Source organism: Coloeus monedula (assembly GCF_965178545.1).
Source record: "Coloeus monedula genome assembly, chromosome: 3".
Lineage (NCBI taxonomy): Eukaryota > Metazoa > Chordata > Aves > Passeriformes > Corvidae > Coloeus > Coloeus monedula.
Genome location: NC_138783.1, coordinates 22,266,787 through 22,329,744, shown reverse-complemented (window position 1 = coordinate 22,329,744; position 62,958 = coordinate 22,266,787). Strand labels below are relative to the sequence as shown.

Genomic DNA, 62,958 nt, shown 5'->3' with positions numbered 1-62,958 from the left:
GCTGCTGGCGGCGGAGCCTGGCCCAGTATCCCTGGGCAGCGGGTGTTTCGTCCAAGGGTTGATCTGCTTTGGTCCCTACAGAACAGGGAGGTTGGAACTGAGTGATCTTTGAGGTCCCTTCCAACCCAAAACGTTCTATGGTTCTGTGAGCTGCTGCCGTGGAGCACCAAAACGGAGATACTCCCAGAAGTACCTCAGTGGGTGAAAAGATGTGAAAAGACAGCTTTGGTCTTGAGCCGGGGCATTGGCAGGAGTTAATCCATAACACACATCTGTCAGGCGGAACTGTCTGATGCTGGTCACAGATCGATGTGGAACTGACCCCTGTCGTACCAGACGTATACAAACAGGCAAGGCAGGATCCGTGATTTCAGTTCATTGCTCTTTGAACACAAGTTAACATCAGTGTAGTCAGTAATCATGGGAAGAAGCAGCAGCTATGTGTGATGACAACGAGAAGATTCACAACCCAAGGGGATATTGCCTGAACTAAGTCCAGGCTTAAGAAGCAGACTTGCTTCCTTGTGATGCATAGAGGAGCCAAAAAGAAGGGAGTTAACAACCTCCCACCTCCTCAAAACACTTCATGTACACAAAAGTCTGTCATCTTAGACTGGAGGAAACAGAAACAAACCACAGTTTGCTTGTACAAACCTTGGTTTAAAGCAACGCATGAAATAGCAACAGTGCTGAGTTCAAAGGTGTCCAGAATACTGTGGACGAAATCCATGGTCCACATGTCCTTCCTTTGGTGCTCTTATGAATTCTGGACTTCACCACGCCAAATATTTTGATGTGACAGCTCCCATTGCTGAGAGGAGGAACTTGTCAGGGCTATGCTCAGCCTTCAAGAAAGAATGTGCCATAGTGGGTAGGAATAAACAGGTCACTTTCCATTGGACTTGTTTCATTTGTTTTCCAAGACTGTGGATTCACAAATGTAAGCCGTGCTGTGAACCCAGAGATAGCTGCAGGACAGACACTTCACCAATATTGTTAACTTATCAACATACATAATTTTTCCCACTCTACAAAGATTGTGCTGTTCCAGGAGAGTTTTAGGAGAGTTTATGTAAGCACAAGAGTAAGGTCATCTGGATTTTGCTATTGTCTTCTGCAGTGCTTTAAGCCTGGTTCTTCTCAAGATGTGTCCTGTGACCTGGTTCAGGAATTGAGTCTTATTATAGATCAGTTTGCTCCTGTCTTCAGAGCTCAAGTTAATAAATACCTCACAAGTGCAGTTCAGAGTCTTGATCAACCACTTAAATAGCCTATTTCTCAACTTGAAACTTAACAGCACTGGAGAATTGGGATTAAGGGTATGTAGCTATAGTACAGCAATTTAATACTCAGATGTGCTTAACTCCGTGAACAGGTCAGGGTTTTTCCCAGGCTTCTACAAGCAGCGGGCAACAGAATTTTTGCTTTTCCTCTTTCCCACCTCAAAATCACTTTGCTTCAGTAAGTATGCATGGTGCACATGGCAAAGTATTTATAGTGCCACCTAGCTAAATTTGTGGCTGCCGCTTCCATTCATTCCTTCTTAAAATCCTGGGAAATTCTTGCAGTAGAAATTGCAGTAATGAAGCAGCCTCACTTTGCAGTTGGGCAGTGAATGGGCAGGGAAAGCCACAGAAAAGACTGCATGTGCAGCAGCTGGTACCTGCCAAAGAGGCCACTTGGTGTGAACAATACATGGAAGAGGCAATGTTTGTGAGCTGTTTGGGGTTTTTTTTTGAACAGCTTTGGAAGGAGCACACCAAGTGGAACAAAGCAAGGGAGCTTTCTCTCAGACCATTATCTGCACAGAAGCGCTCACAGCAGTGGCATTACAGTTACAGGGGAGATAAATGGCAGGACACTTCCTCCTGCCATACACCACCATTAAAGGCTATTTCACCATTCAGTCATATTTTCAAGGCCTTTAGTTACTGTTTTTACTTGCCTATGGGTCCTTTGCACCTATGCCCCAGCTATGAAACAGAGCCAGTCACGTCTCACATTTGTCCAACACACTGAGATCTGTGTATGAACGTGCAAAGACGGATGATTTTTTTTGAAAACAAGTTGTGTGGCTTGTGAAAAATAAACCAAACAAGTGTTATTTTTTAAATTTTGTTTCATTTATTTGGCAGTAATATCCAAACCCCCCTGCTTCAAAAAAATTACAAAATCAAGTAAAATAAGTGCACTAAGGAAACCTACAGAATACTGATAAATTTCACACACGTACAGGAGGGAATATAGAGGGAGGAGTGGGATTTCTTTGTTTGTTGCTTAAATTTGGTTTTTTGGAAAAAAACAGAACAAAACAAAACACCTTCCCTGCCCCTTGTAGTCTGTACAGCAATCGTCCCAGAGGGCAATGGCTGAAATTCAGCACTTCCTTCCCCAGCAGCCAGGTTACCCTGCAGGAGTTAAGTGACTGACCAGCCTGCAGCAGCCTGAGCATTGCTCAGTCTGGGCTGCCCTTCCCCTCTGTGCAGGGAGCGGAGATGTTTCGGTCCCCTTTGAGAACTGCTGCCCTTAGAACGGCCCTGCTCTCCACTGCGTTCCTTTGGGAGGGCACAAGAAGGAAGAGGCTCCACAGGCCGCAGCCCCTTCCAGAGGCACTGTTGCTGCACTCCCAGCCTGCTGCCCCAGGTTACCCTGGGATCTGCTGTATGGCTTCTCAGAGAGCTCAGCCTGCCGGAGACCGCAGCCCATCCCTCCGCCTTCAGTGCAAGAGCAAGCTCTGTAAACCTCAGCTGCCAGCACAGGTCTCTGGCTGCCCCAGCAGCCACCCCCATCCACATGGCTGCACAGCCCCAGCAGACAGGAGGGCACAGAGAACACATCACACACAGTGCAGCCTACAGAACCCCTGAAGCCGTGCCTTCACCTCCCCTTCCTGCACGTGCTCTGGTTTTCACAGTTGGAGATACTCCTGACTGAACAAGATGTTATCCCCATCCAGGGAAAGCCTTTAAGGCAAGCTGTTGTGTTTTCTCTAAGGCACTTTAACAATCCAAGCTGGAAGGAAGTGATCTGGGAGGCACTAACTACCTTTTAGAGCAGGGTTGGAATAAAGCAAAACATTTATTAACAATGTTCCTGTGACTCCAGATCCAGCACATGAAGCCCTTTCATTTATACTCTTGGGAAGGAGCAAGGCTATGTCTAATGGGTGCTCCTATTTTACCAACCACTTCTTCCAGTGTCACCAGAACACAATGACTCTGTCCCAGTGTAGCATTGTCCACATTACCCTCAGCTCATATGGACTCATTCCTCTCACCTTCACAGGTCAAAGCTGCTCAAATCCAGGCCCTCGTGAGAAAAAAACCCAGACTCCTTGTGTATTTATGATGCCAAAACCTCCATGGCAGGGTACATTATGGTTTTCACTGGAAAAGTGGCACTCTGCCAAAGTCAATGGAAGTCCTGTAGCTTCACATCAGGAAAACAGCTCAAAGACCAGACAGCCTTTAACACATCTGGCTCACAGGAAAGAGCAGAGGAGGGACCAAGCTTTCTTCTTTTCTTATACTTCTAGGTACCAGCTCATTCTTCCTCTCCAAGGAAAGCACTGTGCAAAAAGGGGAAGGCTGGGACAAAAGTCCTGCTGATCTTCACTCAAACCAGACATGCTTTTGCAGATGCAAGTGGAATTTTGATTGAGTAAGCAATAGGGACTGCAAGACACCCAGCAACAATTGCTGAAGTTGCTCACAAACAGAAAGAGGGAAGTCACAAGCAGTTGTCTCAGGGCACATGCAACTGCTTGGGAGGCACAGCACAGGCACAAAGGGAACATGGGTGTTCAGGTGTGTATGAAGTACATTTGACAACTGCATAAGAAAATCAGCTGGGCTTCAGGCTACAGAGGTGACTATGAACGAAACAGCATTTCATTCACATCTAGGACCAATGCTCTGAGAAACGTGTGGGATGAAACTGACCCATGAAGGAATGTGAGAGTGGTCAAAGGTGGTCTGATCAATGACACTGAGAAATGAGCCAGTAATGAGGCTTCCAGCCCTGACTCCAAACTCATACCTGGAATCGAAGAATAATGCTGCTGCCTCACCCCAGAGGAAGATAAAAAGCCCAAGATGATACCAACAGCACAACTAAACAGTTTTCTACGTAGTTAAGCTTTTTAAGATACTGTACTAATGGGATTGCCTGGTCCCTCTGTCTCTAGACTGCTTTGGGCAATTAAGAGAGGCATGAGCACAGAATGTGAGCACATGGCCAATGCTAGCTAAGGGAGCGAGAGCTAGAGAGCTGCAGTGGCAATCTGTGTCTGGTGAAACTAATTACATCCAGCCCTGTCTCTTCTTCCCACAAGGGACACTGCTATCCCCAGCTGGGAAATACCCTGTAGTGCAAGGCTCACAATTTGCCTGTGGTGTTTGTGGTGGCTGAGCGCAGTGCGATACAAACTGTGCATGGACATTACAGCACTGTCAACAACAAAAACCCACACGCTGGGTTTTCTTGAAAGATCTAGAGCTACAAAACATACAAAAGCTGGATCACTACCATAGGAAATAAAATAATAAAAAACCCAAAACAAAAACTAAAAGGGGGAGTCAGCATGTGAATGTGGTAAGAAAAAAATATGATAGCACCTCTAAGGAGGGGGCAGGGAGAGTAAGAGTGAGATGAGGTCAAAAGGAACCATGTTGTGTTGGAGCCCACAATGTACTGGAGGAGCTGATGGGGACAGTCTAGTGGAAAGCAAGGAGGAATGTGCTGGACTCATGCCAGTAGCATGGCACCATGACTCCCAGGTGTCACACCAGGCTGACCAGCTTTGAGGAGCTCAAACCAAAGGGTAAGGTCCTTGGATAATGATGCCCTGCAGCACACGTGTTCAGCCACAAAACTGCCAGGCCTGTATTTCTGCAGCCAAAGCTGGTGCTGACAATTGTACTGATTGAATTTCTATCCAGCAGTGACCTCCATCCTTTCCCCAGATCCAGGGGAACAAGAAATCCCTGTTAGTTCCTGGAGGGAACAGCCGTCTGCTCTGGGAAAGGGTCCCAGAGGCTGCTGTCAGTCCCTCCCAGCCTTCCAAGGTCCCAGCAATGAAGCTCCCTGAACAGGTGGGCTCTGCTCCCCTTTCCTGGCCCCATTCTCTGTGTATTACAAAACAAATAACCCATTGCTATACATGTAAATATCTGTGACTGGGCAACTGTAGCAGACACTTGTGCATACTGAGATCAGCACTGGAGGACAGGGTGGCAGGTTGGGCCCATCCTCCTGGGCTCCTCCGCTGTGGAGGCCCCTTACATCTCCTTGGTGCTCATTCTCTTGGTCTTCTCAGCCGTCTCCTAGAGAAAGAGAGCACAAAAGTGAAGCTCTGCACTGACACAGGAATTGGTGGTGCTCTGCAGCCTTTGGTTCATTCACAGGCAGTGCCAACACTGGCTTGTATCTTAAAGCCCCACATCTGTATGTGTCCCCACAGGTAAGAGATCCCCCTTTTATTGTGCTCCCCCTTCTACCAGAAGTCTCCAAGTAACAGAAGCAGAGGGAACTCCTCTGGCAAGGGGAGACTTAGTGCAAGCAGACCTTTCCAGCCTCACACTAACCTGATGCTTTTGCAGTTCCTGAATGTATCTGGCCATTTCCTCTTCAGTCAAATCTTGATCAGGTCGGTGTCTCTGAGCAGGCACCTTCTCATTCCTCCCTGCAAACAGAAATGGAGTTTAGTGTTTCGCAAACAGGGGGTACACATTTCAGATGCTGAACCATGAAGAACAAAGAGAGGCAGGTCAGCCAAAGCATCCCTCGAGCTTAAGAAGCCTTTGCAGAAGGAAGGTATGGGCTGGCTTCCTAGAAAGAGAACGAGCCTTGTGGCTGCCTGGGACTTCACAAATTGGGTGTCCAGTCTGTCCCTGTCTCTCCTTCCCACATGACTGATAATAAAAAAACATGGAAGAGGCTGCATATTATTCAAAAGAAACACCTATAATTAGTTCAAACATCTTTGCCTCTTGTAAGGAGTAAATGGAAGCTCAGTGCTACCCAAGTACATTAACTGATATCTAATGAAGAGGTAATTTCACTCAACGAAGATACAACTTGCTGATGGTGTTTGATCTGATTCTTCAGTTTCATTATTCCTCTAACCCCTCTGCTGCTCTGACATGGGCAGAAAGTCAAGGAATTGTTATCCCATTGCATGGATGCAGGGAACAAAGTAGGCAGCAAGAACAGGTATTGCATAGCAACTTTGAAGGCTGTTTCTGGGGAGGCAACAAAAAGAGTCTCTCATTCTGCTGCTTAATCTATGACACCTACACACAGCTCCTCTGGCAGCTCTATTAATACTACAGTTGTCTTTTCTCAGGTGAGTTCCTGCTGCTACAGCTAAGTCTGGGCTGAGGTGATCCTGAAGGCTCTGCTGCAGAAAGTCAGATAAACATGAAGAACTCTGTATGCACTGCTGCCGTTCCCCTCTCTCCTACTCTGCCCAAGCCACTGACTATAGATCTGAACCAGTGTACTGCTGGCAGGTCCCACACAGCACTGAAACAAAGCTCATGCAAGGGCCTGGTTTCTAGGGAAGAAGGCCTGAAAAATGCAGCAAGGGCTGAGTTGCTAAGGGAGAAGGCCAGAAAAATGCAGCACCATGCTGGTAGGATGGATGTGACTCCTTAGGAAGGACCCATACATTTGCCAACACAGGGAAAAGGTGGCGTTCCACTGGCCCTGGACTATCTGTGAGAAGGTGAAACAGAGAGCTGCTGTTCACAACTGCATCATGACCTCTCACAATTGTACCATGGCTGTGCAAGTTTAAGGGCCTTCCAAAGGAGGAACAAACAACCCTGCATTACTATGAGCACCACCTTCTTTCATCACCATCATTCTACAGTTTTTGGGGCAAGAAGCTAAAGTGCTTCCTTTGCATTGGATGAAGTTTCCTATATTCCCTCTGGATCAAGACAGGATCCTAGATCCTCTTTTACAAATTCCATAAACACAGATACAGTGAGGATACAGACACATGTACAGGAAAGCTGACTTGCTCACGCCTACACATACAGTTGCAGCCAGTGATCTCTTTGGTCTGCACCAGCCGGATGCAGAGTAGCTCTGGTCTGGAAGATTTAGTGCTGAATTTTTGTGACACCAAATCCAAAGTACAAACCCCAGCAGCATTGCCCCCAGCTCAGTTACACACTTTCTGACCTCTGGAACAGTACCAGCTTGGGTTTGACTAACAAGGAACATGTGAGGGTTACGCAGAAGCCACTCATGGAGAAGCTGAGGAGAAGCTGGAGAGAGAAGAAACCTGGATAGCTGGTGCCTTTGGAAAGGCAGAGAGCAAGAACTCCTTTTGTCCAAACCCAAACACAGTAACTATGTGGAGAGCATACGGACCCTCGCACGTCATTGCGGTGCACACCCAGTTCCCACAGGCGCAGACGCAGCGGTTGCACTCCACCTGGGTCTCTGCTCCATCCTCATAGGTCTCATCTTCCAAGGCACACTCTGAAGAGGCACAAAACAAGGGCAGTGATTGTGAGATAGTGAGCAGGCTAAAGACAACATACTTTGGAGATGCTTTAAGAGAGAGAACAGGTATGAGGTTTAAGGCGAAGCCTTCCTTCCCCCAACCACCAGAAGTTTCCTAATGACTAAAATATTCATGCTGAATTTGGTGAGTGAAATCAGCCAAAACATAATTTTGGGAAAGTCAAACACTTTGTTCTTCTTCCTCAGAAGAACACATTTCAGCTTCTCAATTCCAAATGAAATCTCAGCGTTGGATTTGTTTGAATTTCCTTATCTGTTATACAAAGAAAAGAACCCCTGAAATGAAAGCTTGGGTTATTCTGATCCAGGTAGGGATAAGTTGGGGAAATGATTTGTGTATTTTCTGTTGCCTTGAGAAAGGAAGGGGGAAAAAAAAAAATTCTCATTTCAGCTCACATTTCTTCTTACAGCTACATTACATGTTTAAGTCAACGCCCCCCAGGCACTCAAAGGTGTTAAGTGATAACGAGCTGATGAAGTTTTCCAGGGAAGGTGCAGCATCCCTAGTTTCTCACTGAAACAGGCAACAGCAAGTTCAACTTAATATTCCCAAGAAAGCATGGCCTCTGCCTGCTGCTCAGTGCCACTGCAGTGGGATTAAGTCTGGCCCCTCTGGACTCACCCCTCAGGGAGACAATGAGATGACTGGCTATGCGCACCTGGTCAGTAGAACACTAAGCTGCTTTCACAACAACTGGATCACTAAGCAGGATTTGGAAGGATAGTGAACTTTGAGATAGTCATCAGGGAGGCTCTCTGTGTGAAAGCTAGAGAATAGCAGGACTTTGGTCTGGTCTGATTTTCCTAAGTTATCTGGCCATGAACTCCTCACGTGATTGACCTCTGCACTGTTAAATACATGCCTTGACCTTACAAGCATACCATACCCATTCAAGCTACGTCCTTGCTTCTAAAATCCAAACCTTTCTCATTACAAGGGCTGCAGGAGCTCTGGGACAGAAAAAGCAGTACTTTCAACAATGTAGGGATAATGGTGCTGCTGGATAAGAGGCAGGCATATATTAAAATTATCTCTGGCAGTGGAGTTACAGCACCCAATGTCTGGCCTGAAGCTGATCTCTTTTCTTTCCTCCCTTCCCAGGACCCCTCTTGTTCCCCAAGATAAGTGAGGAGTTCCTACTTTTCTCTGGTGGGTTGAAGGATGGGCTGAGGCACTTGAGAAATTCATTGAAGCTGAGCTTCCAGTCAGCATTTTCATCTGACAGCTCGATGAGGGCATCTACGCAGAGTCCCCTGAAAGGAAACACAGAGGCTTGTTCTGCACAGGGCTGTGCTAGGCTGGTCCCTGTTCTACTGTCTTCAGAGTACAGGTGAGTAAAAACAGTAATAACTAGGGAGACTCCATTAAGATGTCTGGCAGAAGTGGCTTCTCTAAGGAAACCTCATGGGATACAAAGAAAATAAAAACAGTCACAAAATACTCTGGCAAGGGGCTGAGCATTGGGGGGATATTCAGAACAGCAGGAATAGGACATCCGCATTTGTTGACACCTACATGCTGTGACACAGGTAGAGGTGCAAGCACAGCATAACCACAAGCAGCCTTTTCTCACAGAGTGGCACACTAAGAGAAAGGGAACCTCTCAAACTATACGCTGCATATGAGCGGTGTTTTCCCACCATCTTCCTTGTGCTGGATCTAGCTGTAGGCAAAAGGTGAGGGAAGTCCTCTGGAAAGCTAATTTATTAGGAAATTGAAAGAAGATGACAAATCTTCTGTCACCCAACTCCCTTCTGGCTGCACAAGTGCTAGATTTAAGGCAAAAGAGGGGTGGAATACATGCCTAACATGAAAGGTAGAGATAGGACTGCTCCTCCTGTGGTGTTCACACCTATTTAAGTGAGGAGCCACTTCATACAAAGTTATCTTTGTCAGTGCAAACCCTAACTGATATTTGGTCTGCACCAGCTGGATGCAGAGTAGCTCTGGTCTGGAAGATTTAGTGCTGAATTTTCATGACACCAAATCCAAACTACAAACCCCAGCAGCATGAGTGAATTTCCATGTTCCGTTCTATCACATCTGCCCTCCTTCTGGCACCCTGTCCACTGCCCACCTGAGCAACTTGTTGGTCTCCTGGTCCATGTAGGTGGTGATGTTGATGGCAGTCTCATTCTGCTCCACAAACTTCAGGAATTCAGTGGAGTCCAAGCGAGAATCACCATCATCAAAGCTCTGCAGGGGAAGATGGGAAGATGTGAGAGGCTCTCATTTATCAGTTCAAGGTACACCTCTTCCTTCTTCCTCTTCCATATGTACTTAGCATTTTGAAGCTTTAGTGACACAAGTTCCATTATCCCTGTTTTTAACAAAGCAAGAGGCTCAGAGAAAAGCAGCAACATATCCATATTAGCCTCAGAATGAGAGAGAGATGATCCTAGCCTTGTCCTCACAGATAAGCTACACTGCCTTTCATTCACCTCCTGCTGCTTGATTTATGGCTCTAACCCTATTTCTCCTCTTTGTTCCAGCCAGCTCTTAGTTTTCTTACATACATCCTGCCTTAAAGCAGACCAGTTGCATTCAAGGAGGTGTCAGCTTTCCAATATGTGTAAATCCAAAGCTGTGCCTGGACTCTGACAGTGACAAAAGGGAAAATTCACAGGAAGCAATTTTCTGCTGATACCAGGGAAAAAATTTAATGCAATAGCACAACGTCTCACCATCAACTTCTTAAGCTCCTGACAAGGTTCCTGGCACTGAAGAGCAGCATTTTTAGCCCCAAAATCCTGGCTGTACTCCCACAGAAGTAATTGCATTTTGCCTTCCTGTTTGGAGATGTGACACCACAGTGCTGGGCACACAGCAGGAACTGCTGTGCCCCCTCAGAGACAGCTGCATTCCTGTGAGTGGAAAATTAATCCTGCACACAGACTGCTGCCACCTAATTTTTGCTGCATGATTGGGGTAGGTCACTGTGGCTCCTTGTGTAGTGCTCTCAGGAATGCTGGAAGAGACACTCTTGTTACCTCTGTGGATTTCAGGAGAAACATCTAGGGCTAGGGAAATTACTCTGTGTGTTTATCCTCCATAACTGCTCCACAGGTCAACTTCCACTAGACTTTGAAGCCTCTTGTCCTGCTTTTTTTTTGTGAAAATGACTGCAGTTCTCTTAATGACCCAGACTGTTAAGTGAGTTTTCTTGCCTTTCAAAGCTATGGTCTGCATTAAGGCATTCCCACAGAGACCCTCCAAAATGGAGCAGCTTCCCACTACTGGCCTTGCTCCTCTTGAAATAATGTCCTTCAAGGTCACGGCCTGCCTGACGAACAAAGCACATCCCAGTGAGCCCTACAAGTCAGGTTTCCAGGAGGGAAATAGCTTAATGCTACATCTGCAAACCTCCCCATCAAGGAAAAAAGGGAAAAGCTTCATGTCAACTACATCTCCAGTGTTTCCACATGCAGGGCAGGAATCAGGCCATTTGCTGGGCAGGCATGCAGAGCCCCACAGCTTGGCATGACAAAATTCCTCCAGTGACTGCAGACACTCATTGCTGACACAAATTTCTGTGTGTTTGAAACCATTTAGTTTGTTTTACCTTGATTTGTCTCAAGTTTTTCCAAACCCTGAATTCTGCTTTAAAAATGTTTCAAAGCTTTAAGAATAAGGTAGTTGATAAGGTGGATTACACCTGACTAAGAATCACAGAAACGTTAAGGTTGGAAACGACCGCCAAGATCATTGAGTCCAACCTCTGATCGAACACCACCTTATCAAGTAAACCACAGCACCAACTGCCACATCCAGTTGTTTCTCGAACCCTTCCAGTGGTGTGACTCCACCACATCCCTTGGCAGCCACTCTTTCCCCAGCCTGTAGCACTGCCTGGGGTTGTTGTGACGCAAAGGCAGGACCCAGCACTTGGCCTTACTGAACCTCATACTGTTGACCTCGGCCACAGAAATTCACCGGTTGGTACAAGTAGAGGCATTGTTTTGCCATAGGAACTTCCACCCAGTGGATGGGATCAGTGCTCCAGAAAAAGTGTGACAGTAAAGAGAACATGAGGCTGCCTGCCTCTGAGCTGCAGCCATGGGATGTAACCAGCACACTGACAGGCGTGGGGACAGCAGGTGTGAACAGGTTATGCAGTGACAGTGCAACAACCCTGTGGCTGGCTCATGCGTTTCAGCAAAGCCCATGACCTGGGGAGACCCTGCAAAAGTGGCTGGGGACAGCACATTTGCAGGGAGAGGGACCGACACAGGACACTGCTGCTTTTGGGTGCTGGCAGGCACTGACAGGAGTGCCCAGGGCAGTGGGTTTCCACACACAGAGCAGCATTAATGGCTGCAAATGTGAGGATGCTCTGTGGAGCGAGGGGACCAGCTCCTCTGTCTCACCAGGGGGTGCCATTGCCATGGCAAATTTGCTGGCAGCGCTAACTCCTGTCAGGCACCATTAATCTCTTGCTGTCAACAGCTCATGATTTAAATGCTCTCCCCTCTTCCCCACCTGCTCCTCCACCTCCATCCTGAATGCTTTGAAGTCTCTATCAGGAGCCAGGCATGAGGGGGAGGGACACAGCAGTGCATGTGGCAGGAGCATGGGAGAAGCTTGGGATCTGCTGGTTACAGAAGGGGGTGGGGATTGGCTGAGGACAGACTGATGGGGAGGAGGGAAGAACAGGATTATTGCAAGGCCCAAGACCCAAGTAGCTCCTTTCATTCTGCAGAGTACTAGGGAACTGCCAGCTCTCGGCCACAACTGGGACATATTCCTTTAAGCCCCCCAAGTGTCCCCTATATCCATCTCAATATGGCCTTGGGACTATCTGGAACAAAGGATCAGCTGCCACAGCTTCCTGCATTTCCAGCACTTTCACCTTTTTTCCTCTGGCTTTTTACCCCTGAGATTAGTAGTTCTCTACTCTGCCACAGGCACATGTGGCTTGCCTTCCTTTTCCCCAGGGCACGTCAGACACCAGGAGCCGGAGATGCTCCACATCTGGTTGTCACAAGCTGCATCAGTGGCTCAGTCAGTCACTGCTGCAGGCAGCCCATAACACATCAGGCTGTAGGACTTATCAGATCCCTCTGGTCCCCAGTTCCACAGGCGCATCACACACTGGAGCCTCTCAGCTGCGGGCACAGCAGCTGTTTTACAGTGACAAGGCAAGAAGTGTTGTTTGGGCTCTGAGGCAGGTGCTGCTCTACTTGCCTTGAAATATTTGTCCAGGACTTCACTGTAGTTACTGCCCTTGGAGAACCACCCATCTGGGATAATCTCAGCTTCCAGCCACTGAATGACCCGGCGACGAAGCTCATCCCTGTCCGACTGGTAGCAGACAACTGTAATGGGAGACAGTGCAGCAGAAGGAAATACAAGGGTGAGAGAAATGAAGCTGGCAGGGAGGCCACAGAGAGAGGCCCGGGAATAAAAGCCAGCCAGCCCACCCTGATGGCAGTTTGCAGCCCCTCGGTCTGGTCCTTGGAGTTACATCACTGCCAGATCCAAGCAGATGTGTCATGTGCTGAATAGTGGACAGGCTGTTGGTGACACCATGTGGCAAGGCCGGAAAACAACACTCCTGCCAAAGCTCTTCCTTCCCATCCCTGAAGCTTGTGGAAGAACAACCCCGAGCTGACTCATCTTGGTGTGAAGAGTCCCAGACGGAGGGAGGAAGGTAACTGACAGTCCCCAGGCTTCCCGACACTGTGCAGAATTGGCATTCAGCTGTCAACCCTAAAATACCAAAACCTCTATCCTCTGCAAGGGTGAAGACTAGACTGAGCAAGCCTTTCTACCACTCTTCTCCAAGATTTGAATTTTAGGGCCTACTATCTCAGGAAATTTTGTTTCTTCAAAGCCCTGATTTGTCCACTCTGACTGGAAACAAGAGGGGTCAGGTTGGGCTCGTTCACTCACAGTGCTTGCCAGTGTCACAGGTTTCTCCAGGCGGTTATCACTTCGTGTGCTAGTACAAACCATGCCTTTGGAAACAAAACTGAAAGCCTGGCTGTGAATTATCACATCTGCCCAGTGGTCAGTGAAGCCAGAAAAGGAATCAGCATGCATTCACGTCACTTACACACACTAAGGATCTTCTGAATACAGTGACTACTATCACAACCAGATGGAGAGATGAAAAAACCCAGCTCTGTAGGGATTCTGCATGTTTAATTTTGAACTTCTTTAAAACTGCTCTACGGTGGTGGCCATGCTCTGACATGGTCCTTCCTCTTTAGTTTGTATGAGACTTTGCTCTCATCTGTCCTAGGAAATTAAAGTTGATGATTATACAGCTCCAGGACTTAAGAGGTCATGACTGAGAAAAGGAATTCCCCTGATGAAGCATGAGCCATGGTCCTAAAATCCAGAGTCTTAACTACGCATGGCAATACATAAGGGGAGAAACCAAGCACAGGGAATCAAAGAGGCTTATCATTTAGGTGATCATAGAATCATTTAGGTTGGAAGAGACCCTTAAGATCATCTTGTTGGCTGATGGTAGAGGCATTTCAGCTGTACCTCCTGACTCTGCCTCTGCACCCATTGGTTCATCGCTCCTAAAGCAAAGTTTCCTTTTAAAAGGGTGCTCTTGGAGTTGGGGACAACAGCTCCACAGTTGTTCTGTCTTATATCCCCAGGGAAGGAGGTCAAAGAGTGCTCCATCCCTCAGTCTGGGTGATGAGCACAGTTTGTGTCCCTGGGGGCAAACTGGGTTTCACTGCACCTTGACTATGCTGAGTCCTTGAGACATCCCAGCATAGTGAAAAGTCCAGGAAACGTATGAGTTCTGAAAGGTTGCCCAAGAGTAAAGAGCTGGGCAATCACATTTCAGCTGATTTATCAACTCAGACTCTGGTACAGGCCATGCAGGGTATGACTTTTACACAGAGCTCTGCAAGTCCCCCAGAACACCCTCCTGCCCATCTCCCAGAGCATACAAATGCATACAGAGGCCTCAGCCAAACAGGAGACAGCTTCTTACCTGGACTTGCAGCTGGATTCTCAGACTTCTTCTCTGTTAATGGAAAGACAGAAGAGGACATTTCTGATGCAGTGTGTAGCAATACGAATCTCTTCCCACCATGGGTAAAAGCAGAGGAACCTGGGACTCTTTGGAAATATGGGGGCCACATATGTGATTGAGGGGCTGGAATCCCCTGGACGCAGAGGAGATACCGAGGACAGTTTAGATTGAAGAATTGAAGGCTCAGGGACAATGTCATCAATGTTTATAAATCTGATGGAAGGAAATGAGGAAGACTGCACCAGACTTTTATCCATGGTATCCAGTGACAGGGCAAGAGACAGTGGGCACATATTTAAACACATGAAACTCTGCCTAAACACAAGAAAACATTGCAGCTGGCATGGGGGATATTAAACAGCCTCATTGATGAGGCAAAATCCTTGCTCCTGAAGTTATTGAGGTCAGTTATGAACATGGATGATAGTATTGGTTTTAGGAGTTTATCCTGAGAGCATGACCTTTCCTCAGCAGTTAAACTGAGACATTTACCTGACTGAATCCAAAAGCTCAGAGAGGAGCAGCAGGAGCAAAAAGTTGCCCTGCTCCCCTGAGCGCTGCACTCCCAGCATTTTAGGGAGACAATAGCTCCAAGATTCCACCACAGCCAAGGTGTCAGGATTTTGAGTGCACTAATGAGGACCTTAACGATCCTGCTGGCCTCAATTAAAGCCTCCATCCATACTCTCTGACTGTGAGCCATGAGGCTCCATTTCATATCTGATGTCTCAACCCCTAATCCTTGCCTGTGATCATTATGCTGCAGCCATGCCTGTCTCCAGCTCTGTTGCAACCACTCTCTTCCACAGATTGTTGATCCAGGCCCTGACTTGGTGACTGTGTTGATCTCAGCCTTGCTCCAGACTGCATTACTATGAGTTTTTCTGGCTGTTGTCTGATTCTAGTTACCCGAATCACCAGCCCTGACTTTATGACTTGATTTCAGGCCTACTTCATCACCAGCAGCTTGCCTGGTCATCTGGACTCTTGCTTGAATCTGGCTACTGTTGAGAGGCTTGCCTTGTTTACCCCACTCAGCAACAGTGGGACAAGATCTGGGCTGATGAGGCCTCTGCCCTGACTTGTTATCATGTTTCCCCTTCCAACTCTTTGTCTCTCAGAGTGCAGCCAGCCCTCCTGGCCAGGGTTACCTTTGCAGTGGCCATCATAATCCACCTGGATCTTGGAGCCAGTGAGGCAGGCGTCACGGTGCAGCTCACAGTGGTTCAGATATGTCTTGCCATTGCTCCCGCACACAGGCCTCTTGTGAGGTTTGCATTTCTGTGGGAGAGCCAGAGAACACAGCGTTTTACCTGCCTCCTTGGGACAGCTAGAGGGAGGCAGGTGAGTCCCCACCATCAGCCCAGCTCAGAAGTCCTTGGCATAGTCCCCTTGGCCCTGTGTTTGGAACAGGCTAACTCATGCAACATTACCCCAGAAAAACCCACACAGGGAAGTATGTGGGTGTGAGTTCAAAGGCCTCCCTTGATCCCAGTTTCTATCACCACCAGCATGACAGGAGTCTTTCTGAAAGCAGACCCTGCAGAGAAATCAGTGCTCAGCATAAATACAGAGCATAATCCTGCAACTGCTGCTCCATGTGCCATGGACGTGTCATAGGTGTTTCTGTGCCTCTGGTCTATGCACCTGTCCTTGCTTGGCTCCATTGCATCTCCCTGTAGACTCTGCTCCACTCTTCTGCAACCAAATGGCAGAATAAGCCATCAGCCATGAACAAACAGCACAGCCTACAGCAAAGAGAGTTCACCAGTGCCACTGTTCAGGCTATGAGCTTCTTTCTTCTGTCCCTTTTGGGCTGGCCAAGCCTACCCAGAGTGACAGACTCTCTTCCTACTAACGAGGCGCTTCACTCTCCAGTGCCCAGGCTGGTCATGTCAGAGCTGCAGGCTCTGAGGGAAGGGGGAACGAAGAACCACATGGCCATTCCCAGGAGCCAGGCAGAAATGTTTTGAAGGAATGGGGCAGAGCAGAGTAGGGAGACACTGTGTCCCTACAGCTGGGAAAGACTCTTCTAATCATCCCTGACTCCCTGCTGGATAAAGCTATTCATCCTCACAGCACTCTACCACAATTATTTCCATTATACAAAAGCTGATTTTTAGTAGGGTGCTTGTAACCTCCTCAAACAAGATGCCAGTGAGGGCAGGCTGTCTTGGAGCTCACACACCACTCTCTAGAGTGCCCTTCAAAGCCAGCTGCATATCCCATACTCCACTGGGCTTTCCCAACAAAAGACCTCCAGTCAAGTCTCCTGTGCTTGTAAAGACCCTAGGCAGTCCTGCAAGCAGCACAGCTGTGAGTCCCAGACTATATCTACCCTACAGGGCTCTTCTCCCACACACCACTGGAAACAATCCTGTTGTTTGAAGAGCCACTGTGAATTTGCAGCTGCTTCAAAACAGCCATAGCTTTATTCCATCATGGGATCCTTCCAGTGAAAGAAACCCATCTGGGGGGTGACGGTGGTGACACCTGTCCCAGACACAGAACCTGTGCTGCTCCCGTACCTCAATGCAGAGGCAGGTTGGCTCTCCCTTCTCTGTCACTGCACACTCACGCCCAGCTCCACAGAAAACATTGGCACAGATCTTAGATTTGCTCCTTGGCTCCTCCTGCAAGATACAAAGTCAGAGACACAAAATACATTATTTCCCAGAAGAACAGCAACACAGTTTAAAAAATAACACATTTAACTGGTATCAAGACCAAAAGGTACCACGGTGGTGAGGTGGGGATGACAGAACAAGAGAGAGATGACTGCAGTAGATGGACAGCTCAGACAATAAGAAAGAGCAGACATAAGAATGAGGGCTACAGTCCCAACAATACAGGGTTTCCTTGAGGTCATTCCTGGAAAATCACCTGAGAGAACTGGAGCAAACATGAGCAAGAGGAAGTCTAGCATGAATAATTTGCTCATGTCAAGGACGGCTGTCTTTAAAATTTCTTCTCATGGAGGGTAGGGAGCAGAAATGTCTTTGCTTGAGACATTGAGGAGGAAGGTAAACATATCCCTAGAGGAAGGTGCAATAGCAAACAGGCAAAAGAAATTGCCATCAGGCACCAGATAATGTCCCTGTCACAAAAAAGTCACAAAACTACATGACCCATTATCTTGCTTTCACTGGACAAGATTAAACACTTAAAAGGAAGCAGCGCTGTCATGGATAAGATAATTATACAGTAACCCTCCCATAATGAAAATTCCTTCCTGGTTCCTGACAGCCTGCAGTTGACTTATGCCCTGCAGCACAATTTACAAGCTTTACAGTTTTCTCCTAGCCAAAGCCATCACAAGTATTGTTGTTCACATAACTGTCAAATATTTTTTTTTTTTTGAGTCCCACTGCATTCCTAAACTGGTGACACCTAGCATGGAGTATTTCCATAGTTTAATCATGTTTTTGATACAACCACCACTTACTTTTATCAATTTAATGCCTTTTTAAAATACACTTTTAAAAGAGAAGGTAGTTCCAGGGGTTCAGACTTTGAAGACCCTGGCTTAATTCCCTGCTTTGCCATTAATTTCATTTGGGACTCTCATTTCATCTAATATTTTCCACCTGTATGTTGAGTATCTGGTATATGCCAGCCAACTGGATTCTGCAACAGTTTTGTATCAGAAATAAGATTGAAGAATGAAAAATAATCAGTGAGATAAGTCAATCACATCTGCTATGTTTCTTCCTTCTAATACAAAAATATTTTTTCACCTTCTCATCTATTATTCTTAAAATCTGCTCATTTGTGGCATCTTTGTACCTCCATCACATACTTTTGAAAATAGGTGATGAAATAGAAACATAATTTGTCAGAAGAACAAGTGTTATTGACAAACGCTGAACACATTTTTTCCTCCTGTTTATTCTTTATCCTAATTTTTTATTTGTTTTGCTTTTAAACCACAATTTCAGAGAGCTGCTGTCTTTACAGTCCACAGAGACAGCCAGATCATTTTCTGAATAACCTTGCCCTAGTCTTCAGAATGGTTTGTTTGCTGGCCTACTGCACAATTCATCAAACCCGAGAAGGTCTTTTCAAAGCACTGCAGGAATCCCTCCAGGTTCACATAGTGACAAACATCTTTCATACTCTCTATAGGTGTTCCTATTTTGCTGCTTATTCTGTCAAATACAGTATTTGGACATGCCAGTCTTAACTGAGAAATGTATCCCATGTCCCAGGCCTGTTCTCCCCATGAAGGTAGTGTTATCCTCCCTCTGCCTTTTAACCTCCTTTCACGTATTGTTTCTGAGCTACAAGCGACACACTATCCCTTCTACTGCATCCACCACTCTCTACTCACCTTCCAGTGGAGAGCTGGGGTAAATGACCTGGGCACTTCTGGGGTGGGATGGCACAACAGGAGTACTTCACTGCACAAAGCAATCTCATACAACTCAGGGCAGAGAAGGAAGAATAGCTCATTTTGCAAAATGCACAAAGAAAAACCCAAATTGTCTAAGGCCGGAGTCTGACTAAGGGCACTCACACACCTAAAATGCACCGTAGCTACCAAAGTGCTGATCCATTTAAGGGGTTTTGAATAATATGTCAATCCCTTCAAGCAGTCAAAGACCAGAAAAAAACAGCTGGGCACGGCTTTGAACCACCACCCAGCAAGGTCTGTAATCCAGGGGCCTGGCAATAGATGGCAGTACTCTGCCTCTCCCATGGACAGGCAGGACTGCCAGCAGCCACCTCCCAGTCCATGCTCACCGATGCCAAACCTGGCTTTTGATTCCTGTCTGGGACTTAAGGCACTGTTACAATGCAACCGGCCTCAACAAGCATCCGCAGTGCCCAGGATCAGGTTGCACGACTCCTCTTCCCACAGGAGCTCACTTGGAAACCCGGTCTCCAGTGTGGCCAACCATAGCTCCCTCCCTGGGAGTGCTAAAGCACTCCCACAGCCCTTCCATTGGAACCTGGGCTGGGGATGCTGGCAGGGTGACACTGCCAGAACAGCTTCTGAAGACACCCTGCCACCTCCCAGGCTACAAGCCCACACTACTCTGATTTTTCTTATTAATCTAAGCAATACAATTTGCTGGTTGTTTCTTCTTGTTGCCTTAAGTTTTCCCAGGCTGGCAGTGGGTTGGAGCTGGTTGCCACTTTACAGCATGGCTTTCTCCACCTCAGGGTTCAGCCAAAGGAAGAAAAGAAGCCAGCTGCTCTGGCTGCCCTCTTACTGTGGCACAGGGTTTCTCAAAGCCAGCTATGGAACACCACAGGGTGGGAGCTCTTTCTAGCAGCTCCTGGCTGCCTTCCCAGCAAGTGTGGGAGTCTCCTGTGCACAACTGAATGTAACAGGGACAGAGGTGGATGACTGGATGAGTACAGTGGAGGGTTTGTGAATGAAGCTTTATAATCTCCCGATTCTCTGGTGATCTCCCAAAAGCTACCAGCCAAACTGGTTTCTTGTGACAGATATTCTGATCTTACCTTGGATCTTGACATGTTTGCTTTTTATAAAGCTTCACCTTCTGGAGTCATGTGAGTGAGGATGGCAGCTGCCACTTTAGTATTAAACAGTCATCCTTGCACCTGCCTCATAAAAGCTTGAAAATATGAACTGCAAAATTTAAAACTTTTATATTTTAAATTTAAAAAAAGGACTCCACAGCGTTTCAACATCATTGCCCTTAAATTAATTAATATCCAGATTTGGGGGCTGGAATCACAGCTTTTACACTGTTTTGTCCCTGAGAGCTACCACTGCTTTTTCTGTCACCCTGTGCTTGGGAAGTGTCACCCGTTCCAGTCCACAGCGCGCTCGGGCAGGCGGAAGAGAAAGGGCAGAGAGTCATTATTAATTGCTGCATGGTGGCATTTCCACTGCAAGCCTTGGCAAGGCAGCTCCTCTCTTCTGCCTCGAGTGAGGTGCCCAAGCTCACTCTCTGTTTGGGCAATGCTTTTACGTACTCTCTGCTGTCCAGAGAGCAAGTGGGGAGGTGTAAAAGCAGTGAGGATGAAGCCAGGGCAGGAGCACCTGGGACTTTGGAACGTCTACCACAGCACAAGGGCTCTCTGACTCTTCACCCTGCAGTGGCATGACCTTCCCAGACATCTTCTCTGGCAAAGACCATAGAGAAAGCTGTTCCCAACAACTCCTGGGCCAAAAGTTCAGGGCAGCTGGGCAGCGTCATGTATGCACAGCCCAGCTTGTCTACTGAATGGGGATGGGAATGCACAATGCTTTTGGAGGGCTGGGAAGTGTAATCCCGTGGATGAAGGTTCTGGCATCTTAACAGGCAAACACTAAACAGAAGACCTGAGCTGACAGTGCAGAGAATCACATGCAATGCCTCTGCCTCAGCTGTTGCCTCCTGAGGAGCAAGGAGGAAAAAGACATTTCCAGAGCAGCCGAAGGCGAGAAAGCCAGAGGCAATGCCGGTGGTGAAGGATCACCATGGCAACCAGCAATGCAGGGCCTCAAGGTGGAGAGCTAAAATTAGGAAACTAGGCAGTGGAAAGGGCTGTTTCTCATCTCTGACAGCATCCGGTGCTGAGGAGTTGGACCCCCAACACAGAGTAAGCACAGATGTCCAGAGCATTCCTGAATCCCTGTCTGCGCCCCGATGTCCAGGACTGAGCGTGACTTGATGCACCAACACAGTGCCATGTGCAGGTCGGCTCAGGATCCCAAGGTCCTGCGAGGTGCTGTGCCTGCCCTGCACTGGTGGGACTGCATGGAAACAGTGTGGTGTCTGCAGTGAGATGTGAGTGATTGTACACACGACAGAGAAGAGGTATTGTGACTCCTCGCCTTTGCAAGGGAACTGCTCACTGCAGCTCTCCCTTGGCTGCTCCCTCCCCTGGCCTGTCGAGCCATGACTGTCTAGTGTCACTGAGTGGGAATTGGGACTTTCCCAACCAGCCTGTGAAAGTTGAAACCATGAACAATTCAGTGACAAAACACCTCTGTAAGCTCTTCCACCTGCAGAGAAGAGCTGCGCATGCAGCTCCATGTCCACGGTGCCTCAAAGGAGCAGCAGGGATTACTACCATTACACATGTTCTGGGAAACAAGCAGAAAGATTGCCCTGCTACTAGGTGGGGAGTTAATGTGCTTCACAGCAACCTGTCATACTGGCTTTTGTTTTCTGCATACCTTTCCATAGAAAATTTCCTCTTCGAGATCTCAAAAGTCTTTTTCTCAGCAGTCCACACTGCATTGGAGAAATATTACCTACTGTCCTGCTCCTGTTGATACAAGTAACAACCTTTTCTGCTATCAGCAGTGAGGGCAGGTCTTTTCTTCTTTTGGCATCACTTTCTGGAAATCCATAAAATGACTCGACCCTCACATAATGCTCTGTGCTGTTTGCTGTAAAATCGAGGCTCTGTGTTTTTGCCTTGCGTGATGTGCAAGGAAATCACAGTGCTCTAAAGCTGCAGCACTGAAAGCTCCTATGGGAGGCAATCCCATGTATTATACAAACTTGAGTTTGTATAATAATACAAATAAGGCAAAACTAAAGGGCACCAAAATGATGTCTGAGATTGCAAGACATGCACAGATTCTCATGCCTCAGGGAAGGCAGTAGCAAAAGCTGGGGGTAAGTTTTCAGATACAATCAGTACAATTTGCAATAGACTCTCTCCATGCAGTCAGACAGAAATAAGCTGTGCAGCTATGTATTTCAGCCATCTTCCTATCCACATCTTCCCATCCTCATCCCTTTTGCCTGTTCCCTGCCATGACTACCAAGGGCATAGGGGATCTCTGAACATGCCAAAGTGCCATCTATAAACTGCATAACCTGCACAATTTCTAGAACAACTCAACAACCAGCCATGAAATCTAGCACCTCGTATAATGTTGTCTTGGCAACGTTTGCTTCTGAATGCAGAAAGATTTGGAAGCACAAGGCAGTAAGTCAACAATGCAGAAAGCTGAGGTAAGCTATGTCTCCTGACTCCCAAACCTCCCTCCTCTCCTGTTGTGGAGCTGGGAGGGAGAAGCACTATGTTGTGCTGCAACATTCAAAAACAGAGGGCTGGGCAGCAGAGCAGCCCAGGAGGGTGTCAGGAAAATTTAGCAACTCCTGTACAGTGATGGCACTGAGAAGGCATTTGACTCATGCATTTCATCCCATTACCCAAGTGTGCCTCCAGGCAGAACAGCTCTTTTGGCTGGTGTCCTCCTGCAGAGCTCCAGAGAGGCCAGATCCCACATTCACTGCAGGGCACAAACGGGCAGCCAGCTTGTCACCTCCGGTCATTTGTGCAGCTGGCTCTGGCAGCACGTTTGTCCCGTTGTTCTGGTTTGCGATTAACAAGCAAAGCACTCGTTCCTCCCTGCAAACCTGACCCAATTCCTGTGGCAGCTCCCTGGATCCACTAACACTCTGGTGTGATGGGGCGGAAATTTGGCAGCAGCATAAACTGAGCAGATTAGCGTGAAACAAGCAGGCACCCCTGACACTGGGTTAGCCATAAATAAGATAGGTAAGGCAAACATTGCAGTTTCTCTTCCTTTGGGCTACTGCCTCAGGTTGGAAGAAAATCCACACAAATTATCTTCAATTCTTACTTGGAAGACTTGAGTTTCATTTAGCAAAGATGAGAAGGAGATAAGCCAGTGATTCCCAGTTCAGCTCTCCAATAAAACCTACTTCCCAGGACATCATCACTATTGGGATGGTACAGTAGGCTGTGGAATGATACATACTCTACTTGGAAGGAAACCTGCTGCCAGAGGTTGCTGTACACCCTGCTGCAGGGTCATCTTTTGCACACTTCCTTTGGTCTGGTGTTATCTGGACTCAAAGTAGTACCCTCTGGAGCTACTCCCTCCCCTGCCCCACGAGTTTCCCATCCCTGTCTCCAGGAGGCACATGGTACATGTCCTGCCATTCACACCAGCAAAAGTGTTGTTGGGCAGCTGGGAAGGCTCAAAACCAGACTATCCCCAAGCTAATTAGTTAAAAAAGAAGAGATGTTTGTCAGGCAAAGTCTGGACCAGGGCTGGACTCCCCAAGGGACTGTGACCAGCTGCATTTGACAATGTTCCCAATGCAAACAATATCCTATTTGAAGGGTGTCAGCATGGGGTCTGTCCTGGATGCAGAGGGGTCTAGTGACGTTTTAACTGCAGGAGTCCTCCACCCCCAAATCCTAAAGCCATCCTGCAAGTGGCAGAACTAATGAAGCCCAGTTTCCAACAGCTCTCTCTGCACGGCCTGTCTGTCAGCTAGTTACAGGGCAGCTCATGGACTCCTTCCTCAGGGGAGGTCTTCACAGGCCCCTCTCATTAAGGCAGTCACCTAGAGTCACAAAACCAGCTGGATCCCATTATCTCTGAGGCCTCCACTGCTTTATCAGCTGTGCCGGAAACAGGCTGATAGATTCAAGACTCGCTGGAGGCCAGAGACAGGCAGACATAGCTTTGCTTCCTCAGGGAACCAGGCAGTAATTCCTTTGCAGAGTCCCACTAAACACTTCTCTGGCTCAGCCTCTCCTCTTGACAGACTCAATGTCATTGCTGCTTGCAGTCCTGAGGACAGGTCCTCACTCCAGCCTCCTGCCATGAATCCAGGCCCCCTGCAGCCTCCCCGCCACCGACCCTTGTGCTTCCCTGACAGCATTATCTTTGTGTTGGAGGATGGACCCCATCTTATTTCTGCCCCCTCAGAGCTTCCATCACTAGGGTATTTCAGCCAGCTTCAATCAAGGGCTGTGAACAGCCATCTGGACACAGTGCCAGGAGGTACTGCACTCCCTGTGGGATGCCTGCCATGGAGGAGCATGCGCCCCAATCCACCAATCCACACACCTAGACATCAGCCAACCCCTCTTTCCAATACTTTGCCTGTATCTCTTTCTATTCTCAGCTGACATCTAGGACTGGCTCTCTTAAAACATCACACCAAGTGCAACCCCTTAAAGGCTTTTGAATGCTTGCTAGATGAATATTTAATGGCAGCTGACTTTCGCTAATGGGAAACAAGCCAGACCATACATCTCTGCCCATGCTGGGAATCGGGGTGTGTTCCCAGAAAATCTGGATGCAGAGACAAGAAGGCAATAGAAGAAAGGAAGTGCAACTCCCAGAGCTCAGAGGAGGTTCCCTCTCTCCAAATCCATACGTCACCCATTTGTGCGAGACCCTCCCTGACTTGCTGGCTGCTCAGTCCATGATCTATGGATCAGATGTGTCCGTCCTATCAGAGCATTGAACAGGGGAGTGACTGAGGCTCTGACTGACCTCTGTGGTAAACGAGGCCCATCAGGTCACTGACCTCTGCATGAGGCCATGGAAAAACAGCATTGCTCATGGAAGCCTGCTCGTAGGAATTCGTCCATGGCTCTGTCAGGGAGATGGAGATGAAGATGTCTGAAGCTCGTACGGCTACAAAAAAAGACTGCCTGGGCAGCATTGCCTTGCAGACATTGGCAGGATGGATACACAGCTCTACCTCCCCACTGACCCCTGTGGAGACATGGCCTGGACCACTGGCAGGGTCTGCAGCCCTCACACACCAGCCATGGCTTTCTCATGTCCCACAGTGAGCAGGCAGAAGTTGGTGCCTGCATAGAAAGGGAAGCAGGAACTGGGAAGAAGGAGGCTTTTCTCCCCACAAGCTAATCAAGAGCAGAAAGGCATCGGCCAAACAGCTGATGTCTCTTACAGCGTGATGCTGCTAGAACAGTTACAGAGCCAGGCACACCTCTCGGGGACTCCGCTGTGCGAGGACTCTGTTTTCCCTTTTAAGCTGGAAGGAATGTCTGTGCTCTGGCCCCCACAACCTCATATTTTCCACCACAAGCCAATGACCGGTGAGGCCCCATTAGGGGAACAATGACATGAGAGTCTGGGGAAGAGGAAATCTCTACTGCAAAAAAGTCTGGAAAATGGCTGCTAGAAGGAAGGGAGCTTGCATCTGGCAGCACTCTCGCTCCTGCAGCCTCACTCTGCTGCTCAGGCAAAAACACTCCTTATCATCGCAGCTTTCAAAATGTCATGGCCCAGAGCTGCACTGTCTCTCAGCACTCATCCCCTCCACCTACCCCTACAGCACTTCTGGAAGAAGGAGCTTGATTCCCTCCTGCTGCATCATGCGGTGAAATTGCCAGCTTTTCCACAACCACCAGGATCTTTCTTGGTAGTGCTGGCTCCCAGCAGGGCACAGAGGCAGGAGTTCAGAGACTGACTGATCTATGCATACCAAACCAGCTGAAAAGGCTTCAGCTGTGTGCAGGGCAGAATTAGTCCAACAGGAGGAGAGGACGTGATGTTCTGCTACACCATGGTTCTTAGAGGGAGCAGTCAAGTTAATCCCTTTGTATTTGGATAGAAAAATAACCCTCATGCACAGGGAAATATCTCGGTGCACGTGAAAGGTCCTAACTGAAGTTAGTCCCACAAGGCCTTTGGGATGAGATTGGTATCATCTTCTCATGTGACAGACTGGAAAAGAAAGGTCCAAGGGAGAAGATTTTCTCTAGAATGACCAGAAGACAGTGGCTCAGCTCCCTCTGCTCTCTGGTCTGGAGCCAGGACCACTTCACAGTGACACACGTCATACTCCTCATTGGGACATGATTATTTTTTCCAGATCCTGAATGCCCTGGGCTAGCCTCTATTTTGCCATGGCTGAGCTTCTGGGAATGACAATTCTCCATCCTATTTTGTTTAGAACAAAAGTAAAAACAAGACCAGCATTGACTCCTGAATTCCAACGGGAGGGTGATGTTCTGTATGTTGGTAGCACATGAGACAAGTCACAGCACTTAAGAGTGGTCAGAGGGAGCCCTTGACAACAGGAGGGTGTGAAGGAGGAGGATGAGGAGTTCACCCCTCAGGGCCTCCACAGAGAAGAGCTGTGCACCACAGACTACTGCTAGCAATTAAACATAGATGCCATCACCTCTCTCTCTAAGCACACCCAGGCTCAGCTGTAAAAGGGAGGTTTCTCTGTCGGGTGGCATTTCCCCAAAGGTATGCTCGTTCCCCTGCAGGAAGCCCAGCACTAGAGCCCTGAGATCATCTGCCCCATTCACACAGCTGCCTGCCCCCACACCCATTACCCAATTTGAGGCAGTTTGTGCCATATACAACCTCAAATGTTCCCTTTTCAGCCCCTAAATCTGTGTTGACCCACAGCTCCCTCTGTATCATGACAGTCCCTCTTTTTTCATTCTTCATTCCCCTAATTTCCCACACTCTGAAGTCCTGCAGATTTTACTGGTCCAGCTAGTAAGTTTTGTTGCCTCTTTTTTCTCACCAGCTGGGATGATTTATTTCTGAATGGAATCCAAATCTGGCACATTTCTGAGCCATCACCTGGCTCCAACAGAGAGAAGGAAAGAGTGAGCTAAGCAGTAGGAGGCAAGTTAGAATTTACAACCCTATGGCATATCCACACCTCTTCCAGTAACTGGATACACAGGAGGAATGTAGATTGCAGGAAATGCTGAGGTTTACCAGCAGCCTCCAGCTTCTTGTGCAAGAGTCCTCAGTGGTTTTGTTCCCATCGCTAGGATGGGAATCCAATTTCAATGGATTTGATGATCCCTCTTCCCAGCTCTGCCCCTTAGTCGTTCTTTACTCGCCTTCTACCACAGCACATTGCAAAAAAAAGCGATGGAAATCGCTATGTGATTGGGGAAACACTGAGTCAGACTCCGTGTGGGAGAATGAGAACAGAACTGGACATAAGCCAGTTCTGAACTTCCCACTTTCTAGCCTTGCTGAAGGATTTGCTCTGCTCCTTGTTAATGCAGAGCAGCTTTGGGTCTGCTCCACCCAGTGGCTCTGCTGGAGAGAGTTCTGCAAGAGTGAATCCTCAGGGGACAGTGCCCTGTCACAGTCATCCCTCTCCTTTGAAGCTTCTCCATGCAGTCACGAAATCCCCTTTACATAGTGAGAACAGTGAAGAAGGCTCAGAAAACCCCTCATTATTTTGTCTAGACAACTTTTCTTGGTCTGTGGTATTGCGGGAGCATCCATCCCCTTCCTATAGCTGGGAATGGTTATCAGACTAACAGGAACACCTGAAAATAGAAGTGAAGCAAGCCAAACCTGCAAGAGGCAAGAAGTTTGAGTACGGTGTGGAAGTAACCTGGAGTCTGCTCATCAGTGATACGTCTGCCAAAAAGGCACAGCTCCATCCAAGGTTAAACTGTGTCCCTGTAGCCAGAGGAAGCTGAAGGCAAGTCTACCAAAGCTCTGTCATACTGCAGCCTACCAAATGCAAACTAGGACTTCAGGAGATGACCTGACAACTGGCAGGTGTGTGTGCCTACTGATTTGTATTGGAAAGAGGAGAGAAAAAAATTTGCTGCAAAAACTAAGTGAAAATCCTTGCTGCAACAAGGCCATTGGGAAGGCCACAGAGGTACACAGGGAGAGACATGCCTGTGTTCTCCACTCTCAGAAACATCACATCAGCAACAAGCAAATCCTATTAAACTGCAAGGGCAGTCACTCCACAGCCCCACACTGAGATCAGGGAGTAGCAGTGCTGGGCCATCTGGGACCCAGCACAAGGGAAACTGTGACCCAAGTTATGATCAGCACGTTCTTTTCAACTCCTGCTATCCCTGTCATCCTTCAGAAAGCTTCCAGTCAAGTCACCAGCACCTGAAACCATCCCTGTGCTGTGCTAACACCAATTCATGCCTATCCTCAAAAGACTTCCCTCTGTGGTAGGAAAAGCTCTGTAAGTCTCTCTGACTTGCACTTAATGGCTGACCTCTTCACTGAGACAGCCAGGAGGAAGCTCTGATAAGGCAAGAAGGCCATGAGAAAGCTGGCATATGAAATGAAATAGGCTATAAAATACAGTCACTATGGCAACTGCCACAGCTGGAAGGAAAGAAGGAAACTTCTGAAGTCCAAGGGTTCCTAGCCTTCCTATGGATGCCCCAAGGATGGATGTTTCTCCAGGCTATCAGCACCACAGCCAACGATGGCCCCTTAGTCCCTGCACTGCTCCCTGCAGCTTGCACTGGACACGATGTCATCCGAGATGCTTGGTCAAATACAGAGGCTTTTTCTTAGGCAAGCTGCTTGTGCTCACACTGGCGTGTCCTTGTAGGCTCCCTGCATCACTTCTGATTTAACACAGCCTAAACAGAAGGGGAACAAGAGGTAACTATGTTGTGTGGACTATGGGTGAGGAAGTTGGATGGTATTTCCTGAACATCCTGCTGACCTGTTAGCTTATGATCTGTTCCTTGGAAGATACACCTGCCACAACCACCATCCCCCTCACAGCAATGGAGCAGTATATAAAATGAAGGGGAAAATGAAGCAAACAACCTCTGCTGAGCTCATTAGAAGTGGCACGCCCCATACCTACACGGGTAGTCTCAGGGAAGCAGATTCAATCACCAGCACTTCTCCCAGAGCAAAGCTTCCCTTCTGTCCCCATGGCCCCTGTGCCAGGCTGACAGCACAGACTTGCCACCATTTGCAGCCCAAAGGCAATTCTGAGATTAAGAAATGAGAAAAGTGACCATTGATTTCCTATAACTCCTAAATAAGGCTGGGTAACGTTTTTCAGACAGAGATCTAATTCACTAGAAAATGCAACTTGAGGTAGACCAAAACTATTTGGAAATTTGTGCCTAGTTTAGGGAACAGCTTTGATTCCAAAATGATTTCTAAGATGAAGTGAACTATTTTCCCTTTCTTATTTTTAAATATATTTCATGAGGTTATGTGTGTAAGCTTAAAGGTCAAAGAAAGCAAAATAAAAACATGTTTTGGTAAGCTTAGCAACTTTGCCCAGTTATATTTTTCTGCTGAGAATAAAACATGAATTTCAGCTGACCTAAAACAAAATTTTTGGGTTGACTCTCTGATTCAGCTAGGAAATTAAAAAAAACAAAACCAATAAGTTATGCCAATGGCTTTGTTCCTATAACATTGTTATTTGGTGTCTAAAGCAACCTATTCTTCTCATTCTTTCATCTCCTTCCATCTGGCTCGTTGTGACTGTGTCTGGAAATAACGAAGAACTGATGCAGACATCTCTCTCCCCCTCTCTCTGCAAGCATGGAATTTTTTCCTGTCTAGTTGGGAAGACCTTTGATGCTGACTCCCATGGCTTGACTTTCAAAAACAAACAAACAGAAAAATAAAGCCACATCTCCATTTGGCTATGAGAACCCAGATAGATGCTGCTTCAGGGAAAGCATGCCCTCCTCTGAGTGACTCCAGCAAAGCAGTGATTTAATGAGGCAGCTCCCAGTCCAAATTGTTCCAGGGCTGCAAATACCCTTCAGGCTCTGCTCTGGTCCCCTCTCAAACACTCAGTCCTGCTCCATTGCTTCCCATCCTTCAGGCCCCCATGCCTGCCTTCTGGCTGAGACACACGGTGAGTGCTGCAGCTGTCAGCAGAGGAGGATATCGTTGCCCCTGCTGGCACCATCCAGACCCAGCTGGCAAGCTAATGGGCATCAGAAGGTTTGCATGCAGAAGCTCAAATGGGAGGCTGATATATGCACTAGAGAGATACTCAGGCTTGCCTGGAGAAGCAGAGTGTACCCAGGACTCATGCAGAGACAACACAGCACTGCCTCCAGCACTGCCACCAGGAGAGCAGGTGCCTGGGTCTTCCCAGGTCTCCTTCCCTGATGGGCAATTTCAAGAGACACTGCCACACCTTTACATGCACCCAGAGGTGGTTCAACTTGCAGAGGCATAAAGGACTGCATCACTGCAGTCACTTAAGCACAGGGCTTTAGAACTGCAGTAGCCTATCCGGCCCCAAACCAGTAAGGGCAGGCAATCATGCAATGATGACAACCTGAGCGCTTGCTCATGTCACCTTTCTCCCTGCCCTGGAGACAGCAACAAGGCATTAGGGACTTGCTGTGAGCTTCAGCAATGCCCTGGGCTAGAAGAAGAGGGCTCCAAGCCCTGCTAGTGACCCTGAGGCTCTCCACACCTCCTGCAGCCTGCATTCCTAGAAGAGAGATCACTGCTTGAATCACCTCCAACAGCATGAACTATTCTCTAATACTTCCTGAGCCCTTCCCAGGACGTTTTGCTTTCTGCCCTGTGGCCTGGCTGGGCCGCATTTCAGAGATGAAAGGCTGTGAGCACACACAGATGCCGGCATCCTTACGCATTCCTGGCTTGAAAGCTTTCCTCGAAGCAGCTGCAGCTGCATTGCCAGGGAGGAGCAGCTACGTCTCAGCCCAGAGACATGGCTGCAAACCCCAGCTTGCCAGGTATGCTGCAAGATCCAGCACAGACCCCTCTAGCTTTGGGACCAGCTGTAACCCCCTCGGGCCCCCAGCTAGCCCAGTGGAAAGCAAGGCAGCTCTCCTGCTTTCCCTGGGAGTTACAACTGCCTTAAGGAGATATGGTGCAAAATGTAGAGACCACGATGCTATCAGCACGCAAACTTGCTCAACAAAAACATGTGTTTCTCATCTGTTTTGTCCCCATGGCTCCCAGAGCACGTCACAGATCAAGCATGTGAAGCACCACTGCCCACAGCTGGGAAACGCGTGCTATAGGGAGGGAACCCAAAGAGCACTTGAGGTCTTGGGCAGAAAATCCAGGATTTGAACAACACCAAAGCAGTCAGCAGGGCAGGCACTTGGAGGCTGCAATACCAACATCTGTGTGCATCCCATCTCCCCTGCCTACCTCTAGCACAAGCCAAACCAAGTTCCCAACCCCAAACGCTGAAGAGAAGTTGGCTCATAGTCTCAGCGTGCAGCTCAGCCCCATCAGAATGTTACAGGGAGACTCTGCCAGTGGCCAGGCAGAATTTCAGCCCAGCATGCTGTCCCCCCAGTGGTTCCCTCTTAAATTTGGCATTGGTGCAAGAGCTCAGCCTTGACCCTCCACAACCAGCAAGAAAAGGGGTCTCCCTGGATGGCCTCCCCTGTGCCCCTCCAAACGCAGCCCTTTCTTCCAACACGATGAAGCTGGCACAGCTCAGGAGATCCGAAGGCAGCTCTCAAGGATCACACCGGCCTGTGGCATCGGCTGCTGGCAGAGATAAGCTCAGAGCCTGGGTGGAAACTGCAGCCCTCTCTCTCTCACACACCAAGACAGGGAATTATAAACACAACCCTGTTAAAAAAACCCAACACCACAAACCCACCAGAATCTGTCGAAGAGTAACCAGTAAACCAGCTGGATCCAAAGGGAAAAACCCTGGCCTCATTGAAATGAGAAATGAAACTCCCTCTGTCCTGGGGAGATCTTGATGCCCTCATGCTTTGTGCATGCAAACCAGAGGCACACCAGCAGACTTGGGGCAGGCACCTCTTAGAAAATCCATGATTCCTAGGAGTGGCCCTTAGCTGGCTACTCTGCACATTTCTTTGTGCAAGGGAGTCCCTGTCACAGGGGCTGGCCTTCCCTGTTGTGAATGCTCTGAAAAGCAATGTCCTTGCAGTTTCTGTGTATCACGTAGTTTGAGGCAAGTGCTCCCCTATTTCCCTCCCCTGTCATGTCTCAGAGGTGGGCTGAATTAATTACATGTGCTTTTTCTGTGAGTGTATAAACTGCACCACTGCCATATGCACACAAGACAGAATACAGCCAGAGTAACGAAGTGGCTCTTTTTGTGTCTCCTCTTTACACGGGTCCTTTCTCCTAATACTTCCCAAGACAATTATTCTTTCTTCACACCACACAGGCAGTCAAACGGCCCCATTCCCACACCGCCTTACTGAAGTCACAAGGCAAGAAAAGGTGGCTTTGTGACACCCAACTGATCACTGAAACAACTCATGGCTGCTGTAGGAGCTGTGGCTGGCACAGCTCTGTCCCTGCATCCCAGTGCTGCTGAGCCTCAGGCCCCCTGGCATTGTCCTTTCCACCCTCAGCCTTGCCCTGAACAAGGGAACCCCAGGCAGGAACAGCAAAAGTACCATTCCAGAGGAGAAATTAGTTGTTTTCACACCACCACTGTAGTGTGGGGTTTTCAGCAAGGATGCTCCTGGTAATAACTCAGTCACCTGGAGTGTCTCTCTGCTACACAATCCTTTCTGTCCACAGGCTGTTTAATTTCTCTCTTGAGTGCCAGACCTTCTGTTCATTAGCACTGAAACTTTCTCCAGTTGCCAGCAGCTCTCATTGCTCTGTGTTGTCAAACTGAAGACTGCTTCCTGTCCTGTGTTGTCCCCTCTCATGATTGATTTTTACTCCTGTAACTTTGTCCTTGTGGAAACTTTATTTCCTCAAGGTGTTTGGGCAGTCACGGTCTTTGATTCCTTTCTAATGCTTTGGAGTAAGATGAACTCCAGCTCCCCACTCCCTGCCTGTCCAGATGATTTTCCTTGCCCACTTTTCCAGCACACTGGTCCTACTGCCCTCCAGCATTAGTACATACCCCCAACTCTTGCCTTTAATGGGATAACACACTTGGGAAGGACACAGGACTGGGAGGCACCTAGTGAGTTACCAAGTCCATCTCCATGTTACCGGTGCTCCCTCTTTGTGCAACTCCATTTACATGATACTGATTAGAGGCTGTTATTTTCGGCTGTCTCACACCCACAGAAAGCCTGGTCTCAAAACTGTCTTACAGTTATAAGCCTTCCCCTAATGTCAAGGCTGACTGCATTCATGGCTGATTCATACATATTTATTCAAACTGGCATAGGAATACATTCTGTGCTTTAACTACTCTAAGCATATGACTCCTATACTTTAACTGAAACAACGTATTTCCCTCCCTGGCATTTCATTCCCTTGTCTTGCTCAGCATAAGAGAGGAAAAGAGAAAGCAAAAACAGATTCCTGACTTAATAAATAATGCTCTTTTATAAAAGTGATCTCTGTTTTGATTGTTATCAACAATACTTTTAAAGAAGCATGAGATCCAAAAATCTTCTACTGCAGTGGAAATCTGGGACAGGCCAAATCAGAGGTGAAAATACGCAGTTTAACGCCATTTTATGGCCAGAAAAGGGCAAAGAAAAGTTTCAAAACCAAATTTAATATTTTCACTACACTGCAAGTGTAGCCAAGGTTCTAATCAGGACAGTAAGTCATGATCATCAAATTCCTGTTCCTTCTAGGGAAACAGAATCCTCTGTATAAGATGTGACATGCAAGATGAGGGATGGAGACATACAATAGCCTGGGAACAAACAGAATGACATGAGGCAGCTCTAGTTTTGTTTCAGAGAGGAAACAGCCACCTCCAGAACTAAATCCCCTACTGTTTTGGAGCTGATATCCATTATTGGCCATGCTGTTATCTCAATGGGCAGCTGAAAGACAAAAGACAACATTTTCCCCACATTGTAAACCTTCTCCAATAAACCAGGGCTATGTTTCAAATTATTTGTAATTGCCTCTAAACCTGCAATTAAAAATGCCACGCTACAGGCAACAATTGCCATGGACGCTTGGGATCTCTGCAGGTATCTAAGTGCCCATGCACCACAAATAGAGCATGCAGAGGGCCCAGGAACAATTCCTGGCACAGAAGGAGGAGGAGGAGGGTAGGGATGCTGCCACAGACCAGCTCATATCTGGCTCTTCCACTTTTTTCCCCCAGCTTTAATTCCCATGGAAACAAACAATTCTTATGTGCAGGCTTTTGCAAAATCTCTTCAGCAGGACCACACGTTCATCCTCCTTGTTCCCCAAACAGCCCCTGTGATCTTGCTTCCCAGAAGGCTAGCTAAGCACAGATGGATTCAGACACCCTTGCCAGCCCTTTGCCTCCTACAGTCCAGGCAGGCATCCCACGCTTCTCCCCAGCACGGGGACCTGACCCTGATGAGCTGGAGACCTCCAGCAAATCCTCTGCTGGCATCTCCAACAGAAGGCAGCAGGACCACACAGACTTAGCTGTCCTCTCTTCGATGAAGAATGCTCCCTTCTGGGCAAATTTGAGGCTTGCTTTGGGAATGCAGGAGGGATGCAGAGGATAGAGAAAAAGGGAGGGAGGAAGGCTGCATTGTTGTCTCTCCACTCTTGGCTGCTCTTTGGGTAAATAATGAACTTTTGTCTCCAGGGTTGCTAATCAGCTCTAAATGCCCTCAAAGAAAGCAAACAACAGCACAATAGGAAAGCCCAGAAATAAATCCATTTCATTATAAATTCATTTTGTTTTCATTCCATTTTTCTTGCTAGCAAGAAATTTAGGTTAAGCTAAGCACTTTCTTTTCCCAGCAATCTCGGCTGGCTGTCGGCTAATGCAACAGAAAATTAAGCTTTTGACAGTATAATGGCTTTGTTATGAAAAAAATGCAATTATATTATTTCCCAAGACAAATTCTACAGCATTAAGTGTCTGAGAAATACAGTATTGTCCTTGAAGCTGTTGGTGAAGGAATTTTACATGAAGAAACAGCAGGATGAGCAGCCTTCATGGGAGATGCATTTTACTGCATAGTTCTCCATTGCTCAGAAATGCAGACAAGATTTCATAGCAGGGACACAACCCATGTGCCAGATAACTGCCTTACACAAGCTTTTGCCTCTACGCTACTTGCAGTTGTGTCACCAGAACTGGAGATTGTAACCATCTGAAGACTCCTCCACGGAGCACAATAAACTATGGCAATTCATCAGCATCAGCTTATCTCCATGCTGGTGTTTCTAACAAACTCATTAGCAATAGCTAAGGCTGATAATCCAGGAGTGAGGAGAAAGAGTTTAGAACACTAAATGGAGTGAATTCGTAACAGATATCACAGATATTTCAGTAATCCTCCATGTCTAGGCTAATCCCAGCAAAGCTGCTTGAAGTTCAGCTGTGGACAGGAATACCCTGAGGCAGCAGGAGAAGCCACCAAGGGCTTGACAGTGCAATCCACTCCTGAACACCACACAGAAAGGGAAAAATTGAGGAACCATATGGTTTTGGGATGGGAGCAGAACACCAAGGCTCAGAAGCTGTGCTTACCCTGGGAAATTCAAGGGAGCCAGGCACTAGCAGGAAAATCCCAGGCACCCAAGCTCAAAGAGAGGATAAGGCCAATGGTATGCAAGTTCTCAGACATGATTTAGGGGTTAGCACAGACTCCTGGTAACCAAGAAGTAATTCACACACAGCATCTCTAAGTAAGAGCTAAGGCACTCTAACAACACCATAGATGTTGGCCATTTGGTCTCCCTTGGCCCCACAGTTGGCAAACAATCCCATGCATGTTTAATTTAATAATGCAGACATTGCCAAAGCCATGGCAGAATCTCAGCCACAGCCTCTAAGGAGTCAAGCACCATGATGGGAAATGCAGTAAAGGCCAAGGTAAAGGCATAATTTTCCACACATCTGGTATTTGCAAGACATCCTTGTGACTGGAAAATACAAAGACATGCCAAGCTGTGTATATGAAATGGCAGCTCTGATCCCGCTCCAACTTTGCTTGGGTTTGTACTTTGCAGCCTGACCTCCTCTAAAGGTCCTCTGAGGAATGGAGAGCAGCTGAGCCAGCAGATTCACAGAACTGAAGGTGTCACCCACTCTTAAGGGTGTAATAGGTAGCATCCCAATGCTTAAAAGAAGCCTGACACGTTCTCTTATGAAAACATCTTTTCTGCTGCTGAGAACTTTGCCAGCTCAGGTTGAAATGTTTCCATGTCAGAAGTTTGCCTCACGGTGACTTTTCCTTTTAAAGTGTCAACAGAAAAAGGTCAGTGGTTTCTAAGAACATGATTAAGTTGTTTAGTCCATGTTCGAGGAATTGTTAAAGTTCAGCTCAGAATACAGAGCAGACCTCAGCACCTCTGCAGGAGCCTGAATTTGGTGGGAGAGTCACCCTGGTGCCTCTTGCTTATGGAGAGATGGCCACATCTCTCAGGGACTGGAGCAATCTAGTGTGTGTGTGTGGAAATCACCAGTTTACACACTAGTGGCTTTTTACTTCTGAAACTTCAGTCTGCTGAGAACAATCTTTCCCCTTACACCTCACGGATCCAAATTCTGTTGCTCAAACACGAGCTAAACAGGAATGCCAAACAAGCTCTCTTCTGGGATTGCAGGATTTCATAGGCATCTGCTGCTTGGGGTGTAGCATGGAGCAATGAAATTAAAAGCTACATCTCCTTTTCAGGTCATCCGTCATTACAGCAAACAAGGCTGATGCCAGAAGAAAACAGGACAAATAGTACAAGGGTGAAGAACTGAATCAGCAGATGGTTTGCATAGAAGGGGTGGGCTCAGGACATGACTGACAGCACAGAGGAGAGGCAGGGCAGGTAGGACATGGCCATCATCCCCTGGAGCTAGAGTCCCGTGCGGGACCTGGATCGTGTGGCAGCAGGTCCCAGTGCGTGTTTTATATTCCCTCATCAAGCAACCACATGGTGGGATGCAGCTCAGAGCCTGAATGAGTACAGCAGCAGTCTGAATTCACAGGTACTATAAACCCTACGCCTGTGAAGGTGGCTGAGCTACTGCCGCTCCATCCATGAAAATTCCCTCTTAGTTACTGGGTAAGCAAGCACTGTGGAGCCAAGCACACAGGCAGCTTACACCCTCATGTCTGACCTTCAACTTTTCCTATTTATATTTGCTCAAAAGAGAAGCCCAGCCCTGTGCTCTTAACAGTACAGAGCCAGTGGTTGCCACCACCTCTCTAGACAGAGGATGAAAACCACCTGAATGTGGTGGTGTGACTTTATTTGCTTGTCTTTGGTTAAAGCAAGAAAGATGTTGTAACAGCTTACCTTACAGAGATTTGACAGCTGCTCAAGTAACTAAGCAGCAAATTAAGCAGCAAAAGCTCTGGTTACTAGTGATAGGACATGAGGGAATGGCATGAAGATGTGTCAGGGGAGGTTAAGGTTAGATATTTGGAAAAGGTTCTTCACCCAGATAATGGTCGGGCACGGGAACAGGCTCCCCTGTGGTCACAGCACGAAGCCTGACAGAGCTCAAGAAACATTTGGACAATACTCTCAGGCTCACTTGTGATTCTTGGGGTGTTCTGTGCAGGGCCAAGAGTTGGACTCGATGATCCTTGTGGATCCCTTCCAACTCAGGGTATTCTATGATTTTAAATGCTCTAATGGGCTGAGATAGATGATGCTGCAGACAGCAAAATAAAATTACAAATGCTCTGTACCACAGAAGAAAAAAACACTGAAAATGACAAACCAACTGCAGCCAGAGCTCAGCACTACAGGTCCCAGGTGTCTTCCTCCCCAATAGCAGAACAGCACTCATCTACAGTAATTCATTCCTAGAAGAGTCAGGGTCCTTCTGGGCAGCGAAGTCTTGCCAACACAAGGCACCACCTTCAAGTGCCATTTGCCCTGATCACACAAACAGCAGCCACACAAGCAGCACATACCTGACCCCACAAAAAGTTAATTTTTCACAGCAGCTGGAGCTGAAGCTCAGCAGATTTACACCTTGGAGCTCAGGAACATGAGAGGGGGGGTATTCAAGGCAAAACAAAGGTAGAAAAAGATACATGACAAGGCAATGACCCCCACAGATGTGAAGGGTACCTGCACAGCAGCAATTCCTCCCTGAGCAATGAAGGTGATTGTGCCAGACTTTGGGGAATGTCCCAGAAACCTAGAAGTATACAACAGCAGTGGAAGCCAAGATCTCTGCACAGACAGTAGATCTCCAATTACCAAAGCCAGGTCAGTTGGCTTAGAAACAGATTATTTCCATGGGGTTTTTTGCTTGCTCATTTAATGGTTACATTTTTTATGTGTCTCTTTTTTCCCATACAACAGCAAGAAGCCAGACATTGTGAATTTTTGGTAGCCTCCCTAATCAGAGGGGGTGTCTGTGATGCAACTTGCAAACACAACCCTACTCATGCTTTTGATCACTGGGGCTCCCAACTGCTACTGCTTGAATCAGAGGTGACACCACTGATGATCTGAGCTTGGCTTCCCATCCTCCTGGGAACCATACTACAGAAGATTGATGTTCCCCTTTTTACCTTTTGTATCCAGCCCTGCATGCCTCCCTCTAACCTCCTCCATCAAAGAGAAAATCTGATCTGCTTCAGTTCTTCTGCCAGGGGAGAACATTCCTCCAAACAGCCTGACATTCACAGATGTTGGAAATGCTTAGTGATACAGAAAGGAAACAAAAGTCTTCAGCCTCACTGGAAACCCAGCCCACAGCACCAGCCTAACACTGCCTGAAAATATCCCATCTGATCTGAAGAGCTCAGCTCCACAAAGTGAGGGCAGTGGCCATGCTCTCCCTTTGCAACAATGCAGAAATGGCCGAGTTCATGTTTCTCCACAAACCTCCTTGTCTGTGGAACTATATAGACACTAGAGAGACACATGTGGCAGGCTGAAACATGGTGTTTTTCATGCTTTATGTCAAAATCAAATTAAAGGCGGGGAGCACACTTAGTTTGGACATATTTAAGCTAAACAAGCATAAAATATTTGGCAAACTTCCCTCGCTTAATGCTGTATAAACAATTTTGGTATTCTACAGAAAATGTCCCATTTAATGAATGCAGTGAGCAACTAAAGAGAAGGTCACACTATTCTTGCAGTCTTCATTAAGTATGGGACAGCCCCTGCTTCTGCCACAACTTTAGCAAAGTCCATGTGCGATATTAAGTGGCTCATTCGCAGCCAGGGCTGCACTGGGAGGTGAGAGGAAATATCCTGATAGGATGGTAGGTTCTCTGCAGAACCCAAGTGAAGACAAGCCAGTTTTTGCCATTACTTTCTGAGGGGGAAAAATAAACTCAGATAGACGCAAAACAGAGGCAGACTAAAGGTTTCAGAAGGCAGCCTCTGGCAAATCCAACTGCAGCAGTTTAAGACATTAGCTTGCACAGATGTCTGCCAGCCTTGGCTGTCCACCTTGTCAGCCAGCCAGAATTTATTGCTCCTCTAATAAAGTCAGCAGAAAGAAATACATGCTTGTGCCTCAGCCTCTATAGCTTGCAGCCCAGTGTATTAGACTGGATTGCTGATGATTGGTGAGATCCCAGACTCCTGGCTGTATATTGAAGGAGGGAAAGAACAGATAAGAACAGAACTAAATGTCTTCCTTGCCATGAAAGGCTTAGAAGAGACTTGAAAGAAAAGAGGCAAATAAAGGGGCTAAAGAAAGATGTTTATTCCACAGAAATTGATGCAGCATCCTTTGCTGTTGGAAAGGCTGGTTTGGCTATCTACTGCTTCCCACGGGGGAAGGGAGCTGTAGGTGCAAAAGATAAAGCCATAATGCCAGGCCTGCCACAGTTATCAGCACTGCTCACGCCCCCACTAGCCCAGAGCCTGCTGTAAAAGTAGGAGCATCCTCCACTGCCTGACTGGGTATAAGGAAGCCCTCCTGACTCTAATGCCTGCACTGTTGACACCACCCTCCCCTTCCCAGGGCTCCCCTCCAGGAATGACATCATCTGAATGTATAAGCAGTCCATTTTTACAATTCCCAATGCAGCCAGACCCTGTTCTCCTGTGCAGAGCAGATTTCAGACATAAAATGCAATGTGTTGAAAGAAATTAAGATAGGAAATTTAGAAGGGACAATAGGTTTTCTTTTTTGACAAAGATTTAAGAAAATCCAGGAAATTCACACACCCAAAGCATTTATTAAAATACATCCCTAGAGCTGGCTTTGACTTAAGCACACCAGGAAATCACTGGTAGCCTTTTGAATACTGAGAAAAAACTTTAAAAGTACATATCATTGTGTATTGTAGATGTAAATCTTGTGTACTGGATGTCCCACTTGCTTTGTGAAACAAAGCTACCCTAGACAGTAACTGCACTAATGTGCAGGCTTGTAGGAAATCTGTTAAGGTAACATGATCTGTTTGACCCCAAACGATTTTAGAAGTAGCATGTGATACTGTAGCAAGGTATTGAGCCACAATTAACCAATGTAAGGTGCTGCAAGCCATCTGGAAGTTTTGCAATTACTGGAAGTCTAATACTGTGCAATAAAAGGTTCACGAACACATGAACTTTTTGAGTTCCTGGTTTGTTTTGCAAAGAAAGCAAATCATACTTTTCAGCTCCCCAATAACTTGTGTTAGCTCAGCTTGACATAACCTAAAAACAAGTGAACAAACAAAGTCAAAAATACCCACTCAAAAAAACCCACAACGCAAAGAAGCCACAGAAGTTCCTTACTAAAGGTCTAACAGCCCTCCTAGAATAGAACTTGCAAAGCTTGCCCCAGTCCTTCCCTGCCAAACACCCAGACCCTCCAAGGGTGTAGGCACTTGAGGTCAGACACAGGTAAGATACCAGCCCTAGAAAGTTATCTCACCAAGCTGAAGGGATTGGATTGTGTGTGTGCGTGCTCCTTTAGCCTATGGCAAAAGCAGGATACAGTAAATAATCTTAGCCTGTAATGAAAGATTTACTGCAATCACAACACCCAATAACTTCATCACAGCCTAGGCAAATCCAGCTGCTGGCTTTATGTTCCTCCTTGTGCTTTAAGTGTTCCAGCACTTCTAATTCCTGAGCCACTTCAATGCAGAAACTCAAAAGGGAACAGCCCTGACCAAAGAGAGGGCAAGTATCTTACTGTGAACATGAATGTCTACCACATTTGTGCTGATCTTTAAGAGCCTGTCACTCATGAGGCCTTGACACCAATTCTCACTTACTGTGTGAACCACAAACCCCTTACCCGTGCACATACTACTTGCTCTTGCACTTGGCAACCCTGACACTGTGAAACCCGTACACAAACACAGTCTAATCCCAGCAGTGAACCTTTATACAAGAAGCCTTTAATGTTCCAGTCAGCAACATCAAGTCCAGGGTCTAGATGAAAATCAGGTCTCTAAAAGGGACACTGTTTGAGGCTGCTTCCTTTTCCCCTTCAGCAATGAATACTCCCTCTACAGCAAAGGTATCCCAACTGGTTGTGGAGCAGGTCCTGTTGAGGTGTTGCAGCTCACTCCCATGGTAAAACTGCCCCACTGCAGGACATGCTCCACGACCTGTCCAGTCATCCCTGCTGTGGGATGGCAATCTCAGCCAAAGGCTGCTGCAGGCAGCAATAGTCACATCGCACTTCAGCTGCCCAGGCCTAATCCTCCAAGACCTTTATTACAGCAAAATGCAGTTGACTTGCATGAGCCCTGTATCCTCCAAAATGCCAGGATGCCAGCACAGCCCTGCTACAGGGATGCTGTTCTTCCAGTCACATCAATGTCCCATTAAATCTTGTTCCTTCACCTCCTTGTATGTCATAAAACACCCCAAGCAATAGTTTGTCAAACACATGCTTTACACCTCTGCATGCTCCAGGCATGGACTTCACCATGTTTCTTCATCTCACCTGAGTTTTGTATCTTCATCTGAGCCAAGAAATTTTAATTCCTCCCCTCCCCACTTCCTTGTCGGAAACCATTCAACTGCAGAGAGATCAGACTATACTAACACTGGGACAGCAGCCAGCAGTACGCAGTGTGCCTGGCTCTTAACAGCTAAATCCTATAAAAAATAATGATGCAAATATGGGCACTCCTCCCCGAGACATCCTAATGCTTTCAACAACCTCTTAGGAACACATAATGCTGCTGGATGGGACAGAGGCTGAAAGGAACTAATTTGGGACTTCTGGTACTTACTGTGTGAACACCTGCTGGCTAAACAAACAGGTCTAGGCAGAAAGCTGAGATAGCTGTATGAACACTCTCCACTGCTGTATCAGATAGCTGCTTCCTGAGAGCAGGCATGAACTGCACTGCATTATCACCTAAAAGTGGTCACAGGGTAGAAAGCTCTCCTTTAGGAATCTTACGCACTAATACAGGACCAGGAAAATTCTTGGGTTCCACCAAAACACCCACCTTGAAGTACTTAGGCTCAGACCACTACCATCATTTAGGAGTCTAACTCTATTCTCCAGGAATGTTAGATACATCATCTGTCTTCAGTGCCTTGGGTTTCAGTGCTTATCCAGTACCACACAGGAAGTCTGTGGGAAGCCTTGCAAGTCCTGCCAGGTAAGCCCATGCTCACATTCCGCCAACAACTGCAGTTGTTCCATTACACTATCCTGCCATGCACTGCATGTGTATGAGCAAGGACACAAAGCCCTTCTCACACAGAATTCAGCTGACGGATGCTTCTGCATCCATCCTTCAATCATGGCACCTTGTGTCCTTGAGTACATCACCTAGTGTCCTCTGGAATTTGCCTCTGCAATATATGAACACTTGACAAGTTTCCCATTCCAGCAGGGGACCATGGGCAAATGTCCTGTGGGGAGTTGGAAATCCCCCCCCCCACCTGTATGCTGCTGGAGGCTCCGAAGGAGAGGTTTTATGTTAGAGGAACAATGGGGACAGACCACAGCTTCTCTGAAAAAGCATTAATGCTCTCCTGCATCCAAAAGACAGAGCAGCCAGCAAAGGGCTTCTATCACAGGGGCTGTAGGGGATGTGATGGGGCAGAGAGGGAGGGCACCTCTTTTGTGCTCCCCATGCGCTGTTCTCCAATGTTTTCTCTCACGTCTGTAAAGATAAAAAATTTAAAACTATGTTCATCCTCATCCCCAACACCCAGAGTTATTCTGGGGGCAGAGTTCAGTTTTCAGCTGCCTAAGGGCAGAGGAAAAAGAAGAGGGAGCACAAAGACAAAGCAGCACAGGAGATGCTCACCTTTCTTCAGGGCAGCTCACAGGCAGAGCAAGTCACACTCTGTAACCACTCCTTTAGATGCATGTCTGAATGAAGTTTGGCTACAAATCTAAAAATCACAGCCCTGAGAAACAGGGCTTTGTTGCCTCTTGCCAGACTTTCATTAAAAATGGGTTTCAAGCTCACAGCAGAGCACAGGGTGAAAGCATCACCTCAGAAGAGGGAACTACCTCCTTTCACCTCTCATCACTGACAAAAAACAGCTTCCAACTAGCTTGCCAACAGAAAAAGTGCACGAGATTTTTTTATCCAAATGCCTCTGCTGCCCAGTAAAGGCTATCATGCAGGAAGATGCCTCAAAGCTATGAAAGCACAAACCTTCAGCCTCGCCCATTCCGTCTTTCCAAAATGTGCACTGGAAGGGACCTGAGGCCAAGAAATACAGCCAGCCTTCTACTTCCTCTCAGAGGAGAAAAAAAATCTATCATCCCTACTTAAAGACAAAGGTTATTAAAGGCAAAGGGACACTGTGCTCAGGGCACTGGCTGGGGAGCACAGGAGCCCTAGCAGGCTTCAGCTGAGGCTGCCTGAGGACAGGCTCCAGCTGGCTGAAGTGCTGCAGTTCGGCCGCTTGCCTACTACAGGACACAAGCTGTGCTGAACACACATCCTGGCCCCCAATCCAGTCAAATCTCACCTGTGAAGTCAAGAGGGTCAAAAAGCCTCCAAATATTGACCTTTAACTTAAGCATGTATTTTAGGAAACTCAAAACCAAGGCTTTAGCTGGTAACAACAGCACATTTGTGTACTGGGGAGGACCCCCCATTGTGAAAACTTCACCAGATGTGCTTCCTGATGGCGTGTGTGTTTATGTGTATAAACTCCCTAGTATTAAATTAGCGTTCATAGTGTTTTTTTTCTTGTTTTCACAATTTATATTGCCCAGTATTTATGGATTCCCAGTAAACGAGCACATGGAGATGCCCTGTCACCACAGAGTGAGGGAGCATTAACACACTGGCAAAGTGGAGACCCAGTACTGAGCAAGAGATTAGGAAACTCGCCTTGCCAGGGGATGGCCTAAGGAGCTCAGACTGTTCAGTTTGCCAAAGACAAGACTGGCAGCAGTCCTTGTGCAGACCACAGTTACAGCAGCAGGGAACAGACAAACTGGACTAAAGGTTTTCTTCTGTTTAGTGGATTAAACAGAAGATTCGGCATCTGCAGATCATGACTAGACAAATTCAAGCCAGAAATGAGGTGTAACAGCATGTGGGTAATTAACCACCTCAGCAACATACCAAACACAGTGGTATTTTCCATTTGTGGTAATTACTTAATCAAGACTAGATGTTTTTAAGACACATTGTAAAGTCCAGAGCAAATGGAATTAATAAAAAAAGCTAGATATATGGGCTGTATTATGCAAGAGGGCAAAACTAAAGCAAAATAGCTTCTTCTGGCCTCACCATCTACTAATCTATGGGGAAAGTTGCCCCTTTTTGTCAGTGGAGTTTGTAGACAGCCATATTTTTAGCAACAAGACATACTGATGTTTACATGAAATAGTAATAATATGCTGTGTTACACCCACACCTCTAATCTGAAATTCTCTAAGCTCTTTACCATCACTATGTCAGCAAGCCTGACAACTCACTGGCTGATGAATTGGCATTATCATGCCCCTTTCATCCAGTTCGTGCTTTTGCAGAGTAGCTAATCATCTGCTTGCCATTTACATGGGAAACAGAACACTCAGGCTACTTGCCATCTTACTTTTAAGCCTCTTGGTGACAAAATGGTCACATGGGTACCTTGCAGAAGCTCCCAGGGTAGAAAGCAGCTCAGCATACAGAACTGCCCAGCAGCTGCCCTACTTCAGATGCTCATCTCCAACACATACTTTACAGCATTCAAAACCAGTATACAAACTTCCCTAGGAAAATTCTGCCAACAAAGTACTTTTGAAGAGCAGAAGTCAGCAATTAAAGTGTTAAAAACAAAAGAGAGAGAGAAAAATAAAGAATTCTTCATAGTTGTTTTACCAAAATCTTCATATACAACAGACAGACAAAAAAAAAAAAAAAAAAGGAGAGTAATTTCCATTAGTTTCCATGACAACCAATAGAAATCGCTAACCCATCTTCTCTCCCTTGTCAACCTCTGACAGACCTGTCAGGGAAAGCAAGGGACTATGCCCTGTGTAAGGTTCTCTACTTAACCAGAACACAGGGAAATCTACATTGCCATACTGTCAAGTGCTCCCCTTACAGCACAGCTCTAGCTTTTTTCTTCTGAGATACAAAGGGATGGAGAGGTCCTTACTGCTCCCCTGTGAGATCAAACAGATCCCAGAAGTGCAATCCCCCCTGAGACACCCCAGCTCTCCCACTTGATGACCTGCTTCTTTCTCTCTCTGGCTTCATCGAAACACTCAACCACCTCTTTTCCATCTGTGAGCTATTGGCTCACACCTTAAAGGTGGCCCATATACGCCCTTTTTGCACCTCTTTACTGCCTGGCAAGAAATTGCTGTATCACACAGCAACTCTGGTCTACATTTTGTCTCCACTTTTCTTACTATTGTTATCATTGCTAACAAGGAAAATGATCCTCTGCAATGCCTGCTGCACTGTCTACATGAGAGCTTTTAAACTTTTCTTAACAGGAATGCATTCAGCTTTATAAACCCTGCTGTGAGCCACAGCACCATCATTATCCTTGTTTTACAGATGTGAGCACCACAGCTTAGAGGAATAAGGTGCCTTGCCCAAAGCCTACATACAAATCATGGCATCGTGCTAGGAGTGAGGACAAATTGGTCAGCAGAGAAGAGTGTTTGCATTTTCTTGATGCCCACAGGCTCTGAAAGTGTTTGAACCACAGATGATCAGAGTCTGCTGTAGTCCCTCCACCCTGAGAAAACCCCACAGCAAATAAATATTAACCCAAAGTAAAAACAAAATCAAAAAACCCAAACCCCAAATAGTTGTCTCTGTTTAATGCTGGTTTACTGTTGACCTTGCATCTGCAGCCAGGATGGCCTAACTCATGCCAGCATCTGGATGTGTGCTGCTGCACTGCAGAAGAGCTTGGCAGAGATTTGTGAGGAGGTGTTAATATCCAGCTGTTCTCCCATCTCTCTCCGTTTTCACGTGCACGAAGGCAGGAGCAGCCCAGGCACCGTGCTGGCACTGTGTGGTTTCAGGCTATTCACATACCACAGTGAGATTTAACACTCACCCATCAAGATAGGAAATCCACAAATAATCCACACTGACTGCAAATTTTGCTGCATCCTCCATTCTCCCATCCCAGGTCTGGATTGCAGGAGTTACCGGCAAGTAACAGGACTGAGTACAGCGGCTCTGTGTGCATGGGTGTAGGTGCACATGAGGTGTAACAAACCACGTTTGGTGCCCCCTGATTAGCTATGCTTTGGCTCAGTTTCCTCCACGACACCCTCCTGGGGGACTGCACACAGCTCTGAGCACCAAAGAGGAGAGGACAAAGCACTGAGTACAAAGTTGAGCAACAATAAGTTGTTCTACAAACTGCTTCCAGCAGATTCTTGTCTTGAGGTTGATGGCATTTAGTGGCTATGAAGGTATGAACTACAATCACTGGGGAATGCTCATAAATTGGTCCTCTAGCCTGCAGTAGAAGCTGATCTCACACTCAAGCTTTTCCCTCTGGTAAGGCAGTAAGTACTGTACCACTGCACCTACTTCTACAAAACTTAGAGCAACATAGTATCCTGTAGGAAATGAATACACTTTGCTCAACCGGGCTGAAATGGGCAGCTGTTTGGTTTAAAAGTTATTTGAGAGGGTTCAAAGGCAACACCAAACAGATAATAAGATCACATACATCTCTGTTTCCTTTCCTGCATTGACAGGAGGAAGGGAGCTACAAGGAGATTAAAAGAGGTGTGCTAAGCACTCAGCTGAGGGGTGCCATAAACTGGCTACATGTACAAGGTGGAGATAATGGCATGGGGGAGATGCTGATTATCATTGAACAGGGGGTGTAATTAGGACCATTGGGACAGAATAAGAAGATTAATGGTCTACTTGCTCACAGGAGAGGACTGTGAAGATAAACTTACTGAGATATTCCAGGGCATGGTATCATTTTTCACAGAACAGGAAGGGGGCATCACTTATCAGGGATGTGTAAAACTGGATTTGACAAGACACTAATGGCTATGGTTTCTACAAGCAGCTACTAATCCCAGGGCACGCAGCGATACCTTGTAGAAAAGAGTCTGTTTTTCTGAACAAGTAAAGAATAAAAAAGTACTCCCTTCTTAACCTGCTCCTCCTTACCCTTACACATCACCCTCTACAAACAGGTCCAAGCCCCAGTCTTGGGATGTGAGAAAAAGAGCTTTGTGAGAAACTGGGCCTCTGCTGCAACCTGACGTCCCCATCATCCACCAACAGGGCAACTGGAGAGGGAGAGCACTGCCTGAAGATTAGGCTGACACTACTCATGTGGCATTCATTGTCTTAGGACTGGAATACCCCAGAGCTTGCATCATGTGGAGAAAACACGCTGTCCTCAGACAGGAATACTGCAGCTTTTCTGCCAAGCTGAAGGCGATGCCTCCGACATGAATGCTTGGTCCCTTGCCACCTTAATCTTCCAGAACCCTGGGTCTGAATGCACGAGCTGCAGACCAGAGCTCGGTCACAACCTTTACAGTTATCCCTGAGGAATTTTACTCACCCAGACAACTAAATGATCCAGACATTGCAAAAATTCCCCAATGAAATCGCTTCCTCCTACATCCATATAGGAAACGAGACAACAATTCCAATCCCTCATACTTAAGCTTCCTTGAACATAAACATGAAAAAGCGGCCAAAACCAGGAGGGGAACATAGTCCCAGAGCAGCAAGAAGTACATATGCAAGGAGTTACATCATGCAGAAGGAAAGCTCTTGGCTTCGGGCTAAAATTACCCGTGCTTAAATGGCAGGGGCTGCTCTAGCGTGGAGAGGCACCTTCCCAGGAACAGTCCTCCAGATCGATTCATTGTCAGGAGAACAGCAACAGGGTCTGCTGTCAAAACCATCCCTGGACAACACAGCACTGCAGGCCAACTTATCAGCTGGCCAGCACCTGCCAAACCCCATCCTGCTGGATGGACAAAATTCTTTGTTCTGCCTCTAACACTCAAGCCCCAAAATATCTCACCATGGCAGCAGGGTGACAAGGAAAAGGCAGACAAGGAGAGCATTTCTGATGGCAGGAAGTATACCCAAGCCAGGGGCTCCTGCATTAGGACAAGGTTCACCAGTACATCTCTCCATCAGAGGCAGGTACCTTTGGCAACCCACTCCTGTCACCCCACTCTTTCTTCCCTCTTATCCAAGACTTTAGCAACCTCTTCTCCCCTCCCGTGACTTGGAAGACATAACAGGCTTGGGTCATACTCCTACCATGGGTACCTCCACAGCAAATCTTTCCATGACCTCTCTAGGTCTCCTCACAGATCCAGAAATAAAGAATTTGTTTCTGGCGATAAAAAAAATAAATCTTCACATCACTGTTTCTTGAAAACTCTCATTGTTGGGAAAAAGCTGATTAAGCACTGGAAGCTCCACCAGCATTCATATTCCCAAGGTCTCTTGATCCTACCTCAGGACTCTAAGCAAGAAGCAGGGATGGGATCAGAAGGAACATGTACTGGCTAGGGACAACCAGCAGTGGATAACAAATAGCTGTCCAACCAGTCCTTCTATGCTTGGAGCATAAGGTGTGCAAACCCTCTGCTCCTGCAAATGAAACGCAGATGCTTTGCCTTGGTGTTTTTATCTGTTTTCTCCATTGTTCCTTCAAGCTGGCTTGCTGCTCTTTGCAGTGCAAAAGGGAAGGGAAGGAGAAGAAGGACAAGAAAAGCTGGATTCTATGGGGTCCATTACATAGTGTTAAGGTATTTTGTGAAAGTGGTTTGAGGTCCATCTCTGGGACAGCAGTTGACAGTACAGCCAAGGGAAATGCTGTTTAGCTGTCAAACAGTGGAAATATGGGCTTCACTTCCAGCTGAATCTTAACGAGATACCAAACCCGTCCCCAACCATCCACCCCAAATCCTTTGCTCTTTCCAATGTGTTGGTCCAAGAGGAGCCTCCAATTTGTTTCTAGCTTACAGGCCTCCTGATGCCCTCCAAACAAGGTGCAGACATCTGCAAGAAATTCCACGTTTGCAGACTGGAGCATGTATTTGCTTTTCTTCAACTCTCACAGGCAGCCTACATCTAAACCACTTCCACACAACCACAGGGTCCATGCCAAAACCAAGAGGTACAATGTAATAAGTGACAAAACTACACAGAGCAGGTAGTAAAATTTCACAGCAACTTATATGAACTTCACTTGTGCGTAGCTAGTTTGCAAGGCAGAGAAGGGACAGTCATTCATTACTGCTGGCTGGTGTCTTCAGTCCAGATCAGAACTGAAGCACACTTGAGAAAAAGTAGCAAGAAAATGCCACACAGTCACTGCTTGTACTACAGTTATCTGTGCTTTAATGGAGCTTTGAAGCCTCCAGACCAGCTTATCTGCCATTTGTTTATTTACTGCTGAGGAGTTGCTGAGAGGAAATACTCCCTCTGCTCTAACCAGCTCACACCTAACTCTGTACACAGTTGTGGCAAAGCCTACAGCCCCTGCTGAAGTCCAGATGTATATAACCCCCTTGTCTACCACCCAGATGCAGCTGTAGAAGGAAGTACGCTTCACAGCACAACAGCAGGCTGCTCTGTTCCCTTGCTAAACTCAGAGACAACGCTGTGAGAGAGAAATCTCTCCAAGGAAATGCTGGTTATTCAGAGATTAGCACAGCTATCACAATAGAGCAGAAGCAAAGCTCCCTGCAAAGACAGATGCAACCCAGGTAAACAAGGCATTTCTGGGAACCAATCTCATCTAGCTCACAGGATATGTGGCAGAAACACAGCCTGGTTAATGGGAGTCTCATCAGTCTGGGAAGATACATCTGGCTGAGATTTGTGACAAACTCTCTTCTGTACAAAGAGAAACACTCCCCAGCTCATGTAACACCACACAAGAAAGATCAAAGGTGCCCCGAAGCCTCCTGATGGGTAAGCAGCTGTACCAATAACAGCAGCTGGAAAATGCAACAGGAGACTCAGCCAGTCCCTTCCTCCTGTGCTGGGAGCAGAGCCGCCTCCTCGGCAGCCCCCAGCAGCAGCCCCCTGTTAATTACCGGCAAGGAATTTGCACTCTGGCAGATAAAGTCATTCACTCAGCCACAGGCGCGTTTGCACAAAGCAGCTTGGCTCTGACAGCAGCTCCATCTGAGATGCAGCATTTGGGTGCCATGCACATGTAAGCGCTACACGACATCGCGTCTGCTGCAGAGCTTGTGCCACACAGGCTGCTGCTCCGAGGTTACAGCCCCTTCAGAACAGCCAGGGAGGTTGTTTAAACACTCCTACACGGGGCATTTGGCCAGCGACTTCAGCACTATATGAGGTGCCTTGGACAGAACCGCTTGATACATCTCCCAGACTCTGATTCCTGGGACATCTGCAGCACAGCAGCTCCCTGGTGGCACAGCACACATCTTAAAAAATAGGCTTTGCGCAGATGAGCCTTTGCTGTGCTTCCAGGGTAGAATCACTTCTTCCCTGCCTCCCCATTTAAAAGGTGCTTATTGTCTTGAGATGCAACTCCAGCAATCCTTGGTCTGGCACTCAAGGGAAGGATTTCAAGAAGGAAGACACCTATCACTCTAAAACCAGCTCAGGGAGAAAAAATGTATGCAATCTTTCCTTCCACTTCCAAGATGTGCTTGCTAGACTAGATGGGGGAAGTCACTTTTATTAAATTATTTTATGAATGTGTTAACTGCTGGGTTTTATTGCACAAAGCCAATGCATATTAAAAACAGCCTGAGTTACTCACACGATTGTTGCCTTTTCTGCCCCCTGTCCTGGCTAAATTATCAGCAAAAGCAGGACTGAAGTATTCACAAAGTCTCCATCATTTAATTTCAAAAGGCAAATTTCTCAAAATGATGGCTTCAGGGCCAAATACAGCTATGCAATTACATAAGGATCTCAAATTTAATCAGTTTCATTTACTAAGACAGAAGTTTTTAGGTTCTGTCCATTGCAAAAACATGGGAAAAGTTTGACCACAGCAAGCTCATGATGTTGGCCAGACTGTGTGAACAGCCCAGTGGGACGAAGCACACCAAGTCCTGCGAAGACCATTGGAATTCCCAGCTTCAAATTCCCTGGTGCACACAAGTACTCTGCTGGCAAAGGGCACAAGTCTTGGAAGGGCTGAAGTGTTGCTCTCCTTACATGAAAAAGAAGCCAAGTCAGATCAAGAGGAAACACTTAGGTGAGTTAAGCAAACAGAAACATTTGCCTTTTCTCTCCCCATTTACATCCCTTTTCAGCTTTTCCTATAGAAAAATTACACTGAGGGAAACAGAGGTCAGGTGAAAAAAATTTATCCCAAGGTTACAACAGATGTAGACACTGCAAACACCATGCTTTTAGGAAAAGTTATAAATCTGCCTCCAGATATTTGTCATCACACTCTTGCTCAGGAGTTACAGTCCCTCAGATCTGTCTGTACACTCCTCACAAAAGGGGAGTCGCTGGCCTTCCTCTGCTTGCCCTTTCTAGCCAAAATGAGACTAATGAGATTAAACCATTTACACATAACTCTTTCCAAAAGCTGGCTCATTTGGCCAGAAATGGGTTAAGGATGGTTCACTTTGAAGAACAGCTACAGGCCCCAGAGATTCATCTGAATGGCCAGAAAACTGGCAAGGAGCAGAAGGTAGGCCAGGTCAGTGACCTCTTCTCTTAGCAAGGCTGGATTCAAGAAAGGACTTGTATCCACAGCTCACACAAATATACTCATGCTGGCGTAAACCTCTTTGCTAATATCTAAAATTCACGGTGAAAATAACTTTCTTCAAGATTCTGAATCAGGTTTAAGTGAAAAATAAGAACAAGAAAACCCCACACTCTTATTGTGAAACAAGTATCCTGGTGGGACACAGAATGATGCTGGTATGGAAGTGGTCCCACACACCACCCTTCCAACCTCATGGATACAGTCAAACAGCACCTGGACTCCTCTCTAGTGTTAACTAGGTAACTTAGTCCAGCAGGATGTGAACAACTGATTAACTATTAATACATTCAACAGACATTTCATGCCTCTCCCTTTTCCTCTATCGTAATGGACGCTTCCCAAAAATCATTCCACATGCTTTGGGAGCCCCAGCCGAGAATACGAGCAACTTCACGTCTGCAGCATCCCTGTGAATATGAGTGAACAGCCACCTCATTGAGTCTGACCCAGGAAGAGAGAGATAAAAAGGGCTGTCTGAAGCTGGTGGCTGGCCTCCATCCGAGGAGTACAGTTCACCGTCTATTGCTCTTGTGACTATTACTGAACCAGGCCAAGAAAAGCTCCCAAGTTCTGGCATGCCTCAGATTTTCCAGTCTGCATGAAGTTATGCCAGGAACATTTACTGAAGCAATTTCTTTCTTTCTTTCAAGACTCTAATTATGCACCTAACAATGTTGTAGAAATGAGTGTTGTACAAAAACTCCAGCGCAACTCAGATATAGTTTTGCTAACAAAAGGATTAGAAGCTTAGGGCTCAGGGTTAATATTCTGAATGTACTGAAAGACACAAAGTGCAAGCTGCAGCAGTAACAGAAGGCATAGAGAGGGTTATCACTTCCAAAATCTGGAAAGGGAAAACCACAGAGGAAAATGCCACACTAATCTTACTGAATGCCAGTGATGCAGGAGAGCAGTAACAAGAAACATTTAGAAGTGGGCAACCATCAAAGCTGTCTCTGAATTACAAGCAGCTCACCTTCAAGCACAGCCCACTCCCCAGAAAATGAGAAGGTCTAAATATCCCAGAGGGTGGGATGCCACCCGTGACTGAACTGATGTTCCCCACTTGGAAACTACTAGCAAAAGGGAACCAAACTGAACCCCAAAACAAAAGTTGCCTGAAGTGTCAATTTTCCCTGAAACCAGACCCAGACCTCAGTCATCAGCCTCAAGTTTTGTTGAACTTAGACTGGAATCAAACCAAAACCTCCACTGGTTTGCCACTTGGACCATTATCTCTGGAGCCAGTCATAATAATATTTCATTTATTCACTCAAGCATGAACTGGCCTTTAAAAACCAAGTTTTGAACATGATGGCTGTACATTTTTCTTACTTTCAGTTTGCAGGTGAGACACAGAGACATGACAGTACTTACAGCTGGGAAGCTATCCAGGTACTACAAATTAGAGAACATTAGGCAAAAAGCAGGATTTAGCACTTTGACAATGTTAGTGACATGAATGAAATCACAAATCCAGGGCCAAATATATTTTGGCTATGTTTCTCTGGGCTATTGATCCCAGAAGGCTTTACTCAGACCAGTGCCATCATTATTTAGCAGTTATTATAATTTTTCTTATGGATGCTCTGTGCCTTCTTCCTACAGAGGTGTTGGTATATACTGACCAGAACTGGTTAAGGTTTATTTAGGGTTCCTAAGAAAATGAATAAACATGATTTGGCTTTTTCAGGACAGTGTTGGACAGCATGCATGGAAATGCTCACTACATAAGTATGTCACACTTCAGGAAGAAAGTGTATTACAGTATTATCATGTACAGGCAGATGTGAAATGCTAGTCCATACTACAGCTGAGTCCCACTCTCCTTGGTTTTCATGACAGCAGCGACCAAAGCTTGACAGTGTTGGCTCACAACCACCCTGTCTCACCTCTGCTCCTCACGTGGCAGTTGCGGGGAGTTCACAAAGAGCTTTGCTCAGGGAGAGACCAACAGCGATGGGCTCCATCCTAAACCCCACTCCTTACCATAACCCGGGCAGCACAGTCCACGGGTGGAAGGCAGAAAAAGAGGGACCCAGACGTGTTTATGCTTCTTTTTTTTTTTTTTTTTTTTTCCACGGAGCCAAACTGCGATGCTTTAGGGTGGGTCTCGCCATCTGGGAGAAATGTGTAGGGAGAAAAAATGCAGAGAGGGAGCACGAGCTACCCCCCGAGCGGAACCGCTTTCCTCCGAAGGCAGGCTCAGCCTCCCTTCCCAGCCCAGCTTGAGTTCATTTTCCTCAAATCACTTCCACATTTCCCCTGCCGTAATTATCAAATATTTTGTTTCTGACTTCACTTTTGAGGGAGGCCGCCGCAACCGGGAATGCAGGCACAGTTTGTTTTCTGTCAACAGAGCTGGGGGGGTTGCAGCTGGGGGCTTTCAAAGGTTTTCAATGTCATTGCAGTGAAAGAAAGGAAAAAAAGAAGAGCGAGGGAAAGAGCGCGCGGGAGAGAGGGAGGCAGAGATGGAGGAAGGGAGGAAAGGGGGCTGCCCCGGGTAGCCCGTCCCGGTGGCGGGATGCAGGGGTCCGGCCACGGTGGGGACACAGCCCCTCGCCCCCACCGAGGCGCCCGTCGGTCTCGCAACTTCCCCCTCCGCCCCGGCTGCGACTTTCCCCCGGTCCCGGCCGCTCCCCCGCTGGCGCCGCGGCACCCCCGCTGCCCCCACCCCGTCCCGTCCCGCTCCCCGTCCCGCCGCCGGGGCCCCGCGCCTACCTCGGCTCGCAGGCGGGCGGCGGCCAGCAGGGCACAGAGCAGCGGGAGAGTTTTCCAGATCTGCAAGAGAGGGAGCGGGGAGGCGGTGAGCGCGGGCCGGGCAGGGGACGGCGGGGCGGCCGCCGCCGCCCCAAACTTCCCGCCCGGCGACCCCTCTCACCATGCTGCGGGCGGCACCGGCGGGGCACGAGGAGTTGCGGAGGCGCCTTCCCCGGCTCCGGCTCGCTCGTGAAGGGAAGGGGAGAGCTCCCCCTCGCCCCGACCCGCCAGCCCGCGGCTCCACCCCCGGCCCGGCCCGACCCCACCCCCGCCCCGGGGCCGACTCCTCCCCGGCCCCCGCCCGCTCCCCGCCGCCCCTCGGCGGTGCCCCCGTCCCTCCCGCCGCCGGCCCCTCGGCGCCCCATGGCGACCTCGGCGGCCTTTGAAGGCAGCAGGAGGCTGAGGGGCGTCCAGCGGATTCGGTTGCCGCCCCACACCGCCCGGCTTCACACCCCGGCCGAGTGGAACACGGGTCCGGGGAGGCTCCCCAAGGCCTGCACCGGTGGGGGTTCAGGAGTGGAGACAGCCATCCCGGGGCGCGGATGCCCGCCAGCCAGGCCAAGAGCACCCCGCCGAGGGATCGCAGCCGCCCCCCGCATTGTCACAAAAATGGGGAAACTGAGGCACGAGGTGGCTTCTCCAGAGGCGGGAGTCACTCACCGACTCAACCCACTGTCCGCCCCCCGCTCCAGCCCTGAGGCCACTGAAGTGCTGGCCCACAGCTACAGGTGTCACTCATGTTGGGATGCAGGCAGGTTTAAAAATAAGGGTTTAGACCCATATGTGTTGGGATCCAAACATTCGCTGAGCAAAAGAGGCAGCCAGGGCTTCACGCCAGGTACAGGGGCTCAAAATCCCCCCTGAAATGCCTGGTGGTGCTCATTTGTTTATAAATACTTGTGATCCTCTTGTTTTATCTCTTCATCTCTGAATTTCAGTAGCCTCCAGTAGCTAGAAGGAAGGATCTGACAATGCAAAGAGACTCATTGCCCCAAGCACATACAGAAATCTCTGTCACAGCAAGCAACACTATGACACCAGTTGTCAAGGGCATTTTCTCAAGTTTTGAGGTTTGTCGTAACCAAAAATGACACCCCTGGCTTTAAAATACCATCTCACTCTGACCAAGCATGCCCATAAACTGTCTTCTTTTCCTGCTTTATTCTGTGTCCTCAGTGCAGGCAGGCACCAAGGGAGATGCTAGCATGTGCACCCTCCTCATTCACAAAGACCAAAGAGTATTCCAGCATCGTGCTGGAAGGAGAACATTCTGGGAAGAGTTACCCTCGATTAGCCCACATCTGGTCTGTTCATGGCAGCTGTGCCATTTTTCTGTGCTTCCTCAGGGTCTGCTTCCTTATTCAGTTTTGTTTTTAGGACTACTGTAACTAATTTTGCATTTATAAAGCATCCTCCCCAGCAAGTTCTGCTTCTGTTTGTGAATGGTACTAGCCTATAAATCCATCTTGAAGAGATGTCTAATTATTTCACTGCTGATGCTGTTTGGTTTTGGTTTTTTTAAACTCACCTTCCATGATGTACCTCTTTGTTTCGGAGTTGTTGATTGCCCTGCTTCATGATACAGCACAGGCACAGTTATGGCTGAAATCAGCTGGCCTCGAGTTTGGAGCAGCTCACCCTGAGTCACTCTGAAGTGAGTACCATGATAAGAAAAAAAACAAATGGCAAATGATAAATACATTTTAAAAGATTCATCAATTTCTCTCTGCTTGACACTCAGCTCTGTGGAACTTGTGCTACATGAGGAGGATCTCTATTTCCAGAGAGTAAAAGTGACTCATATCACTCTTCAGAACAGAGCACTAGCAGGGGTCTCCCAGTGCCTGTGTTCCCTCCCTGATACCACGGGCAGCCACCTCCTGTAAGTGTGATTAGGCAGTGCGCTGCATTATGTAGGTCACCATGAGTATGGTTTTTCTTCTGTGTACTCAAAGGACTAAATATGGAACAGAAGGTAAAGGATTAAATCTCCCATTCTGCGTTGACATTCAGTTACGTGTATATGTATTTCTACATTTCTGTATTTCTATCATGGAAATGGGTAGAAGTAAAAACCAAAAAGCATCTCTCATGCAAGCATCAGAAAGGGTGGCCACAAGACAGGCACCCACAAGTGGAGAGAGGCATTGGTACAGCTACCCCTTTAAATCAAGTAAAACTTTTGTGTGCAGAGAGATCTATCTCTGGTAGACTGGGCAGGAGCAGTCCTTAGCCCTTTACTGGAAAGGTGAGTGTGGTGATGGAGCCAGAGTTGTTTGTGAGAGTGTGGGTGTCTGCCATGTCAGGAACCTTACTGAGGCAGGGAAAGGTGTGTTCTCTTCCATCACACACAGCACAAAACAATCTCAGTGCAGACACCAGAGCCTTATTGCTGTGTACAAAGGCACAAATACATGGTATCTGACAAACTTTTCACTTCTATTCCAAACTTTCACCATTTAAAACTGTAAACTGCAAAGGAACGTTCCGAACAACTTGAGTGCATGACAAATAAATCTGATGGGAATCTTTGCTCTTTCATGATGGATCCAAAACACGCAGCTTGAATCAGAAGCACTAGAATAAGGGGAAAGCAAATGCATTTACAGTTGTGTTTTCAAGCTGTGGCCATAATGGATAAGGTAATTCATCATTGCTGGCTACACAACCAAAGTAGTATCATAAAAATGCTTTCAGCTAAAAGCTTCATTATAAGGGTGAACGATGTTTGCCTGAAATTTTGAAGGTTGCAATGCTCTGGTGGGCCAAAGAAATTGGGAATCATTGCTCTACAGAGAAGATGTTGTTCTATTACATATACCAGTATTTCATTTCTGCTGACACTTACTTTCCAGTCACTGGTATTTCTAAAACAAGCATTTTGTTATACATATGGGATTGCAAATTTTGAGATGTACACTTATGCCCAAGTGGCTGCACAATTGAATTCAGTAACAAGTTGTTGCCTGAGAAGCAGAGCAAGGGAAGCCTCGACTCATGCAAGTGTACATCTCATGGGAGGATACATTCTCCTGTGTTTAATAAAATGCAAGCTTCAGCTGAGGCTTTCTCCATTCTTGAGGCACTGTCAGGATCACTCCCCTGGATCTCTGGTGCCTCATGAGGGTTACTCTGAAGCCTCAGCCTCTCCCTTATTACAGCATGTGCACACATATACACCCAAAGTGATACTGTAAGCCTCTGTTTCCTGGGAAATGAGGCTAAACACGCCAAAAATTACTTCTTAAGCCTTCACTCATCCAACCCTTGTGGCTATACCATGACATCACTCTCTCCACATTACCTCATTCCTATTCACCACCCACATCCTTTATGTCTCCCCATTTCCCCTGCCATATGAAACATGTGCCCTAAGGGATGGCGTTGTGCTCAGAGTGCTGTGATGAAGTCAGTGATTGCCCTGTCTGCACTGTGTTTTAGGTTACAATTCAAGAAACCAAGTTGCTTGGCAAGAGGCCTTCATGATGGGACAGTAGTCTGTCCCACTGAAGATTAGGAAATTTGCAGCAACATTATTTGGTGGAATTAAGAGGCAGGGTATTATTTTTGAGTAGCAAACCTATTAAGGTTGTAGCTGATGTGGTTGTAGCTCAGCTCATGTGGCACTGGAGACATCTGTGTTGTCTTGAGCTATGTGAGCAGTGACTCCTCATGGACCAGACTGCCAGCACCTGAGGAAGAGCCAAGGGATACCTGGGTTTTCACAGCAAACATAGGCCAGGACTGCAAGGCATGAGGGGAAAGCCTGGAGCAGGGTTATACCCTCAAAGATGTGGGCATCAGACCCAGATGAACTCTAGGATGACTGCAAGGCCAGTGTGAGGGTCCCCAGAGCTGTAACACAGATCACACGGATACCTCAACACATTCTTTGAGAACTCAGGCCTGCAGCAGCCGTCTCCAGGTGTCCCCCTGACCTGGCAGTGCTGACTCAAGTCTGTAACTACTTTTCTGGAGTATGGGTATTTTGCAGACTGCACTTCGTTAAATACAGATTTTTTTTTTTCTCTTCTTCTGGTTTTGTTTTTTGCTTCATTTCCTTGCTCTTGTAATTTTCTTTCTCATTGTGGTTTCCTCATTTCTTACTCCTGCTGCAGCTCAGCATTTGTACTAATAATTATTCCTTAAATCTCTATTTCAGACCTGATGTAATAAAGTGCTATACCTTCCCTTCTTTTCTCCCCTAGTAGATGTTTTAATTTTCCAGGCTGTGCTGGGGACATTACTGACCGAAGGGCACCCAAGTCTGGCACTAGCAGGCTATGTCGTTTGTATAAAATGCATTCTCTCATGGGTAATGCATTTGACAGGCTTTTGAATATTCCATTAGCTAGAGCAGTAAAATGCCTAAATACTTTGACAACTTGGCCCTTAAACTTTATCCTTGGTATCCCTAATTCAAGGTGAGCTTTTCTAATCTAAGGCAAGCTCCCAAAGGCGTATTTTCCTCACAATTCATCCAACCCCGGCACCCAGGTGCGATAACCCAGGTAAGCCATGCCCATCAGGAGTGCGCACAGAACTGCACCCATGTCCAGTCAGTGTAGCCATGTCCACTCTGCATTTGCCACAGGCTGGCCAAGGCTACCTTGATGTTCACAGTACCTCAGAGGCTTGAACTACACTTGGATCCAAGTCATGGTGCAAGAAAAAGAAATCTGTGTCAAAGCCTCAGTGTGGAAACAGTCAATCTATCCTCAGGAGCGTGGCATGCTTCTGTCTCAGCATGTTCCTCGTGCCAGTTCACTCCACTGCTGCCAGGCCAGGATGCAGCATAGGTAAGTGAAATACTCTTATTTTTGACTCTGCTCCTGCATGTGCCCTTTGTAAAGAGGCTGAGGGCACAAGGCTTTTTCAGCTTGGAGAAGAGACCCTGTTTGGAGCAGGAGGATAGACTGAGGTCTCTTCCAGCCTGAATTATTCAATGAACTTGTTTGGTCCTTTAAGTTTGACACAACCTTCAAACTAAAAGCACTCTCACAAAAAAAGTCCTACCTATCCAGAAGCAGTTTGCTACAATTCCCTGAAAGTGCTCCCTAGGATGCTCTTGTCCATGGCCAAACAGTTCAGAACTGACAAGTCCAGTAACTGTGTTCTGGAGATATGGAATGAGAATTACTCATTCCATGAGAATTACTCATTCCAAGTGAGAATTACTGTGATCCTTACATATAAAGAACACGTCTTATGCATCTGGATCAATAGCTGGCATGAAGGAAACAGTGTTCCCAGGCAGTCCAATGGCATCTACAACGCTGTCCCCCAGCCTGATGGGGAATAAGAGCTATCCCAGCTGCCAGATGTGTGCTTCCACCATTGTGTATATGACGACTGGTCACAGAGACTGGTTCATAGAGACGGCCTAGCACATCTATCTTGGTGCAGAGGAGATGTGGCTTATCACTGAGATGAGCAAAACCCTTGTTCCATCCAAATGAGGCAATCGCTTGCAAGATATCTGTACCCACAGTTATTTTGTGGGGTCCTAGCCTATGTGCTACTGTCTCAGTTTCTTGGATTTGAGTCTGACCCCAAAAGCTCCTCAGAGAGAGTTTGATAATGCAACAGGCAATTGCAGAAGCCTAGCAAATTAAGTCTTGGGACTGGTATCAAGATAAGCTGAGTTGTCCGTTGTACAGGCAGCTGAATGGGCCTGTCCGATTCATGATGTGGATTTCCTCATATGTAATGCTACATCACAAAGCAGGATGCAGGTATGCATTGCCATGGAGAAACACTGCAGGACAGAGTCCCAGCTTGACTCCACAACTGCTAATGTCACATGCACTTCACAGCACAGACTGCTACATATAACACTACGCTCCAAAAGTGAGGAAATAATCATCACTGCCTTCCTCTTCCTTCCCCATTATCTCCCTCATTTTGCAGACACATACAATGAGGAGTTTCTAAGGTCATTTCTGGCAGAGCAGAGAGTCAAACCTAGAACTCTTCTGTGGCTGGATGAAATTTTGGCTACTTTGTCTTTCTGCATAACTGAGCTACAAACATGTACTTGGCCCTGCCATATTCCATAAAATAACTCAGGCACCCTATCCCCAACAGACTACTGCTGCGGAGCGGGCAGTTATCTGCCACCAGCAAATCCTGATTCACACAATTAAGAGCACTTTCTCCATTAGCTGAAACAGTAGGGGGTTTGTGGTCATGAATGTAGCAGGAAATAAACCCAGGATGTCTTGAGCTCAGGCACTGGCCATTATAATCTATCAGTTATATCACAACAAAACACAAGTGTTCTACATGCCACGCACTTGTGTCACCTCTCAATTGCTGCTGTCACACAGGAGCAAGCTTAACATTTGAATGAAAACTCCAGAAAAAATTCCAGGAGGTGTGCTAGCACCTGCCATCCTGCTGTAAAGAAGCAGGCACTCTCTTTTCAGCAGCCAAAGGTCATCACTTGTGGCTTGGCTGTGGGACCTACGGATCTTGACTACCAAGTCAGAGCGCCAAGTGCCGGAAGAGCCAGTGGGCATTTTAAGGATTAATATGAACATCACAGGAGGTGCTGGGGTGTGTGCGGCCAGCCCGTTCTTGGGGAGGGCAAGGACACAGAGCTAATGAGCCTACTGAGGTGTGGGAAGATTTTGTGTAGAGTCTTTTGTGTGCCTTAACACCACACAATCCATCTATGGGATGTGGGAGCTCAGAGACCGCTGAGGTGACCATCCACTGAGCAGCTCTGCCTAGGGATGTCCACTAATCTGCATAATCTGTGCACAGCTGTGTGATAGTAGAACTTGAGTACACCCCAAGATGCCACCAATCCATTCAAACAATTGCAACAGCAGCAGATCCTTCCTCTCAGCAATGCCACAGGACTGTCAGAGTACATCTCAAACTCAGGTCTTGTAGCTACCTTCTCTTTATCTTACATTATACATATGGAAAAACCTCACGGACTGTGCCAGTCATTTCTATGGTTCAAAGGACAGAGGTTCTCAGGTTGTCCCACCCACTCTGAATAATTTTGCTAGTCATTTCTCATCCTCTAAGGATGGGCAACCTGCTAGCATAGAACATGATCACACACATAGCTATTTGTCCCAGCCCGTGGCAGAGCCTGGGATACTTGCTAGAAGGAATTTGCTGCCCAAAATGTGTTTGAGCTTTGTGAGTCATGCCTGGGTCAGTGGGGACTGGGTGTGGAACAGCAGCTCTGTGAGTCACCAGGGGTCTGTGAGACCTGAAGGAAAGGTCGACACAGCCTTTTTAAACTACAGACTGCTGCAAAGTTCTGTACACGGATTCAGGATGTCTGTTCTGGTGGTGTACATGAGAAAGCTTGGGAGTTGGCCATGTAAGTTTGGAAAGCTGACCTAAAACATAAACATGAGGTCAGGAACTCTTATAAAATGAGAAATTATGCTGCTAAGCAAGAAAACGTGCAATGTGTTAGTAAACACAGCTCACCCTAGAGATTAGCTCTTGTCATTGCTTAGCAATGCTATGAAATCATATATTCCTCTCCCAGCCCTGGGCTAGACAGTGGAAACCCAGGGGTTTTAGTTTTCCTTCCTACAGAGATGAAATGCCTGTCTTTAACCAGAGCTATCATTCCCTAGGAGATGCTAAGCACCCTCAGCCCCACTACAGGGGCTGACAAGTGCAGTTGCTGAGCGCCTGTAAATATGGTTGTTGCATTAGGTGGTAAGTATGGAGAAAGTTTCTGACCTTAGACATCCACATTTGAACATGTTGCCTTTAACTGCTGCAGCCAAGCTGACCCAGTGGGTCAGGATTTGTGCCAGACCTTTTACGTGTAAGAAGAGGATAAATTGCTGTAAACAAAGACAATCCAAAGCAAAAGGTCACTGCTTTCAACCTGTGTGAGAGAAAGCTTTTGAATTGGAAATGTTAGTGATAGGAGGCAAAGTGGATAAGAACTTGTGATTACAAACCAAATGAGTTGTCCCAGGAGAATGGAAACTGGGAGAGCTGGATGGGCAAGCTCTAATGACATACTCACTCCTCTGGGCCAGTGCAGCACTGCAGGGACCACTGAATTCTGTTGGAAAGCAAGGCAAAGGAGGCGAGAGACACCTTTCTGGCAAGAACAACGGTGGAGGTGATGAGCAAAGCAAGCCATAAGCAAAAAAAAGGAAGAATGAAAGCCCCATCACAGGGCTTGGAGAGGGGACAGGTTCCAACTGAATGGAACAGATTTTGAGGGGCCTGCATGGCTCT

At 47.2% G+C, this 62,958-nt stretch overlaps 1 protein-coding gene across 1 annotated transcript; it reads right to left on the bottom strand.

The window, feature by feature from the left end:
- Positions 1–2,243: 2,243 nt before the first annotated feature.
- On the bottom strand, positions 2,244–54,936 carry FSTL1 (follistatin like 1). Its single transcript, XM_082279471.1, has 11 exons — positions 54,848–54,936; positions 54,688–54,747; positions 17,069–17,173; positions 15,692–15,821; positions 14,499–14,531; positions 12,725–12,855; positions 9,618–9,736; positions 8,681–8,793; positions 7,384–7,494; positions 5,586–5,683; positions 2,244–5,324 (listed from the first exon to the last, which is right to left on the bottom strand). Exons 1-11 carry the CDS (start codon positions 54,848–54,850, stop codon positions 5,280–5,282), a joined length of 948 nt encoding a protein of 315 aa, XP_082135597.1. The 5' UTR covers positions 54,851–54,936; the 3' UTR covers positions 2,244–5,279.
- Between the last annotated feature and the right edge of the window lie 8,022 nt (positions 54,937–62,958).

Bases quoted from the DNA above. Each gene is read 5' to 3' on its own strand.
- FSTL1 (XM_082279471.1), bottom strand. The intron at 8,794-9,617 runs GTGGGCAGTGGA...GTTTCCTTTCAG, and splicing joins GAGACCAACAAGTTGCTCAG to GGGACTCTGCGTAGATGCCC. The intron at 7,495-8,680 runs GTAGGAACTCCT...GTGCCTCTTCAG, and splicing joins CTTCAACCCACCAGAGAAAA to AGTGTGCCTTGGAAGATGAG.